At 35.3% G+C, this 72,089-nt stretch overlaps 2 protein-coding genes across 4 annotated transcripts; one reads left to right on the top strand and one right to left on the bottom strand.

The window, feature by feature from the left end:
- Positions 1-3,659: 3,659 nt before the first annotated feature.
- LOC107624517 (protein FAR1-RELATED SEQUENCE 5-like) lies at positions 3,660-8,587 on the bottom strand. 3 transcript variants are annotated; one of them, XM_088506171.1, is made up of 5 exons: positions 8,305-8,587; positions 7,070-7,219; positions 4,728-6,950; positions 4,129-4,197; positions 3,660-4,000 (listed from the first exon to the last, which is right to left on the bottom strand). In XM_088506171.1, the coding sequence occupies exons 3-5, from the start codon at positions 6,225-6,227 to the stop codon at positions 3,917-3,919; spliced, it is 1,653 nt and encodes a 550-aa protein (XP_088362297.1). In that variant the 5' UTR covers positions 6,228-6,950; positions 7,070-7,219; positions 8,305-8,587; the 3' UTR covers positions 3,660-3,916. The 3 variants fall into 3 exon arrangements, with proteins under 3 accessions (XP_088362297.1, XP_020968997.1, XP_016182498.1); XM_021113338.2 differs by having other exon boundaries at positions 7,070-7,268; positions 8,305-8,570; XM_016327012.3 differs by lacking the exon at positions 7,070-7,219 and having other exon boundaries at positions 8,305-8,553.
- Positions 8,588-51,992: 43,405 nt separating this feature from the next.
- LOC107624384 (putative peroxygenase 4) lies at positions 51,993-57,110 on the top strand. The gene is made up of 6 exons (XM_016326883.3): positions 51,993-52,364; positions 54,049-54,159; positions 54,500-54,585; positions 54,877-54,971; positions 55,653-55,778; positions 56,690-57,110. Exons 1-6 carry the CDS (start codon positions 52,313-52,315, stop codon positions 56,838-56,840), a joined length of 621 nt encoding a protein of 206 aa, XP_016182369.1. The 5' UTR covers positions 51,993-52,312; the 3' UTR covers positions 56,841-57,110.
- Positions 57,111-72,089: the final 14,979 nt, after the last annotated feature.

Here is a 72,089-nt window from a genome sequence, read left to right as displayed (position 1 = left end):
TGCAGTTGTCTTGAACAACAGCAAAAACGAAGCATCTGCTCAGATGTTCACCCATCAGCTAAGCAGTTCAGAAAAGGGTAAGGGAATCTTGGGTGACCCCATCACGAACTTGACCCTCGACGTTGTTGTCCCGGATTCTTCAGGTTCGGAGGATGATCTCGTTCTGCTTGACCACCATTCTTCAAAAGCCGTACTATCCACTGGTGCAACACTAATCCTGACCGAAGCACCAGCCAGCCTTCACTGGTCGCGTGGGGTTCCAAAAATTTGGAATGACTCCAAGGATGAGCCATTTACAGCATGCAATGCCACTGTACAGGTGAAGTTTTCGAATTATGTTGTCCTAAGCGTAGCTATAACTATATCTAATCCTACGTAACATAATTTTTACATTATGCTGTTTCTCATGGATAACAATCTCACTGCCGAGTGAAACATGATCCCATGATCATGTATACGTAGTATTGTGTGGTTAGTTATTAAACCTGTGCCCATGAGTAGTAGGAGTCTATTGTGCGCCGGGGGTGCAAACCTGATGCTCATGATAACCTTTAAATTTCGTATGAACTTTTTCAAAGTGCAGTAAGTTTTACGAGCCTCTAGTCATTCTAAACACGCAAGGCCAAGGCATTGTATATGAAAGCAAGGCCCTGTTTCAAAATTAAAAGTCCGCAGTTAAACATATATTCGTCACACCGCGTTAGTTTTATGCTCAGGATTTAAATTTTGAATGAGCCTAAATTACATGACCATTCCCTACATGGCTCACCCTAAATAACAACCATTGGGCTACATGTGCGTTGGCCCACTTTCGAAATACCCATCAACCATATGTTTAATGTAATTGATCAGAATGTTTATGGGAATTTCTTTGGGAAAGGAATAACTATGGCTTATTTTTTTTTGGTTAACTAACTATGGCTTATTTTATTGTGTGTATATGTAAGTAGCCATAAAGTCGAACCCACAAAAAATGGAATACCGTGGGTAACTTTCTGTTAGGCCTTTATTATTCAGTCCAATGCTAAAAACATAATATTATTTTTTAATATCTGTCATTCTTGGGAACTTATGTTTATCGGCTGACCTAGGTTTTCTTTTTGCAGAGAACAACGGTCGGAAGGGATCTCGACAGCACGACTCAGCTGAGTGATCTCTATGCATCTTCCGAGCCAGGTCCTAGGCGCCAGAAGACGTCGCGGTTGTCGACGTCGGACTTGGCTGCAACAGCCCTTCACGATGCCTCCATGGGCTCCCCTCCGAAGACCCATTCCAACTCCGTGCCACAGACACGACCTCTGTTTCGGCGTGGTGTAAGGGGGGGTCGGGGACGCATTCCGCCGCCGAACTTGGACAACCCGGTTTACCAAATCCCTAAGGCAAGTCACATTATCTTACTCCTGTCGTTAACGATGTGGATGATTACATCTAACTTTTGGGTTCAAGCACTTTATTATTCCTGCATTGTGTAGCATCCCTCCTAACCACTACAAATATTTTCAATGCAGAATTTTCCCATGTGGTTCAGGCCCACTGCCGATATGAGTCTCACCAGGGACGAGTGCCGCCTTGGGATGTATATATTTGCCAAGAATGAAGAAATAGGGTAACATTCTGCTAACACTAGGACACAGTCAGCAGTTGTTTCGGGGTTTTATACATAGCTCCAGCACCCAACCTTAAACCCTATTCGTGTTTCTTCTATTTACAGGGAATCAGAGATCTTATTTAAGCATTACGAACTAACCCTGCCCCGGGGAAAGTTCTTATCCCTTAGGCCGGAATGCATGCCCCACTTTGATGTAATAACGTTTCAGCTTGCCTCGATACTATTCCCAAATTAACGGCAGTATTTGATTTCATTATTTCAATGTTGAAAGCTAATAAAGGTGAAATATGTAGGTGATCAACACTGTTGCAATGCTTTCGTCTCTACAAGCCAAGGCAAACCCTATTCCGCATTGCTGGTTCTTCCCGTCAACATTTGCCGCAGAGATCTTGTTCCAAGCTCCGACGGAACATTTACTTGAGAGCTACGCGAGACGATGGATGCCACCAACCCAAGAACTTGAGCATGTAAGAAATATTCGACGTAGCGTCTCTCCTTTCGTGCTCCATATTTATCGATAACACGTAGATTTGGCATTCAAACACCGTATCGATATATCTTAACTGATGCTGTACGCTGCTGCTCGCCTGAACAGGTGTTTGTACCCATTTGCGAGCCACCTGAGAGTTGGTACATGCTATTGTTGGATGTAAAGAGAACCACTATTTATGCGCTTGATGTTTGCACAAGCATGGAGTCCGTTCCCAGGCGTGAGCGGAATATGCGCCTTATAGTAAGTAACCCGCAAGGCATATAGCACACACTAAACTCATGTATGGTGCAACTGTTGAGAATTTCATATGTTTTCCATGCTGATTCGAACTGCAGATGGCTGTCCTCGGCAAGATTTTCAAACATGAGCAGAATCTGCCTAACTTTAAACATGTGTCACCGGACCCCAACACGTGGGGACGCATTGAATACCCGATGAGCATTCCGAGCAGGCTAGGCGCGTAAGTCATTCTATGATGTCTCCATAATTTTCGTCACATAATTACTTTCTACACAATTTCTTAGATTTTATTGGAATCAAAAACCACATCCCTCGAACCATGTTGTTGGGGATCAAATTTTAATTATTGTGGCCGACTGTTTGCCCTTTACGTCACTCGTTTATTGATGTCACAATTCACTTTGCATAGGGATGAATCCGGAATATGGTGCATTTGGTGGATGTCTCACAATGGGCGATTCTCCCCAGCTATCCTAGGCAACCTTGTAAGAACCCCTTCATTCTCGTACGTTGCTGGAAATTAACTTGTCATTATTCATATTACGGCTTCACTATTTATATACTTACTTCACAGGGTGATGAGGCCACATTGAGGATGAAAACAGCAATCAGGATTGCCGGATCCGACTACAGCGAGCTTAAGGCGCTTGTGGACCTCAAGGCGGAGACGGTGTGGCGGAGTCTTCCGTTTGTTCCCTAATTACTAGGATAGTTACATGGTTTTATGTGAATGAAGTTGGGATCCATTTACAAGGCCCAATTATTTTGAAAGTACTTGTTGATGTTATATATTTCTAATTCCAGACTTTAGTATTTGTACTCTACTTGTATTATTCCGGTGGTCAACTTTGGTTATGAACCCTGCCGGGTAGCAAATGCTCTTACTATGTACCCAGCTGTTATTGTTAATTAGCATGATGACTTGTGTAACAATGTAAGTGGGAACCGTTAAGCAGGTCCATACATTTTTAATTTAATTGTTGCTGTTATGTATTGCTATATCAAGGCTTTAATGTGTAAGGGTTGAACTCTGGTTCCAGATGGTTTCTATATCTATGAATATGTATTAGTTAGGTGGCTTCATCAGGTGTTCGCTTCTCATAACCATTTTTTTTTTCAAACTTGCATGTGTGGTCACCGTTTTAATCAGGCATTGCCCCAGAGTGATTGTGCATTCCTCAGCATATGTTGACACTCCGAGTACTGGTCAACATATCTTGCCAAATCTCCATCCTTCCTTGCGAGGAAACGTCCTGCCCTAAAGCAGCAACCTTTGCATGCCCCAACAAGAGAACATATTACTTGTTACAAAGCTCCTGTTAGAATATAATAAACTTTTTAATTACGGTGAAATGATATACGCTGCTAAGAAGCCACTGTTACAACACAAATTTCTTACCACATTAGGATATTTCATAACAACCCAACAAACTCAATCAAATTGATATTCCCACACTGTCAATAACACAACATGGTTGGGGGCTAGCCTCTTAGTGCGTAAACCTTAAAAATAATGTTCTACACTTAGAGGAATAATGAAAGCAACTACAAGTCTATTTGTCTATGATAGCCTCCTATGACATGAATTGCGGGAATGTATTTGGAAGCTCAACCCTTAGTTTCCTCTTCCTCGTGCCCGCCCCCATCTGGAGCTCCTGCTGCAATTTACATTTATGTTTTCAACAGTTAGGGTGCTTGCCCACTGATAGCAAAGCTAGAGATGGAAACGTAAACAAAACACGTGGCATAACTGAATCAGTTGTAACGGGACAATATTGGCACTTACCTGACCCGTTGCAAGTTCAGAGGCAAAACAGTTCAAGTGATCTGGTCTAGTCGTCTGTGACGGTGTCGCCTGCACAGCAAAAAGAGGCAAGTCGGGTATTAAATACAATGTTTCCAACATAAATTCTAATGGAATTGAAATGTTGACGTACATCAAATCTTTGTGGATCCGCATATGACAAAAAAACCACTCCTAATATTAATGAACCCTCCCAACATGATTAATTGATTTCAAATAAAACATGTGCCTCAACCCCTAATACCTAGAATTTGCTATATTGACGTTTATAGATTTAACTGTTCATGTTTCTCCTACTTTGTGAATTGCTCATGTTCTACTTATACTTTCATGCTGATTCTACCCTGTATGAAATGTTCTATGCTCATGAAATATTGATGCTTTTTGTTTTATGAACAACTCTCAAAACCTACGCAAACTCAACAATGTTCAAAACTTAAAGTCCCTGTTATCATCTACTCCTTTCGGGATATACTCACATTTGGCATGTCCTAATCATTGATCCTTCAAAGTTTGAAAAATTTCATGACCACCCTAGAAATCCCATGAATTATAACTCACACACAGCATATCGTGCTAACCTGAGCTTCAGCTTGCCGACCCTTGGGAACCCGTTGCGATCCACGACATCCCGGGCGCAGGTCTGCCCCAATGGGGCAGCGAGTTCGGCGATGACCCAGTTTTCCGCAGGCGCTGCATTTTCTCTTCTTCGGTCCCTTGGTTCGCTGAGAAACGTTTCCTCTACCGGTGCCTTTTGTTCGGACGCGGACTGGATCATTTATCCCACCACCGCCCTCACCGTTAGGCTGTGTATTAACATCTGCGGCGACACGCAACCCATTCTTGACCTCCAACATGACAACATCCCGTGCCATTTTCTCGCTATATACCTTGTAGTCCTCCTCCCTTAGACAAGCCACCTTAGCCAAACGCTTACATTGGTCTACAAATGCACCAAGTCTGCTGTGGTACCGGGATGCAGCATCACCCGTTTCAGTAACTTGTCTAACGAAAGTCACATTGTTCTTGGCGTTTCTGCACCACCTCTTGAGGACCAGAGTCTCGGGCAAATAACCGATATCAATACCTACCAGAACAAAAATTATGTGAACACAAGGGATCCCATATGACTCCATCCTGTGGCAATTACATTCAAAGGTTCCATTCTGCGGCTGGTGCAACACTTGCCAAGTTGACTCCGGTCGGCGATACTTTTGTATCACGTAGCAGCATCCGTTTTCACAATCCTCCCGGTCGATAATGTTAAATCTCACAACCCGCTTTAAGGTCTCTCGAAATCTATAAAATACTTCACGGGTATACAGGGTCGCCGCTGACCTCTCAATCTCTTGAAAGTGCGTTTGAAGCACCGGGGTACCGTAAAAGGAACGAAAGTCAAGCTCCTCCTCCTTGTCTCTTAGGAAATCAACACATCTCTGAAAATTTGTAATAAAGTCCAATATCCCATATCTACTCTCCACAAACCCACCCAACTTAGCATGCAACGACTCGCACCGAGAGGTTGTCCTTAAACCTGTAAAGAATCTGCCCCGTATGTACGCGGTTGCCCATGACAACTTCTTACTATAGAGGTCCATCACCCATTCAACCTCTCGAACACCACACTCCCCAACCATCGCCTCCCACTGCCTCTCAAATTCATGAACCTCTATGTCAGCGAGCATGCACTGTTTGAATAACTGTGTGAAACGTGGTTGCGAGACATGAGCAGTGGCATTCCTTAGTAGGTGCCACGCGCATAGTCTGTGATGAGCATCTGGAAATACATGCATAATAGCTAGCCTCATAGAAGGATCCCCATCAGTTATAAATGCCTTCGGGGCCTTTCCCCGCATGCATTCTAGAAACCGTCTCAGCACCCATTTGTACGAATCCTGTGACTCACATGAAACCATTGCTGCTGCAAACACGCATGTCTGATTATGGTGATTAACACCGGACAAAACAATAACCGGCAAGTTATACTTGTTCCTCCCATAGGTCGCATCAAAGGCGAGGACATCACCGAACGCCTCATAATCTTCCTGGCTTCGACCATCACTCCATATAATGTCACACATGCGAGAACCAGCCGCCACCTCATACCTCCAAAACAGTCTCTCATCGTTTCTGGCAGCATGTTCGAAGAAACGTAGCGCGGCATTCACATCTCCGCTCTGGAGAGCACGTTGCTTTCACACGTCGTTGTGCATATCTTGCTTAGTAAATCTTACTAAGTTAAAGCCCCCAACCTGCATCGCAAATGACTGGTATATCTTCGGAATGCTTATCCCAACTTGCCGCATGCTATTCATTTGAGCAATTTCTACATCAGACATATTCCTGTGTGAAGGCAGATATCCAATAAACCTTTCTGGGAGTAGGGTGTGGTTATGATCATCCACAAACTGTGAAACATACCATTTTCCATTACCATGATTCTTCTTTATCCTCATCTCTGCTACATACCCACATCGCATTATAGGCTTGTACTCTCTTTTCCTATCGGGCTTATCTAACCACTTCTTCTGCCTAAATCCTTCTCTGTTGCAAACAAAATTGTATCTAACGATATCTCCTTTAGCATTTTTTACCGTCTTACTGTTCCTTATTGCAAAACCTTTTAACCTACTATAACTCGTGTAGAATTCCCTTGCTTCCCCAGGGGTAAAGAACTCCATCTTCAGCACATCTTCAACGCTGACATGACTTGGTACCTGAGCAGATTCAGGCTCCACCTTTGTCTGCGTCATATTCGGAAACCCTTCTTCGTCCCCTAACATGCTCATGTCAAAAAGTGTTTCCTGCACAACAATTAACAACGCTACGATCACCCAATTGGTACATTAACTTATACTATTCATCTTCAGATTGAAAAAGAAAATAACACATTCCAAATCTGCAACTTCCCCCTATCGTATACCTCATTCAAAATCCCGTCCTCCGGCTCTGGCACCGCCGATTCATGATTGGCTGACGTTGATATCGCCTCTTGGTTTATGTTGTTCATCTATTTCCTAATTGGCTGCACTTGCTTCTTTTAGAGGATCCCCTCACTTGTGGTTCCTAAGAACTTCAACAATTGCATAGACAACAAAAAAAACCACTCTCGCCGTCACAATCTGCCCAATTTATAAAAACCCCTTTAACAAAGCAACTTAATCTAACATGTTAACATGGGAAACGCATAGCATCTACGCCAATTTCAATGCTTCCAGCGAAACTATACACTCATTTGATGTAGTAAAATCCCCCTATACAAACAACTACCCCACCTTGATCATTCATATCAACACATAAAAAACCACATCTACTATTACATAATCAAATGAAGCTGACAAAATAAATGTCATAACTACAACTACGGTTGTGACTAGGGGGAACATGAATTTCCTATATAGTTCGTTGCTTATTAGTCCTTTATGAACAACCAAATTGCTTATGCACTTAAATGGCTCAAAAATTGCTTCAACTCCCCTCATAGTGATTGTGAAACCAGATTTTGTTGTAACTTTAAGAAACTAAACTGGCATGACGGATTGAGAAATACATATGTAGCCAATTCAACAACAAATGTAGAACAAGATACCTCTGTTTTCCAATAACATATGCACCAGAAGACCAGCAAAGCACATTAACTAACCAATTCGAATTGAAATTTGGAGACGAAAAAAGTTACACCTTTCCTGTTAAACTGGTGACCGGATGCATATTAAATTACTTGATGCCATTAACATCACATGCAGCTAATCCTAATCTATTCAACCAACCAATTTAAAAAAACAGTGGTGTCCTGAACAAATAAATAAACTAACGCTTTAATTAAGTTTATAGAAATTCAACAATTCTAAATTTTAATAATTCTTGTATTAATCTACCCAAAAAGTAAAAAACTTCTGCCTTTGCTTCTGTACAGAAAATGACTCTAACTAAACGCCAAACTCCATTTTCCACTGCATACCAGTGTAATCCTTTAGTGTGAGTCAATTAATTTATCTAAAAAGATCATAAATAACTTCTCCAGGTACACGCCATGTCAACAACCCAAAATTACAGTGCCAACACATGTAATCTCCCTCGGTCAGTTCCGATACCTTAAATCTGGCCCCAAATTAATTCCCCTGCTACAAAAAATAATGCCAGAAATAACAAACATACCTTTCGATTGTTCCTTTAACGGCGCAAGCTTCTGCAGCCCGCACAATACCGACTGATGAATCGCCCTTTCCTCCTTTTCTCGCAACAGCACCCAAAACAACTCCACTGCAGAACATCGAATCAGCTACTTAGGGGAAGGTCGAGAATGCCAACAACCCAACACAGCTGTATCAGGACATCAACACATTCTTAAGGGCGAACTGCGGCAGAGATGCGACCATATCCACTTCTCACGAACATGCTTTACCATCACATTCTTCCAGCTCATCCAACATTATAAGCCACTTAACTTTCTTAGCATCTTCCTATTTAAGCTGCAAAGATTTCAATTCCAGCAGCAAGCTATGACAAATTTTTAGCTGCCCAATTAGGTAATTTTTAATTTAATTCAGAGGTTAATATAGTCTTTTAACACTTTACTATAAGACAAATACAAAACTGAAAACCTAAACGTACATGGCACATCAATACTCCAGTAAAGTACACTGGAGTACCTGAAACGTATCCTAATTATCATTAAGACTTAGCACTACTTAATTATTATAAAAATTGGTCAATCATTCTCTACAAACTATCACTTCATTCTGACCACTTCCTGCTACCATCCAGTTCTTGTTTGCGTGTGTGCCAGCAACACAAACACGTATCCTTCTCTACATGTCAACAACACATTTTAGCATCTACCAAAAAAAATGTCTTTTAGCACCATAGCATTAGTCTTAAAATGTTATTACTTGAAATTGGTAATTTATTTGGTTTTAGAAAAAAAAAACTTAGAATAATAAAGTTGTATTTAATTTAAACATAGTTTCTTAATGCAGCAATAGACTTCAATTTTTCTTAAAAGCTAAAAAGATTTTTGCTTAGTTATTCATTTTTTTTAATTTTGTTCTAACTTTTATCAAAACCAAAGAAACCAAGAAATTCAAATGATAACATTTAAAGTTTTAATTCATAATTTGATATCAAATTTAGTTTAAATATGAATATTGAGTTTACATTAAATAGTTTTGATTCTAAATTATAATTTGTTATATTTTTTAAGAATATTAAATAACTAATTATTAATACAATGTACAAACTGTAAAATTAATCAAATTATCTTAAACTAAGTTTGTTAAGTATAATTTGGTAACATAAGAATTAGGTGTACTCTAACAAAGTTATGTGATTTAAAACTAAACAAATTATAAAAAAAATACACATTTTGTAATGAAAGAAAAAGATACTAAAAAAAGAAAGAAAAAATATTGAATGGTGAAAAAAAAAATCACAAATCATTTTAAAATTGTATATCATATCTACATAGGTATTTGATGAATTTAAATTTCTTCTTTCATGTGAAAATTTATTAGACATTTTTCTTTTGATAAAGAAACCCAATTTTAATTTACATTCATCCTTTCTGGCACAATAGAAAATTAAAAGTTAAAAAAAGAAATTACATGAAACACAAAGCCCACATCTCCAATTATTAAAAAGGAGCCTAATAATTGTAATCGGTTCGACTTGTTATAAAATAACTAAATAAATAAATAAGGAAGAGTTAACAAATATAAAATAAAGAAATGTAAAGAGAGAGAAGTATTACAACGTAAGGGAGAGAGAGAATTGTTTATTGGTTGTTGTGTTTGTATCCCCTCTTTGCCTCAGTACATGTATTTATAGGCACACAAAGTTTACATTTCAAACTTCATTTATTTCTTTCAACATAGGGAAAATGTGCCCTCATAAATGGGCATCCATCATCCTTATCCATCCTCGTCACAACACTCCCCCTTGGATGACCATTTAGGATTATTGCCTCGTTAAAACCTTACTAAAGAAAAACCCAATGGGAAAAAACCTTAGTGAAGGAAAAAGAGTACAATATCCTTTAGTGATGGGGACTGCCTCATTAAAAACCTTGTCAAGAAAAATTCAATGGGAAAAAACCTGACCAAGGAAAAAGAGTACAGTCTCCCCCTCTTGTCGACATCAGTTGATATCTCGAAATCGGTGCATCCCAATCTCATGTACCAATCTTTCAAAGGAGGATTTTGGGAGTGACTTTGTAAATAAATCTGCCAGATTGTCACTTGAGCGGATCTGTTGGACATCAATTGTCCCTTGATTTTGAAGATCATGAGTGAAGAAGAATTTGGGAGAAATATGCTTTGTTCTATCACCTTTGATATATCCGCCTTTAAGTTGAGCAATACATGATGTATTATCTTCAAACAGGACAATTGGAGCTATCTTATGACCAATCAATCCACATGATGATAGAATATATTGAATCAGACTCCTCAGCCAAAAATATTCGCGACTAGCTTCATGAATTGCCAGTATTTCAACATGATTAGAGGATGTTGCTGCTATTGTCTGTTTCGTGGACCTCCATGATATAGCTGTACCACCATATGTAAACAGGTATCCTGTTTGAGATCTCCCTTTATGTGAATCAGACAAGTATCTGGTATCTGCATAGCCAACTAGTTGTGACTTGGATCCATAGGGATAAAACAATCCCATATTAACCGTTTCATGAAAATATCAAAAAATTTGCTTGATTCCACTCCAATGTCTTCTGGTTGGAGAGGAACTATACCTTGCTAGTAAATTCACCGCGAATGATATGTCAGGTCGCGTATTATTGGCAAGATACATTAACGCTCAAATGGCACTAAGATATGGTACTTCAGAACCAATGATATCTTCATTCTCTTCTTTAGGACGGAATTGATCCTTTTCCATATCCAAAGATCTTACGATCATTGAGGTACTCAAAGGATGTGACTTATCCATATAAAATCTTTTCAAGATCTTCTCTGTGTATGTCACTTGATGAATAAAGATCTCATCTTTTGTATGCTCGATCTGCAGGCCGAGACAAAATTTAGTCCTTCCAAGATCTTTCATCTCAAACTCTTCTTTCAGAGTTTTTATAATTGTTGGAATCTCTTCAGGAGTCCCAATGATATTTAAATCATCAACATACATAGCAATTATAATGAATCCAGATGCGGTTTTCTTTATGAAAACACATGGACAGATATCATCATTCTTGAATTCATTTTTGGCTAGATACTCAGTAAGACGATTATATCACATTCGTCCAGATTACTTTAGACCATATAAAGATCTTTGCAATTTAACTGAGTATAACCCTTGCGAATATTCACTGGATGGTTTAGATATCTTTAGTCCTTCAGAGACTTTCATATAGATATCCCGATCTAATGAGCCGTACAAATAGGCTGTTACCACATCCATTAAATGCATCTGCAGTTTATGATATGCAGATAAACTGACCAAATAACGCAATGTTATCGCATCCACTATAGGGGAATACGTTTCTTCATAATCTATACCGGGCCTTTGTGAAAAATCTTGTGCTACAAGTCGGGCTTTGTAGCGCACAACTTCATTTTTCTCATTTCGTTTTCTCACAAATACCCATCGGTATCCAACAGGTTTTACATCTGCAGGTGTATGGACTACAGGTCCAAAGACTTCACGTTTTGCAAGTGAGTCTAATTCAGCCTTCATGGCTTCTTTCCATTTTGGCCAATCATTTCTTTGTCGACACTCTTCGATTGATCTTGGCTCAAGATCCTTACTTTCATGCATAATATTTAATGCCAAATTATATGCACATATTTCATTGACAATTGTTTTATTTCGGTCCCATTTCTCTCCTGTAAAGACATAATTTATCGAGATCTCGTCATTTTCACAATTTTTAGGTACCTGAACGTCTTCTGGCGTTAAAATTATATCAAAATTTTAGACAACTGCAGGTGTCTTTACTATGTCTTTTTCAACAGGAATAGTATTTACCTCTTTTCTCTTTCGAGGATTTTTATCTTTGAAACCGACAGGCCTGCCACGCTTCTGGCGTGTATTTGCTTTAGTGGTTATTTGTCCTACTGGGACATTAATTTGAATTGGGGCATTTTCTGCCTTGCCACACTTCTGGCGTGAATTTGCTTCAGTGGCTATTTGTCCTACTGGGACATCAATTCAAATTGGGACATTTTTCGCTGGTATATAAGATTTGGTTATCCTCTTTATATCGGAAAATGCATCAGGCAATTCATTTGCTATTCTTTGCAAATGTATAATCTTTTGAACTTCTAGTTCACATTGTCCTGATCGAGGATCTAAATGCATCAACGATGATGTATTCCAATTAAGTTCCTTTTTAGGAAACTTATTCTCTTCCCCTAATGTTGGAAATTTTGATTCATCAAAATGACAATCCGCAAACCGGGATTTAAATACATCTCCCATTTGTATCTCAAGATACCTTACTATAGAGGGAGAATCATATCCAACATATATCCCCAATTTTCTTTGGGGTCCCATTTTGGTGCGATTAGGTGGTGCAATGGGAACATATATCGCACACCCGAATATTCTTAAATGGGAAATATTTGGCTGCTGGCCAAAGGCTAATTGCATAGGAGAGAACTTATGGTAACTCGTTGGCCTCAATCGAATAAGTATTGCGGCATGTGAAATAGCATGCCCCTAAACCGAGGTTGGGAGATTTGTTCTCATAAGTAAGGGTCTAGCAATTAATTGGAGACATTTAATAAATGATTCTGCTAACCCATTTTGTGTGTGAACATAAGCTACTTGATGTTCAACACTTATTCCATTAGCCATACAATAAGCATCAAAAGCTTGGGAAGTAAATTCACCAGCATTATCAAGACGAATTGATTTGATTGGATTTTCTGGAAATTGTACTTTTAATCGAATAATTTGAGCCAGTAATATCACAAACACCAGGTTGCGAGAAGATAATAAGCACACGTGTGACCATCTCGAAGATGCGTCTATTAGGACCATAAAATATCTAAAAGATCCATATTGTGGATGAATAGGTCCACATATATCACCTTGAATCATTTCTAGGAATTCAGGGGACTCAAATCCGATCTTTACTGGTGATGGCCTTAAAATTAACTTCCCTTAAGAACATACAGCACAACAAAATTCACTAGTTTTAAGAATCTTCTGGTTCTTTAGTGAATGTCCATGGGAGTTTTCAATAATTCTCCTTATCATGGTTGTTCTCGGATGACCCAATCTATCATGCCAAGTTATGAATTTATTTGGGCTAGTAAACTTCTGGTTTACAATGGCATGTGATTCAATTGCACTAATCTTGGTATAATACAACCCAGATGAAAGTGAGGGTAATTTTTCTAATATAACTTTCTTATTTGAATCATGAGTTATAATATATAAATACTCATGATTTTCCTCATTCATTGTCTCAACATGATATCCATTTTGGCGAATATCTTTGAAACTCAACAAGTTTCTTCGAGACTTAGTAGACAATAGTGCATTATTTATTATGAATTTTGTTCCTCCAGAAAATAAAATTATAGCTCTTCCGGAGCCTTCTATCACATTGCCTGAGCCAATAATAGTATTAATATACTCTTCTTTTGGCACAAGATGGGTAAAATATATAGTACTTTTAAGAATAGTGTGCGAACTTGCACAATCCGCAAGGCAAATATTTTCAGAATATGTCATTGTCATTTTTCTTCAAAAACAAATGATAATAATAATAAAATGAGTAGAAGTGCATGCACAGTAAAATTATTCACATGAATACTTAACAAACACATACATATATCAAACTATTCCATCATTGATCAAATAGCCAATATTTTCTTCAGAATCCTTAAAGAAATTAGATACATCATAATGAGTGGTGGAATTTTCATCATTTGAAACAAAATTTGTTTTCTTTCCTTTGTCATCCTTTTTCAAGGATGCTTGATAAAGATCAACTAGGTGCCTTGGGGTACGACAGGTACGTGACCAATGGCCCTTTCTACCATAACGGAAGCATTTATCCTCGATTGATATATTCTTGCCCATTGTTTCTTTCTTTATCCTACCTCTGGTGAGATTTTTTCTTATGAACATAATTTCTTTTCCTTCCATAATTTTTCTTGTTATTAAAATCTTGCCATTTACCTCTTCTGGGGTTATAATTTGCCGCATTTGCTTCAGGAAATGAGGCGGCGCCAGCTGGGCGCGCTTCATAATTTCTTAAAAGCAACTCATTCTTGCGTTCAGCAACAAGAAAGCAAGAAATTAGCTCAAAAAAAATTTTTTAAATCCTTTTTCTCAATACTGCTACTGCATGAGCACATTCGAGGCATGGAAGGTCGAAAAAATTTTCTCTAATATATCGGGCTTGAGAAAGTATTACATGATTGTACCTTTTTTCAAGGTCTTTCCACAGATCTGCAGGATCTTTTAATGTGGGATATTTATTTTTCAATCTTACGTCAGATGACGATGAAGGAAAATCATAGCTTTGGCTTTATCCTTCTGGGATGTATTATTTTCAGCCTTAATGGTATCTTCAAGATCCATTGAATCAAGATGGATTTTAGCATCTAACATCCATGATAAATAATTGTTTCCAAATATATTAAGAGCATTAAATTCAAGATAAAAGAGCTTCGACATAATAAAAATTTGTTACCTGAAGTCTTCCTAAAATATCGTTAGAGCTTCGTGCTAATAACGTGTTATAAAATAACTAAATAAATAAATAAGGAAGAGGTAACAAATATAAAATAAAGAAATGTAAAGAGAGAGAAGTATTGCAACTAAGGGAGAGAGAGAATTGTTTATTAATTGTTGTGTGTATATCCCCTCTTTGCCTCAGTACATATATTTATAGGCACACAAAGTTTACATTTCAAACTTCATTTATTTCTTTCAATATAGAAAAAACATGCCCTCATAAATGGGCATCCATCATCCTTATCCATCCTCATCACAACACGACTAACTAATTTTTGGAGTTTCAGCTGCTTCACTTAGTTCACTTAGTTCTCTGCAATGTACTTCTTGGAGACAAGTTACCCACATGTCATGCCACTGTATAATACAAAAAAATATCTGTATATTTATATGATAATTAATTTATACCGGAGGGCGCCCTTTTGTAAGATCTTAATCTAATTCTAAATTCAATAAAATTTTATCATTTTTGAATCACAACTATACCAAATAAAAATTGGGCCATAAAACTTAGACAAATTTTTTTCTAAACTGATAATTAAGAGCTAATAATTTTAATTTATGTTGACCAATACTTTTAAATATTATTAGCTAATTAGTTATTAAAAATAATAAATTAGGATAAAGTTATAATATTACTCGTGTGATTTATGTCATTAAGGTCCAAATTTAGTACAACAAAGGAAAACAAGCAATTTCAAAGGAAATCTATTATATATCTATCATCTATTATATATAATTAATTTTACAATCAAAATATATCACGTGTCACTTTCTTATTGTAAATGAAATCAATTTTTTTTTAAATTAAAAAGTTTTCTCCTCCTTCATAAACTCCAATTTTGTGGTTTATCTTGTGCTTATTTTGGGGGATTTTATCACCCTTTCTCACATTTATTCAATAAAATAGCATAGTTTTGCAATTCTCCCTTGATTTGTGCTTAAGTGTGAAAACATGCTTTTTAGGCCTTAAAATAGCTAAATTTAACTCACTTTAATTCCATTCAATGTCTTGATATGTTTGTTGAGTGATTTCAAGTTCATAAGAGTGAAGAGAAAAGCATGCAAAGTGGGAGAACTCATGAGAAATGAAGGACCGTGAAGCTGTCAGGCCTGACCTCTTCGCACTCAAACGACCATAAGTTGAGCTACAGAGGTCCAAATGAGATGGTTCCAGTTGTGTTGGAAAGCTAACATCCGGGACATCGAAATGATATAAAATTTTCCATATGTTGCTTCGTGTTCAGGGGCGCACACGCACCATGTACGCGTGCGTGCCGATGCTGCTCGTGGCCCACTAAAGTGAAATCGCCCCCAGCGATTTTTGAAGCACTTTGGGCCCAACCCAACTCATTTCTAATGCTATTTCATGCAGAATTCAAGCTTGGGCAAGGGGGGAGCAATTGTTTGGTAGTATAACATCATGTAGGTTAGTTTCTAGAGAGAGAAGCTCCCTCTTCTCTCTAGAATTAGGTTAGGTTAATCCATCTTAGATCTAGGCTTAATTCCATGTTCTCATTTTATTTCCTTTACAATTTCTTGTTTCTACTACTCTATTCTTCTTAATTTTTATGTTAATTTTACTTTTATGTCTCTTTATGTTTATGAATACTCATGTTGGATCTTGTTTACATTTAATGAAATTTAATGTTGATGTTCTTTTAATTGATGATTTGAATTGTTGATTTACTTTCCTTGCAATTGGTAGTTGATAGATTTATTATTCTTGCACTTTTACCATGCTTTCCATTTGTACCCACCAAGTATTTGACAAAATGCTTGGTTGGGCTTTAGGGTAGATTTTGAGCATTCTTGGCTTGGAAAGAGTAATTGGACAATCTTGAATCATGAAAACCCAACTCATGTTGGTGATCTAGAGTTGTTAGTTAATATCATTTTCAATGACGCTAATCTTTTGCTAATTCAATTAGTGAGTTGATTAGGACTTTTGATTTGAGATTAACTAGTCTTGTTTGACTTTCTCTCATGGAAGATAACTTATATCTTCTTCCAATGTTAGAGATGACAAAATAAGATAAATTCTTGTTTATTATTGTGGTATGATTGATTAATCTTGTTTGACTTTCTCTCTATGTGTTGGAGTCGACTAAATAAGATGAATTAATCATTATATGACTAGGATAGAAAGCCTATGATCTCAATTCTTTCCATGAATGTATCTCTTTATTAATTGCTTTCCTTAATTGCTCTCTTTGCTTTTCTTGCCATTTATTTTCTTGCAAAAACATAAAATCAAACCCTCCTTGCATCTTCATAGCCAATAATTGATCACTTCATTGTAATTTCTTGTGAGACGACCCGAAGTCTAAATACTCCGGTTAATTTTCATTGGGGTTTGTATTTGTGACAAAACCAAATTTTTGATTGGGAGAATTGTTTGTTGGTGTAGAACTATACTTGCAATGAAGTTCTAATTTCTACAAGAGAAATTCTAGACCATCACAACAATTTTCATCAATCAAAATGGCGCCGTTACCGGGGAGTTACAATGGTGCTTTGTTATTGGCTATTGTATATATGTTAATAGGCTTCTTTGTTAGTTTTGCTTGCTTTAGGAGTTAGTTTTTATTAGTTTTTATTAGTACTTATTTTTATTCTCTTTTGCTATTATGAATTCTCATCCTCACTTTGGCTATGAGTTTGGCTCAAATTATGTTGTAGAAAATGGGAGCCACAATGACAATATGCATCAAGGATGGAACAATCAAAGGTGGGAGGAGCCTCAAAAGGATTGATCACCCTTCTTGGCAACAACAACCTCTGGATTCTTATGGGTATAACTCTCATCCTAATGCATATCAATCTAATGGATGTGGTGACCCTTATTGTGATTGTCAACAACCACCACCACATGCCTACGAACCACTCCCTCAACATGATTTTGAACCACCTTACTCACAAGTTCCCTACTACCAAACACCCCCATATGACCATAATCCTTATCCGCCATACCAAACACCTTATGAACCATATGAACCATACATAAAACCACCACAATTTCAACACAACTACTCTCAAGAACCACCTCAATATACACCAACTACACACCCTTACCAAAATGAACCACCTTCTAACTATAAGACCTTCCCCTCAAACAATGAACCCTCTCTTCCACCACTGCCCTCCGATGAAGCCTCCATGTTGGAATTGAGAGATCTTGAATCTCATATCTTAAGACAACAAGAGGAGGATGAAAAGAAGTTTAAAGAGCTAGGAGCCAAAATGGTTATCCTAGTGGAAGCCGTTAGCAATATGGCCTCCTCCCGACTAAGCCTAAGCAATCAAGGAACTCCCATTGTTGAATGTGGAGTAGAAATCAAGGAGCATAGTGAGGGAGTGAGTTTAGAGCTTCAAGGTGAAGAAGAGGATTTAAAGCAAGAATTGTCACAAGAGGAAGAAGTTGAGATAAATGAGCCGAAAGAAGTGGTTGAAAATACAGGAGATGTTGGGAGTCCTTGGGAATGTAGCATTAGAGAGCCCTCTTCCAAGATACTTGATGTTGATGTTGGGGAGGGTGTACAACCTCCAAAGCATATCATGATTGAAGACTTTGAAGAGGTTGATCAAGAGATGGATTCAATCATTGAGGAGTTCCTATCTACAATTGAATCCTCTCCCATTGGGCTTGACAGGGAGATCAAAGAAGAACATGCACAACCACTCATGCACGTGGTGAGCAATGAAGAAGAGATTGAATTGGAAAAGAGCCACCAAGTGGAAGAGGTTGAAGTTAAGGAAAGTTGCAAAGAGGTGGAGATAGTCAAGAAGGAGCACAAGGGCATAGACCTCGCATTGGCTAAGTGTGGGGAGGTCCCCCTTCCTAAGTCACCATCATCTAATACAACATTCAAGTGGGTAAAATTCTTATCCTTAAGCTTTACTTTCTCACTTGAATATGGTTTGCTTGAAAATGATGGTCAACTTAGAACTCTTTGTGGATTTAAGAGTAGGAGAGAGTTGTGTAGTGGTTGAAAACATCACTCTAGGTTCATGATGGTTGCATGCTCAAAGTTGAATAGCAATGGTTGGTGTAGAACCAAATTGCGTGGGTCTAGGAGAATGTTTGGGTGTTCAATTGAGAATTCTAAGGTCATGCCACCTAATTGGAATTGTGATGATCAACTTGAAGATGGATGTAGAAACAAGATTTGGGATCCGGGAATATATGAAGACCAATTTTGGAAGCCCTTAGCTTGTGTGGAACGTCATCAAAGCTTGGTGCCATTGATCTTGAATTTTGGAGCTTACTTGAAGTCCAAGCATTGGTGGAAGTTTCAAGATGAGTTCAAGCATAAGCCACCATGACAAGGAGCTTCCCAAATGTCCAACTTAAGGACTTAAAATAAAAGTGCTAGGTGGGAGACACCCCACCATGGTAAATTCTTTTCATTTTTCCCTTTTGTACATATTGGTAATTAGTTTAATTTCATGTTTTGTTTTGTTTGTTGAGTTTATTTGGTAGTTTAGTATGTTAAATAAGGTTTGAAGGTGTTTGGGTAGCTGTTTGGAGGTTTGGAATGCTTGGTTTGGTGCAAGAACTTGGAAAAATTTTGAAAAACAGAGCACCAACCCGCGCGTGCACGCACCTGGCGCGTACGCGCGCCTCAAGCATTTTCGACCATCCACGCGGACGCGCCATGTGCGCGGACGCGTGGATTGAAAAATCTCACCCCTCCATACATTGACCCGAGAGTTGCGCCTACACTGCGCCAGCACCATGCCTGAAGCACAAACCACTCGCGCGTGCGCGCACCTGGCGCGTACGCGTCCTTCAAGCTAATTGCGCAATGCGCGCGGACGCACGCTGCACGCGTGCGCGCCGATAGCGCCACCTGCCCTCCTGGTACATTTCCAAAGAGTTATGCCTAGTTTGTGCCTATTCTGTGCCTACAACCCACGCGTGTGCGCATCTGGCGCGTACGCGTCCGCGCCGGTAAAAAAAAAAATTTTTTTCTTCCATTTTCTTTTATTGCATTTGCCTAGTTCATTCATTGCATTTTAATTTTGTTTTTAACTTGTTCTTGTTTTCTTTTCTAAGTTCTTGTTTTAATAATGGTGTTGGATTCTTATATTCAATTGTTGAGAATTTCTTAGTTAATCCTGATGCTTTGTGACTTGTTTGACATTAATTGTAATATTTGCTCTACACACAAGAATAATGCTTTAGTCCTTCCTAACTCATGATCCCTTGTTTTTATACATTATTGTTATTGTGTTAGGATAGGGCCAAATACTCTCATGATTATCCCTAATCTTGTTTGTGTCAATTTTCTTTTGAACTTGATGCTCAACATGTTCTTCATGCTTTAACTTTACTCTTGCATCAAGTATTAATTGATATGCCCTTTGCCTATATTGTTTTCTCGCTTACATGCGTAGCTAACATGTAATGAGAACCTTACTCTTATTTGGCATTAGTCCCTGCATATGTTCTACTTGCTCTGATATCTTTGATATAGGCTTAATTATCCTTCTTTCTCTTTCCTTTTAGGTTGGCCACCAAGAAGGAAAGGAATGAAAAGACTTCTAAATGGGGTAACAAACAAGTTCACCCGCACAACCTTTTGAAGGAGCTCATCAATTGTAGCAACCCTCCACCTTGCTCTTCTTTGCATGCACCGAGGACGGTGCAAATTTCTAAGTGTGGGGAGGTCGTCCGACCGATCTCCATGGGTAACAATTTCTTTCTTTCAACACCAATTCTTGATTTTCTTTCCTAGTTAGTTGTTGTATTGCATGATAGGTTGCATGTTAGTTAGAATTTGTACATATTTCACCACTTCTTTTTATGTTAGGACTACTTGGTTAGGGTGATGATTTATTTTCTAAGAAAAATTATTTTTAGGGCACCCTACCAATTTGAAAAAAAAATTTTGTGTGAACTTGCTTGAAGAATTTATTTTGGGACATGGTTTTTGAGCTAAGAACAAAAGCATGTGAGTTTTGAGCCCAATGGTGTGGTTACATCTTATAACCACTTATTTTTATTCTTGTGTGTATTATTATCTCTCTATGATTGTAATCTTTGATTTGTTTGATTCTTTATGTCCATTATTCTATGTATACATGCATTTATATGATTGAGGCCATCATTTCATTTAGCTCACTTACCCAAATAGCCTACTTTTCATCAACCATTGTTAGCCAAATTTGAGCCTATTTAATCCATTTTGTTCTTAATTTTAGCACATCACTACCCCTGAGTGAAAAATAATAAATGTTCTTAATTTGGATCTTTGATTAGTTTAGGTTAGTGAGGGTGTGTATCATTTGGGTATGGAAAACTTGGGACATTGGTTGAGAGAAAAGTGTGTTCTTGTATTTTCGTTGAAGATTTTTGGAAATTGGGTACATGCGTATGCATTAAATGTGTAAAACCATATGCATTGATATGTTTGTATATACTTTAAAAAAATGATAAAAAAAAGAGAGAAAAAGAATATATATATATATATAGAAAAAAAGAGAAAAAATAAAAAAGGGACAAAAATGCCCCAAAGTAAAGTTCAATAAAAATCAATGCATATGGAATGTGAATTAAAGAGAATGCATGAGTATGTGAAAAAGTGGGAATCACGGGTAGCTAGGTTGTGTATTAGAATTGCATAGGTTGTTATATGTGTTTGGTGAGAGCTTAGGTTAATCAAAAATTCAAATTTCAAGCTCACTTGACCATATACATCCCTACCTTGACCCTAGCCCCATTACAACCTATGAATAAGACCTCATGATGAATGTATGCTTGCATTGAATAATTGTGATTGTTAGATGAAAAACAAATCATGGAAAGCATGAGTAGAAGAGAATTGAGTGAATCGACCCTATACACTTGAGCGACTAGAGCGGACACACTTCCGATGAGGGTTCGATGCTCAATTCCTTGTTCCCGGCTTTCATGAGCTTTTCTTCTTGCAAGTCTACTTGTACTTTATTTTGATATTCAAATGGGTAGGATTCATGAATCGTCATATGATCTTAGCCCTACTTGCTCATATATGTTCTTGGAGATTGATTTACTTTTAACCAAGTAGGTAGAATCATTTTGTATTTAGTTGCATTCATATAGATAGATGCATATAGTTTATTTGCATTGAATAAATATTCATACCCTTTTCTTGTCCTTCTTTATTCTTAGCATGAGGACATGCTTGGTTTAAGTGTGGGGAGATTTGATAAACTCCAATTTTGTGGTTTATCTTGTGCTTATTTTGGGAGATTTTATCACCTTTTCTCACATTTATTCAATGAAATAGCATGGTTTTGCAATTCTCCCTTGATTTGTGCTTAAGTGTGAAAACATGCTTTTTATATTTTAAAATAGCTAAATTTAACTCACTTTAATTCTATTCAATGCCTTGATATGTTTGTTGAGTGATTTAAGGTTCATAAGGCAAGTGTTGGATGAAAGAAGTGAGGAGAAAAGCATGCAAAGTGGGAGAACTCATGAAGAAATGAAGGAACCGTGAAGCTGTCAAGCCTGACCTCTTCGCACTCAAACGACCATAACTTGAGCTACAGAGGTCCAAATGAGGCAGTGCTAGTTGCATTGGAAAGCGAACATCCGGGGCTTCGAAATGATATAAAATTTGTCATATGTTATTTCACGTTCAGGGGCGCGCACGCGCCATGTACGCGTGCGCGCTGATGCTGCTCGTGGCCCACTAAAGTGAAATCGCCCCCAGCGATTTCTGAAGCACTTTGGGCCCAACCCAACTCATTTCTAATGCTATTTCATGCAAAATTCAAGCTTGGGCAAGGGGGGAGCAATTGTTTGGTAGTATAGCATCATGTAGGTTAGTTTCTAGAGAGAGAATCTCCCTCTTCTCTCTAGAATTAGGTTAGGTTAATCCATCTTAGATCTAGGCTTAATTCCATGTTCTCATTTTATTTCCTTTACAATTTCTTATTTCTACTACTCTATTCTTCTTAGTTTTTATATTAATTTTACTTTTATATCTCTTTATGTTTATGAATACTCATGTTAGATCTTGTTTACATTTAATGAAATTTAATGTTGATGTTCTTTTAATTGATGATTTGAATTGTTGATTTACTTTCCTTGCAATTGGTAGTTGATAGATTTATTATTCTTGCACTTTTACCATGCTTTCCATTTGTACCCACCAAGTGTTTGACATAATGCTTGGTTGGGCTTTAGGGTAGATTTTGAGCATTCTTGGCTTGGAAAGAGTAATTAGGCAATCTTGAATCATGAAAACCCAACTCATGTTGGTGATCTAGAGTTGTTAGTTAATATCATTTTCAATGACGCTAATCTTTTGCTAATTCAATTAGTGAGTTGATTAGGACTTTTGATTTGAGATTAACTAGTCTTGTTTGACTTTCTCTCATAGAAGATAACTTATATCTTTTTCCAATGTTGGAGATGACAAAATAAGATAAATTATTGTTTATTATTGTGGTATGATTGATTAATCTTGTTTGACTTTCTCCCTATGTGTTAGAGTCGACTAAATAAGATGAATTAATCATTGTATGACTAGGATAGAAAGCCTATGATCTCAATTCTTGCCATGAATGTCTCTCTTTATTAATTGCTTTCCTTACTTGCTCTCTTTGCTTTTCTTGTCATTTATTTTCTTGCAAAAACATAAAATCAAACCCCCTTGCATCTTATAACCAATAATTGATCATTTCATTGTAATTCCTTGTGAGACGACTCGGAGTCTAAATACTCCGGTTAATTTTCATTGGGGTTTGTATTTGTGACAAAACCAAATTTTTGATTGGGAGAATTGTTTGTTGGTGTAGAACTATACTTGCAACGAAGTTCTAATTTCTACAAGAGAAATTCTAGACCATCACAACAATTTTCATCGATCACTCCTCCCTCTCCCTTTTTCTATCTCTTTTATTTTTTTTACGCATTCTGTTTCTCTTACATATCATTATCAATGACTAATTACAAATTTGATAATCAAAATGTGCAACATAATATTCTCTAATTATAATTAAAATTAAAATTAAATAAAATTAAAATTAAAATATAACTATATCATATTACTAATTTAACAACCAAAATGTGTCATATGACACTCTCTCATTAAAATTGAGATGAAATATTTCTTTCTAAAGTTAATAAATTTTTTTCTCCATCCTCTTATCTACGTCTCCCCCCTTTTCTATTTCTCTCTACTATTTTCACTCTATATATAAGTTATAATTTATATTACTAATTTGACAAACCAAATGTATTACGAAATATTCTTTCATTACAATTAAAAATAAAATCTTTCTCTTCAAAATTAATAAACACATTTTTCTTTCTTTTTTATCTTTTTTTCTCTTTTCTCTCTTATTCTCTATCTCTCTATTTTTCTGTTCTAGAAAAAGTAAAATTAGTAAAATAATATAATTCAAATAAATTTATAAAATTACAAGAAATACATAAATATTATAATTAAATATAATTAAAAATAATTTTGTAATATTGTTCACATAAAAATATATATTTATTATATGCATACTTTTTTCATTTAGTTTCAAATTTTTATTGCTTATTTTGTAATTTATATTTTACTTTTCTTCTTTTAAATATTTATTACATATAATTTAAAAAAAATATTAATGTGATTAATAATTAGAATCAAGATTCAATTTTTTCAAAAAAAATTGATTTTGAGTTAATTTTATAACTATCAATATAAATTTATTTATAATAATTTGGAGTTAATTTTATAAATTTTTTGAATAACAAGTATGAAAATTAATTATTTTTATTTGTACGACAGACTTAACACTTAAGCAAATGTAAAAGTATACTCATTAAATTCTTTCACGTTTTAGATAATGAATATTAAAATTGATTATTAGAAAAAATTAAACTTTTTTTCATATGAAAATAATAAATAAAAAGTTTATTATTTAATTTTTTATCTAGTCTTTTTAGCCGACGGAAACTTTTGTCCCCCTACAACTTTTTGTAAAAATAGTTTGATTCTATAAATCTTTTGTACCATAATTTATAATGTCAGGACAAAGTCGATGTAATTTTAAAAGATTTACATTTCTAATATTATTACGGGTAAAAATACTAGTAGCCTATAAAGATGTAACAAATTCTTTTACACAGTATACATATTAGATGTTATGTCCAAGATCCAAAAAGGATCAAAAAATAAAATCAAGAACCTTAAATTGTGTTTAATGATCTTGGATCATAGAATCTAAAGCATGTTATGATGTTAATTAGTTCATTCTTAGTAATCTCCTCTTGTAACTTTTGTAAGGTTGAACCATTCTCTACTATCTCTCGGTTTTATGGAATGCGAAATTTCTCATCTTATTGTTAAATCAATTAATGATAAAAAATTAAAAATTGAGAGTCTGACTCTTTATGCAGAGGAGGGCCAAGATTGTCTCACCTTTCTTTTGTAGATAATCTTTTACTCTTTGCCATAGTTTCCATGAAAGGGTTTATAAACTATATTTTCAATTTATAATTGAGCGTTTGAATCAGAGGCTAAATGGTTGGAAGGTTAGAACTTAATATTTCTAAAAGCGTATCACTCTAATGCAATCTGCTTTGGCAACTATTCCTTCTTAAATCATGAATATTACAAGAATATCAATTTGTAACTGTATACTACTTAAATCTGAACCTAACCTTGCTTTTCGAAAATTTTTTTCTTCTAACAATCACAAGACAAGAAATTCAATGTATGAATGCAATATCATTATGGCTTTTTCAATCCATGATGGCTTATTTCAATCCATGTCTATCCACCTAATCATGCCAAATTAAGAATCTTAAGAGAATTGGTAAAGTGATCAAATGAGTAATTAATCACTCTTAAATTAAAATAATAGAGTTCATATATGATATGAGTTACTAATTAAATAGTAATTAACCACTCACTTTATTATTTTATCAATTTTTTCATTTTAAATGATCTAAATTCAGTCATGCCACTAACATACAAATTCACTTAGATCTTCAATATTGTTAGAATCAAATTTAAGGCATCCGAAAATAAAGACACTCAAAATGATAAAAAAAAATTAAGTAATAAAAAAAATCAAACAATTAAATTGAAGGTCTACTCACCATGAACACAATAGAAATACCAAAACCTCGAACAGAACTCCAAAGAAGGAGAAATCAGTGTCCAAAGTCAAGGCTAGAGAGAGAGAATTAGAGAGAGAAAGAGTTTTTACTAGAAGTTGAGAGGGCACAACACTTAAATTATGTGTTTTGACGAGTCATCGGTCCGTTGACCCACGAGATCAAAATGCAATATTTTATTAATCTATACTAACCGATAACCTGTATTTAAAATTTTATAAAAATAAAAAATAAGTTGAATATTTTACTAACAATCAGGACATTGACAACTTATTTTTGTAATTAAAATATAAAATTCATTAATAAATTATTACCGAAAGCTTTACCATCAGTAAAATTAATGACAATGGAACCCTTGTGTGTTCGTCGACGGTGCTATTGGTGTCACTAGGCGCCAAAGTTTATCAATAATTTTGAAGCTATAAAAGTACAGAAGAATGGGATTTGAATCGTGCTTGATCTTATTTATCTGAAATGAGCATTTAAAAGCTTTTTAAGTCTATTAGCATGTTCAAATAGCAAGTTGGCTTTAAGTTCTTTTAAAAATAATGCTAATATTTTAAACTTTTGAAAGAACCTTTTAAAATTGTCTTGACAAACTTCAGATAACTTTTGTAAAATGGTTTCTCATGCATCTTAGTCTGAATCAAATTGTTTCTGGACTAATAGAAAGTAAAACAGACAAACAGTAATAAATATAAGAGATAAGGTTGAGAAGAGGTACACAAACCATATATATTAGTTCGATCCAAAATGCATACATCCAGTCCCAAGTAACTTGAGAGTTCTACTAACAAATATATTGTTTGTACAAAGTATTCACAAGCAATAACTTTGACTCCAATTGAATTGCAGTGCAATTTAAGGACCATTGATATTTTACTGTTTTTTTGACAAGATTCAATTGAATATATATCGTAGTAACCAAGAACTTTATATATTCTATTGGCCTTCTTAGTCAGGATTCAGATTGAAAATCACTAATCTAAGAATGTTAGATATTATTTTTTTTTCAATATTTTTAAGATTGTGAAATAACTCAAATTAACTCTTAACCAACTTAAAAACTTTAAATATTCTTGCCTCCGACCTTCTTCGGCTATGAAATGACTCGGTTAGACACACTTCATTAACCAAGAATATTAGAACTTCTCTCTTAACCTACTTAGGCAAGATTTAGATCAAATTACATCTTAAATTAAAAATCTTAAATATTCTTTCCATAAGTCTTCTTAAGACTAGATACCACTAATAGATCAAGTTACAATAAAAAATTGTAGCATTCAAGAACTCATAAAATGAAAAACAAGAATGACATTTTCAACTTTTATCACATAGTTGACAAAATTTTTTTTGGTTCTCTGAGATTATTTAGAGTATGATAAAAATAAACATAGATTAGTATTAGATTTACAAGAATGTAATTTGATTTAAGATATGAAATAATTATGATGTGCCTAAATTAAAATGTGAATCTAAAAAATAAAATTTCTTATAGAATAGAAGAAAAAAAGAAGATAAAATACATAACTTTTAGAAATATGAAATCATAACTCTTGATTTGTTTTATCAGAAATTTTCTTTCTTTAAGAATTTGGATGTCACGTATAGACAAATTAAAGAGCATTAAAATTTTTTTGAAAATACTTTTTGGTATCCGTCTCCACATTTTTTAAACATTGTTAAATGTCAAATCACTTTTAACTTGTGACAGTATTTAAAAAAAAAAAAACTTTGTACAGTATTTTGTTATAAATAAAAAAAAATCTCCAAACAGTTTTAGTTTGTTGAGCATGCTCATTTTTGAATATCAAAAATTAAACTAGAGTGCCTTTCTGAGGTAAGTAACTTTCTCGCTTTCACAATTTCACAATATCAGAAATTATCTAATTTGTTTTTATTATTAAAAAAAAATTTCTAGTCCATTAATAGTTTAATACACTTGAGCAAATGTTAATGATACATAAATAAAATTATTAAATTATATTTAAATTTAGTAATTATTGAAATGCATTTTAAGATATCATATAGAGCTAACAAGTCTGATAGTCGATAACGAGAGTGTTCGACAACTGGCAATAGCAATCGAAGATTTCTTGTCTACCATGTTCGTTGGTCTCCTCCCACTTTAGCTGTGTCAAAATAACACGGATGTATCTATTGTTAATGGTGGTGGTAGAACTTCTTGTTTATGTTGGAGTTAGGTTTATATCATGTTTGTGTCGAGTTAGAGTTTAAAGTTGCGATGAGCTGAGTCTTTTTCTTTGGTTTTTTATCCTATTGTTTATTAAAAGAAAGGTTGTTACACAAGCATCATTTAATCTTTTAATAACATGTTAATAATATTTCAATCGCTGTGCTTCTGTCGTTCTTCTATAGCTATGTAGTATGCACAATACAACGACAAAAGCCATCATTCAATTTGTGTAACACGCACATTCTTTTATACTCTTTTGACACTTTGCTTCTCTTTCTTCATAGTGGACCACTTGTTTCAGGCTGTAAGGTGACAAAAGGGAATACTTGCCTTTATAAGTGTAAAGAGACTACATTACATTGGCTAAATTAAAATAACTTCTATTTTACATGTAACTACCATTTCTCTAGAAAATGTAAAGTAATTGCTGGTTTGTGACAACGACAACTACTCTATTAATAGAACGATTTTGTTAAGTGGATAATAACTTTTTTAAACAATATAAATAATACATTTTAAAATTAATTTAATAAAATAAAAACACACTACACTCTCAAAATCCTAATTTTAACTATTCAAATTTTAACCATCTTATTCCTCTAATCTCCTTTGACCGAGCAGTAATCTCTCTCCTCCAATTTGATTGAGCAGTCACCCAAGAGACCTTTACCGCTGGTGAGGGAGAACGAACCTCCATCAAATTTGCTGTAACTTGAACATAGCTACCCAGACGCTCCTCCTGCGGGATTGGAGTCTTTCCTTCACGGTGGTCGTTCGTTGTTGCCGTCTTCCCGCGTGCCTCCCTTGAGCCACCGTCAAGCGTCGACCGTCGACTAGGAAGTCCCCGTCGTTGTCGCCTGGCCACCAGACATCCACACGCGGCGTCATGCTGTGTCGCACCAAGCTCATCGCTAAATGCTGTGTCTTCTTTGCGCCGCCTCTGGTCTGCCGTCTATGAATCTAACGCCACCGATCCCTCTGTCTAATCACTGCTCACAAAGGTCAGTACAAGGCAACTATGTCGGATGTTTGTTTTACATTGAATGGGGATGGTTATTGACACAGTAATGTAGATGTTCATCTCAATACCAAAGTTGCCTATTTTGTTTATCCATTAAGGTACGGTTTAAGTTTCATTTAAGTACCGTGTGGTATAATGAGAATTCCTAGGCTAGTTGCCCCTAAGATTAGGTTTGGATTGTCTAAATGGTTGGTATTAATATGTATAGTTGATATATTATGGAAATTAATTATTGGGTTGAGAATTGTGTGGATTTGCATGTTTGGTGTGTTGAAAAATTTGATAAATTGGATAATGATTATTGGTTTGTGAAATATGCATTGAAATTGTGAATTTGGGTCGGAGGCCGGAAAAAAGGTAAGGACGGCAAGTGATGATTGAATTGTGTGATAATATATGAGATTGAATGAAGAATTGGTATGGAATGTATGAGAATTTGATTGATTGATGAAACAGGAAAAAATGAGATTTTTAAAATGTGGAATAGATGTATTTGAGTTGGAATGTGTAGATGGAGTAGGTTTGGATTTGGTTGTGTGTGAATATATGATTTGAGTTGGTTTGGGTTCATTTTGTTTGTTGAAAATGATTGAGACTTGTGAATCATTGAAAAATTGGTAAATGTGTGTTTTTGGTAAAAACAGATTTTTGGCCAACTTTGGCGGGCCGTAACTCGGTCCTCAGAGTTAAAAAACTTTCAAAATTAGATTTTTATAAAAATTCATTTATCAATCTGTCCAACGGTTCAAGAAAGGTTAAAAACGGAATTGTGAAAAAAATTATGAGGTTTTTGATGAGCGGATATTTTATACGCTTTTTTATGCTATTTTCTTAGTGTTTTTAGTATATTTTATTAAGTTTTAGTAAGTTTTATTGCAAAATTCACTTTTTGAATACTACTTTGAACTTTTGTGTTTTTCTTATGATTTTAGGTAATTTTTGGGTGAATTTGGCAAATTTTGACAAAGTCTGATTCAGAGTCAAAGAAAGGACAACAACAGATGTTGTCAGATCCTGACCTCTGTGCTTTCAAATGAGAATTTCTGGAGCTACAGAGGTCCAAATGAATCGTTCTCAACGGCATTGGAAAGCTAACTTCCAGAGTTTTCCAGAAATATAATGGTTTATACCTTGCTTTGTAAATGAAGGCCCAAAATGGGCGTTGAACGCCCAAACTATCCCCTTTCTAGCATTCAACGCCCCAAGTGGACTGAAGCCAGTGTTGAATGCCCAAACCTGGCATTCAATGCCATAAAGGGAGCAAGGAAGCAGCATTTCTACCCTCTAGTGGGTGTTCAATTCCCACTCACTCAAGTTGGATGCCAAGCTCAACCCAAACACTCACCAAGTGGGTCCAGAAGTGAATTTTCGCACTTTTAGCTTAGTTTCTCTTATTATTGTAATTTCTAATTATTATTAGTTTCTTTTTAAGTCTAGTCATTAGTATAAATAAGAGAAAATCACCATTGTTTGGGATCCTCTCCACCACATTCGAATTTTACATTTTATTCTCTGTACAGTATAAGCAACTAAACCTCATATAGGTTAGGGTTAGGAGCTCTGCTGATTCCTATGGATTAATACAACTACTTTTCTACTTCAACCTATGTTTGATTCTATTCTATGATGCATTGTCCTTTTTCAACCTTATGAATCTCGATTCTACATGAGCTCTTTACGAGTCCTGACCCGGATAGTATTGAGTTACAGTTTGAGAATTTATCACGGGTTCCAACAAGTTATCTGGGCTAATTAGGGTATGTGACATAAAACCTCGTTAGTCAGGGGTAATTGAGGTTTTTGTGGCTCTAAGGGCTAGAATCATAAGAGCGTCAGTCTCTGATCTAAAAGATCCGACCTTGTCTGTGGCATTTTGAGTAGGGTCATCAAGGGATTGAATTGCGCGCGCTTGATGAATGGATTTTTGATGGTTTAGAATTTCACAAATGAAATCTCGTTGCAAGTATAGTTTCTAAACCAATCACTAATCCTTTCATACAAAAAGTTGTTTGTCACTAAAACAAACCCCTAAAATTTATAAACCGAAGTATTCAAACCTCGGGTCGTTCTCCCTAGGAATTACAATGAAGTGTCTTGTTATTGGTTTGAGTTGTTTTGGGGTTTTGGACAAGAGGCATGAAAGTAAATGGAAATGAAAATAAACTAACAACTATAAAAGGCTCTTGGAAAGGTGTGAGAACTAGAAGTCCTATCCTAGCTATCCTTCTCAATTGTGATGAGAATTGTTCATTGCTACCACTTAGTTAACCCTTACTAAATAAAGGAAAGTCAAGTGGATGAATTGACTTGAGCCACAAGTCCTAGCCAACTCCCAAGGAAAGACTAGCTTTAGTGCACTCCAAACCAATTAGCAATCTCTCCAATTATCAATCAACAAGGGAATTAGATAACTCAAGTGTCACTAATTACTCTACCTAGGCCGAGAGGAACAAAATCTAACTAATAGCTATAAGAGACATTTCATCAAACACATAAAAGGCAATAAAAGTAAACAACATAAATTGCAAGAATTAAAGAGAGATCTAACTACAAAGGCAAGAGGTCCACAATAGAAAACTAAATCAATCATGAAATAACAAAGAACTTACCAATTGCATTGAAGGAGAAATGTAGATCTACAAAAGAGAATTCACAACTACAAACAAAGGAATTACATTAGAAGAAGGATCCTACAAGTGCAATAGAGGAGAGGAACGAAAATTAGAAGAGAGAATAAGAAGAAATAGATCTAGATCTAAGAACTAATCTAATCCTAATCCTAATCCTAGAGAGAAGTGAGAGCTTCTCTCTCTAGAAACTAACTCTAAACTAATCCTAATGAGTGTGTATTGAATGGAATCCCCTTTTCTCTTCAATCCTTGGCTTTAAATAGCATCTTTGGCGCCAAAGTTGGTTGCAATTGGGCCCCACAACCCTTCAGAATTCGTTGGTTGCGAATTCATAAAAAAATCATATATCAGCACCGACGCGTACGTGCACAGCACGCGTACGCGTCCATGGGGTGATTCGCAGGTGCGCGCAAGCGCCAGGTGCGCGCGCGCGTCCATGGGCGAGTTCAACTTCTTTGACTTTTCATGATTTCTCCACTTTGCATGCTTTCCCTCTTCACTCCTTTGATCCATTCCTAGCCCTTTTCAGTCTGAAATCACTAACAAACATATCAAGGCATCTAGTGGAATCAAAGGGAGATTAAAACCATCAAATTAAGGGTTGAAAAGCATGTTTTCACATCTAAGCACAAATAAGGAGACAATCACAAAACCATGCTATTTCAATGGATAAATGAGGGTAAAAGGTATTAAAATCTCTTAGAATCAATACAAGATAAACCCTACAAATGGGGTTTGTCAACCTCCCCACACTTAAACCAAGCATGTCCTCATGCTTAAACCAAGAATGAAGTAAGGGTATGGCATTTATTCAATGGAAACTAACTAAATGCAATCTACCTATATGCAACTATCTAAATGAATGCAAGCGCTTGGTCAAAATAAATCAATTCCCAAGAAACATATATGCACAAGGGCTAAGGACTAGTAAGTCTAATCCACAATTGAATTGAGTTATTAAATATTTTTACAAACTTGCATGAAGAATGATGATCATAGGTGAAAACATGTAATTGAGCATCAAACCCTCACCGGATGTGTTTGCACTCTATTCGCTCAAGTGTTTAGGGTTGATTCACTCAATTCTCCTCTATTTCATGCTTTCCAAGATTTGTTTTTCTTCTAACAATCAACATTTATTTCATGCATGCATACAAGTATCATGAGGTCTTTTCATTGGTTGTAATGGGGCTAGGGTCAAGGTAGGATGCATATTTGGTCAAGTGAGCTTGAAATTTGAATCTTTGATAAGCTTAAACCTCCCACCTAACCTATGACATCCTATACAATTGAGTTCTAATCTAGCTACCCATTCTTCACTTTTTCACATACTCATGCATTTTCTTTTTCATTTCACAACACTTATGCATTGATTTTATTGGACCTTGCCTTGGGGCATTTTGTCCCCTTTTTATTTCTTTCTTTTTCGTTTTCTTTCTTTTTCCATTTTTTTCTATACTTTTCATATATATATATTTTTTGTTTGTTTTTCTCATTTTTTCTTTCTTTCAAACTATATACAAGAGTACCAATGCATAAGGTCTATACATTTAATCAATACATGAGCATGTACCCAATTCCCAATATTTACAATAATAATACAAAACTACCCTTTTATTCACCCAATGTCCCAAGGTTCCCACACTTGAATGATACACACACTCTAGCATAAGCTAATCAAAGATCCAAATAAGGACATTTATTGTTTTTCGCTTTAAGGCTTGTAATGTGCTAAATTAAGAACAAGTGGGTTAATCGTAGGCTCAAATTTGGCTAACAAAGGAAGATAGAAGGTAAGGCCATTTGGGTGAGTGAGCTAATGAAATGATGGCCTCAATCACATAAATGCATGAATACACAAAATAATGGACATAAAGAATCAAACAAATCAAAGATTACAATCATAGAAGGAGAATAATGTACACAAGAAGGAAAAATAAGTGGTTATAAGATGTAACCACACCGTTAGGCTCAAGTCTCACTAGCTTGTGTTCTTAGCTCAAAACATGTTCCACAATATATATATAATTCAAGCAAGTTCTATGAAAAGTTTTCACTCAAATCAATTGACATGCCCTATAGATAGAAATCTTGAAAAATTCTCATTATCTTGACTAAGCTTATTGTGTATACATATGCAAAAATAAGAAAATGCACGTAAAAATCCTAAAATCCTAAAATGAAATGCAAAAGTGTTGGGATTAGAAACTTGTCACCCAAAATCGCCGACCGGTCGGACGACCTCCCCACACTTAAAAGTTTGCACCGTCCTCGGTGCACTCAAAGATGAGCAAGGGGGTACGGCGACTCTCCGGATTGCTATGTGTTCTTTCTTTCGCTTCCATGGTTGTTTGTGGTGCATTCGTTATGAAAAACAAAAATATAACACCATAAGATGAGAAGATATAAAAGCAAGGAAGCATACATTGTTGGAATGAGGTAAAACACTAGAATGAGGTGAGTGAATTAGTGTGACATTAAGAAATATTAGGTGTGTGAATTCTAAATTGCGCGGTTTAGAATACACATTAGCATAAAAGTTATGTCACAAAAGAAGCGTGCACTTCACTTATCCTAGTGTGCTTGAGATGCTTTAAGTAAGCTTGTAAGGTAAGACAAGCATTAGAGAAGCATGAAAGCATTCAAGTCAAACATATGGATGGATATAATCATGAACACAATGCATTAAGGTAAATGCACAACATCATCCATCAAGAGATTGCCTAATCAAAGAATACGGTTCAAATCACATGGTGGTTAGCTACAACATGCAATTCAAAAGAGTTATAAGCTCGAAGACAATTCTCATCACTTGGTATTTTTCAAAAGGTAAGCATGAAGAACTCAAAACCAAGTAACAAAATATAACCTCAATCATAGAATCCAACAAAGATTATCTAAAAACATTCATGCTAAAATAGCATTTAGGCAATAAGGGATATAGCAATGTATAGTAAACAAAGTCAATACTCCAACACTTATGATGAAAAGAGAGAAAATAAAATGAAAACTAAACTAAAACTAGCTAATCAACTAACCAACTAACTAATTAACTAACTAAAATAAATGGTTATCCATGGTGTTTGGAAGTGTTGGATGAGGGGTAGGAGAAGGGAAGAAGAAAGGAGAAGGAAAGAATTGGAAGGAAGAGAAGAAAAGAAAAGTGGATGGGAGAAAGAAATCCGCGCGCACGCGCGCATGCCGCACGCGCGCATGCCGCACGCGCGCGGATGGCTTATTTCGAGAGTGACGCGTACGCGTCATGTGCGCGAGCGCGCAAATAGGTTTGTGCCAAAGGCACAACGTTGGCGCGGCGCAGGCACAACTCTCTGGAAAATGTATGGAGGTTGGAACTTCTCAATCCACGCGTACGCACGCATGGCGCGCGCGCGTGGATGGTCGAAAATGCTGTAAGTGCGCGTACGCGCCATGTACGCGTACGCGTGGATGGTGCTCTGTTTTTTTTTCAAAATTTTTTTTTCTATGTTTTTGCACCAGTCCAAGCATTCCAAACCTCCAAACAGCTACCAAAACACCATAAAACCTTATTTAACATACTTAAACTACCAAACATACTCAACTAACTAAACAAAACATGAAATTAAGCTAATTCTACCAATATATACAAAAGAGAAAATGAAAGGATTTTACCATGGTGGGGTGTCTCCCACCTAGCACTTTTGTTTATTGTCCTTAAGTTGGACTTATGGGGAGCTCCTCTCAAGGTGGCTTGTGCTTGAAGCTATCCTTGAACATCCACCAATGCTTGAATCTCCAATAAGCTCCATTCGTCAATTTTAATATCTTCAAGCCTTGATGGAGTTCTTCACAAACCATGGGCTCCCAAAATTGATCCTCATGTATTCCCGGATCCCATATCTTATTTCCACACCCATCTTCAAGTTGATTATCATTATTCCATTTGGGTGGCATGACCTTAGAATTCTCAATAAAGTGACCAAACATTCTCCTAGACCCAAACAATCTAGCTCTACACCAAACCTTGCAATTAAGCTTTGAACATGCAACCATAATGAGCCTAGAATAATGTTTCCAACCACTAGCCATTTCCTTTTTGCTTTTAAAGCCACAAATATGTCTAAGTTGACCATCCGTCTCAAGCAAACCATATTCAAGAGGAATAATAAAGCTTGAGTATAAGGAATTTACCCACTTGAATGAAAGAATGGATGGTGGTGGCTTGGGGAGAGGTATCTCCAATGTGCTAGCAAGCTTTACTCCCTTGTGTTCTTCCTTGTTAATCTCCACCTCTTCATAGGCTTCTTCACTTCCAATCCTTTGTTCATCAATTTCATCTAACTCTTCAACATCACTCAAGTCATAAATGGGAGGTTGAGAGAAATCTACCTCCACATCACGTTTAAATTCATTGGGAGAGGATTCTTCAAATTCAAAGGATTCTTCACCAAGAAGATTGGATGCATGATCTTCATCACCAAGGGAACTCAATTCTTGCTTCATTCCCTCCAAGTCTTCATATAGAATATGCCTTGGAGGTTGTGCACATTCCTCCTCAACATCAAATTTACTCTTCTTGGAGGGATTTTCTTTGATTTTAGCTTCCCATGGAGGTTCCGCATCTCCTAAGTCTTCAACCACTTCTTCCTTTTCTTTAATAATCATAGGCTCCTCCAATTGTTCTAACACAAAGTAGCATTCCTCCTTTTCCACCGGAGTTTCCAATCTTTCCTTCATGCTATGCTCTTTAATTGGTTCTCCACATGTGACCATGGGAGTGCTTTGAGTGCTCAAGCATTGGGAGGCTAAAATGCTTACTACCTTGGTCAAGGTGGCCATAAATTCTAGTGTCTCCCTTTGCATTTCTCCTTGCCCTTGAAGTATAAGGCTAAGGGTTTCATCCATTGAGAATTGGGGTGGATAAGAGGGTTCATTGTCTTGGAGAAAGAGTTCATTATAGGAAGGTGGTTCTTCTTGGTAAGGTGGTGGTGTGTATTGAGGTGGTTCTTGGGAGTAGCAATCTTGGAATTGTGGTTCCATGTATGGCTCATATGGTTCAAAAGGAAGTTGGTATGGTAGGTAAGGATCATGGTCATATGGAGGTGTTTGTTGAAAATAGGCTTGTGAGTGTGGTTGAGGTTCATGTTGAGGATATGACTCATAGGCATATGGTGGTGGTTCTTGAAAGTCACAAGGAGATTCACCATAGCCATTGGATTGATATGCATCATAGAATAGCTCTTCTTCATAGTGCATTGGTGGAGGTTGTTGCCAAGAGGATTGATCATAAGCATATGGCTCCTACCACCTTTGGTTATCCCATCCTTGACACACATCTTCATTGTAGCTCCCATCACCTACAACATAGTTGTAATCACACTCATAGCCAAAATGAGAATTCATGGTGAAAAGATAAAATAAAAACAAAAGCTAATAGAAAACAAAAGAAACAAAATTCTACAACTAGCAAATAAAGCAAAAAGCAAGATATTCACACTATTAACATATGTACAATAACCAATAACATAACACCATTGCAATTCCCCGGCAACGGCGCCATTTTGATGAATGGATTTTTGATGGTTTAGAATTTCACAAATGAAATCTCGTTGCAAGTATAGTTTCTAAACCAATCACTAATCCTTTCATACAAAAAGTTGTTTGTCACTAAAACAAACCCCTAAAATTTATAAACCGAAGTATTCAAACCTCGGGTCGTTATCCCTAGGAATTACAATGAAGTGTCTTGTTATTGGTTTGAGTTGTTTTGGGGTTTTGGACAAGAGGCATGAAAGTAAATGGCAATGAAAATAAACTAACAACTATAAAAGGCTCTTGGAAAGGTGTGAGAACTAGAAGTCCTATCCTAGCTATCCTTCTCAATTGTGATGAGAATTGTTCATTGCTACCACTTAGTTAACCCTTACTAAATAAAGGAAAGTCAAGTGGATGAATTGACTTGAGCCACAAGTCCTAGCCAACTCCCAAGGAAAGACTAGCTTTAGTGCACTCCAAACCAATTAGCAATCTCTCCAATTATCAATCAACAAGGGAATTAGATAACTCAAGTGTCACTAATTACTCTACCTAGGCCGAGAGGAACAAAATCTAACTAATAGCTATAAGAGACATTTCATCAAACACATAAAAGGCAATAAAAGTAAACAACATAAATTGCAAGAATTAAAGAGAGATCTAACTACAAAGGCAAGAGGTCCACAATAGAAAACTAAATCAATCATGAAATAACAAAGAACTTACCAATTGCATTGAAGGAGAAATGTAGATCTACAAAAGAGAATTCACAACTACAAACAAAGGAATTACATTAGAAGAAGGATCCTACAAGTGCAATAGAGGAGAGGAACGAAAATTAGAAGAGAGAATAAGAAGAAATAGATCTAGATCTAAGAACTAATCTAATCCTAATCCTAATCCTAGAGAGAAGTGAGAGCTTCTCTCTCTAGAAACTAACTCTAAACTAATCCTAATGAGTGTGTATTGAATGGAATCCCCTTTTCTCTTCAATCCTTGGCTTTAAATAGCATCTTTGGCGCCAAAGTTGGTTGCAATTGGGCCCCACAACCCTTCAGAATTCGTTGGTTGCGAATTCATAAAAAAATCATATATCAGCACCGACGCGTACGCGCACAGCACGCGTACGCGTCCATGGGGTGATTCGCAGGTGCGCGCAAGCGCCAGGTGCGCGCGCGCGTCCATGGGCGAGTTCAACTTCTTTGACTTTTCATGATTTCTCCACTTTGCATGCTTTCCCTCTTCACTCCTTTGATCCATTCCTAGCCCTTTTCAGTCTGAAATCACTAACAAACATATCAAGGCATCTAGTGGAATCAAAGGGAGATTAAAACCATCAAATTAAGGGTTGAAAAGCATGTTTTCACATCTAAGCACAAATAAGGAGACAATCACAAAACCATGCTATTTCAATGGATAAATGAGGGTAAAAGGTATTAAAATCTCTTAGAATCAATACAAGATAAACCCTACAAATGGGGTTTGTCAGCGCTTCACCCTCTCCCAGATTGATCTAGTCCATTCGGATGTTTGGTTTGGACCTGAGGAGATTAATGACCACGACCAATGGCTTAATCACTTACAGCCTTGTCATTGAATGAATCATTCATCATTAGAGTAGTGAGTATGACGTGTTAATCCAGAAGAAGAAGCACCTCCGAAGCTTTAACTAACTGCTAATTAATGTTTCTACATTCTATTGCTATTGCTTGTTTGTGCGCTTACAACAAACAACAACTATCTTTCTATTCGTCTGACTAAGACCTACAGGATAACCACAGCTTGCTCAATCCAGTAATCCTCGTGAGATTCGACCCTCACTCACCTGAGGTATTACTTGGACGACCCGGTGTACTTGCCGGTTTAGTTGTGCGAGTCACAAATTCGCGCACCAGTTTTAAAAATTGGACTGAAAAACTGATTTCTGCAGCATATCAGATTTTCTGGTTTCTGATATGGATGCGTACGTGGCACGTGATGTGCGTACGCGGGCATTGGCCTCTGCCAAGTGCTCCCGCGTACGCGGACATTGCCTGCATACATGGTATAGTCCAAAATTGGGTGTATGCGTACGCGTCCCTAAGTTTCAACCTGTGCGCACGCACACCACATGTATGTGTATGCACACCTCCCAGAATTTGAAAAAATGTATGTTTATGGATTTCAACCATTTTTTTAGTCTCCTGCACCTTTATAAACTTTGATACGAGTCTAGAGCCGGTGGAATTGAGGATGGAAGAGTTAGGGATAAAGTCAAATGAGATGATGAATTGTTGCTTGTCCTCAAGCAATCAAACTAATATAAGCTTAGGATGTGAATTTGCATGAGAATGAGAGTTCGATTAAGCTCATCTCTCTTCTTATAGTGGGGTTTACAACTGAAATCTTGAATAGCTTTGCCATCTCACTCTCCTTTGAATCAAAAGGATGTCAGTGTCATTCGGAATTAGAATCCGGATAATATTATGAATTCTCTGATCTTTTGTAACTCAATTTAACCCTTGAACACAGAAATTTTTCTTTTCTTTGGTGCTTTGCACCTTGAGCCTAGCCGTGACTTTAAATGTTTTGTCTCAAGCTTCACTTGACACAGAAACACCACAAGCACTTAACTGGGGAACTCTCTTTAAGTTCTGATTTTCCTTTCAGTTACTCCCAGATAGTGGTGCTCAAAGCCTTTGGCATACTCTGCTAATTGCAATTGATCTCGACTCTAAATGTTTTGTCTCAAGGATTACTTGACACAAGAATACCACAAGCATGTGACTACGGAAACAACTCTTTGAGCTTTTAATTATGTCTGACCTCCCTAGTCATTGATGCTCAGAGCCTTGGACCTTGCTTTTTTTTCAAAGCTGTTTCTTTTGCTTCGAGGATTAAGCTTTTGTGTATTTTAGAGAAGTCATAATAATTCTCTAAATCCCTGTTCCTTGTACATCAACATTCTTTGATTCAAATTTAAATATGCACAGTTCATGTCATGCATTCAGAGTCACAGAAAATACCACCACATGTAAGTGAATAAGACTACTCTTTAATATAAACTCAATTTCTCATGCAATACATCACTTCTTTTTCTTTTTCTTTTTAGATTCAAGTTCAGTGAGTGGTACATGAGACATTTTTTTTTGTTTTTAAAAGCAAATGACAGAATGAAATTAAATCTAAGAACTGAAAGTACTAAAGATCATGCAGGTAATCAAAGCAACAGAAAACAGAAAACAACAAAATAAGAACGGAAGAGAAATAGAATGAAAGGAACTCAACCACCTCAGTTATGCTAGTGGCCATCTCATTCCTCCATGAGGAACATTCATCTCCCTTTGGTGCTATTAAAATAAGCAGAAAATCCATAAGCGTAGCGACAACACCAAACTTAAAGGTTTACTTCTCCTTAAGCAAAGAAGAACTGAAAATAAAAACAAATAGTATGATGAAAGAAGGGAAAAAAGGATAAAAGAACAAGAGAGAATTAGGATTGGGGGTGGATGATTTGAAATCATGTGCTGATATGGTTTAATTGGGTGTCGCATGCGATGCGTACGCGTAGGGCACGTGTACGTGTGGATCGCACAAATTTTAAGCGACGCGTACGCGTCAGGGACGCGTACGCGTGGACGGCCAGGATGGGAAAACGACGCGCACGCGTCAAGGACGCGTATGCGTGATGGGATTTGTGCGCCTAGCACAGTTCCAGCCCCACACCATCATAACTTTCTGGCCAAACACCTTTTATGCCGATTTTTCCTGTTCACACGTGCACATCAAGGACGCGTCCGCGTGGAGTGCCGAAAACCAGAGTGACGCATACGCGTATGGTACGCGTACGCGTGGGTGAGCTGGTGCGCGAGGCATAGTTCCAGCGCCACTCCTGCTCAACTCTCTGTTAACTTTTATTTTTCACGCACACACATATGACGCGTACACGTCAGCGACGCTTGCGCGTCATGTGCTCGTTTTTTTTTGTCGCCTGAAGTATTCGGTTCCTGTTCTAAAATAGCTGCATGATTAGAAAAATAGTAAAAACTCAATAAAAATCAAATAGTTAAGAAAACTACTACTACGAAAAATGACTAAGGATACGAAATTATCAGGTTGCCTCCCGACAAGCGCTTCTTTACCGTCACTAGCTTGACGGTCAGCTCCTCTAAGGAGGAGGATCATAGGGGCTCAACTCTTCACCCCTCACTTTGAATTTCTTTCCTGTGTCTCCATAAATTAGCTCAATATGCTCCAGAGAGAGAATTTTGTTTACTGTATAAATCCACACTAGATTCCTAGTCAACACCACTTTCATTCCTGGGGAGAAATCTTCAGTGGGGATCTTTTTGTTTCTCCATCCTCTGGGTACTTTCTTCTTTTTGAGAACCTCCTCCTTGGTGGATGATGCATTACCGACACCAAACTTAGGTTTGATGTTAGGAGGAAATTTATTGATTGTCACCAAAGGAGGTTTGAGCTGCAGATGCTGCTGTACATCATCAGGGGGTTCTTGAAGGTTTGGATCAATAAGCTCAGTCTGTATGCACCTCTCTTCTCTACCTGCTGAATGTATATCTTTGAAGACATGAAAGACCAATTGCTCATTATGCACTCTAAGCACTAATTCACCTACTTCTACATCAATTAGAGCTCTCCCAGTGTCTAGGAATGGTCTTCCTAGAATTATAGAGGCATTCTCATCCTCCCCCGTGTCAAGAATCACAAAATCTGCTGGGAGGAAGAACTTACCCACTTTGACCAAGATATTCTCCACTAATCCGTATGCAGGCTTCATAGATTTGTCTGCCATCTGTAATGCTATCTTTGTGGGTTGTGTCTCTTGGATTTGCAGCTTCTTCATCACAGATAAGGGCATTAGATTTATGCTTGCCCCCATATCACATAGGGCTTTCTCAAAAGTTGTACTCCCAATGGTGCATGGAATTTGAAAGCTCCCTGGATCTGGCATCTTCTTTGGTAAGTTATTCTGAATGATGACACTGCATTCTTTAGTCTGGACCACTGTCTCATCTCCCCTTAAAGGCTTCTTCTTTGACAACAGCTCCTTCATGAACTTGACATAGAGAGGTATTTGTTCCAAAACCTCAGCAAAAGGAATATTGATTTGAAACTTTCTGAAGACTTCCAAGAACTTTGAAAACTGCTTATCCTTGGTCTCCTTTTGAAGTCTCTGAGGATATGGCATTTTAGGCTTGTACTCAGGAGCCTTTGGCAATGTAGTATAAGTGTCAAGAGAGTCTGGGAATGGGTTGTCTGCACGCTTTGGAGGGACGTGTTCTACTTCTTCCTTCTTCTCTTCTATAGCTTCCTTTTCAACTAGCTCTTCATTGACCTTGGTCTTAGAGCCAGCTACTTTACCACTTCTTAATTGAATAACCTTGCAATCTTATTTTTCAACTGGCTCCTCATTAACTTGTGCTTTAATACCTGCCACTTGTCCACTTATCAAGATGATAGCCTTGCATTCCTCTCTTGGATTTGGAATTGTGTTACCAGGAAGGCTATTAGTGGTCCTCTGATCAATTTCATTAACTCTTGTGGCTATTTGACCCATCTGAATCTCCAAATTCTTGATTGATGTTCTGGTTTCCTGCACAAAACTCCTCATCATCTCCTAATTAGAATCTTCTTGGGATTTAGAATTTGCCTGCGGAGGTGGTTGTTGTTGATGAGATTGAAATTGGCGGTTATTGTGATTGTTCTGTTGGAAGCCGTCTTGAGAATTATTTTTGAAATTCTGAGGTTTCTGAGGTTGGTCCCTCCACCCAAAATTTGGGTAATTTCTCCACCCCTAATTGTAGGTCTGAGAATAGGGATCATTATTGGGATTTCTAGGAGCACTCCCCATGTAATGGACCTGTTCAGAAGAGGATTGAGCATAATCATAATTATCATTTTGCACAAAATTACCTGTCATGTCATAAGAGACCTCGTGAGGTGGATTTTGGGTGTTGATAGCTGAGATTTGCATGCCACCCATCTGCTGAGTAAGTAGATTTATTTGCTGAGACATAAGCTTGTTCTGAGCAAGAATAACATTAAGAGCTTCTACTTCCATAACACCCTTCTTCTGAGGAGCCTCAGAGTTCACATGATTCCTGTTAGATGAGTATAAATATTGGTTGCTAGCAACCAATTCAATAAGCTCAATAGTCTCCTCCGGTGTCTTCTTCTTGTGCAATAAACCACCTGCAGAATTATCTAAGCACATCTTGGATATTTCACCCAAACCTTCATAAAAGATATCTAGTTGGGTCCATTTGGAGAACATGTCCGGAGGGCATTGCCTAGTCAGTAGCTTATACCTCTCCCAAGCTTCATAAAGAGTTTCACCATCCTTCTGCTTGAAGGTCTGAACCTCCACCGCTTAGTCAGCTTCTTTGGTGGGAAAAATTTAGTAAGAAACTCAGTAACAACCTTGTCCCAAGTATCCAAACTCTCCTTGGGTTGGGAATCTAGCCATAGCTTTGCTCCATCCCTCAGAGAAAATGGGAAGAGCATGTGTTTGTACACCTCTGGGTTCACTCCATTTGTCTTCACAGTATCACAAATCTGCAGAAAGTTAGAAATAAATTGATTTGGGTCTTCGTGGGGAAGACCATGACACTGGCAGTTTTGTTGCACCAGGGTGACCAATTGTGGCTTCAACTCAAAATTGTTCGCAGCTATAAGAGGCACCACAATGCTTTTTCCATAAATATCTGCAGTAGGAGCAGAGTAAGAGCCAATCACTCTCCTTTGTTGATCATCCCCATTCAGATTTGCCACATTGGCATTAACAGCATTATTAGGATCCATAGTGGATTCTGCAGCCTTGTTAAGTCTTTCTTGTTGCAAACGCCGCCTGAAAGTCTTTTCAGGTTCAGGATCAAAGTCTAAAAAAGGTTCCTTGTCTCTGTTCCTGTGCATAAACAGACAAAAAATAAGAAAAGATGAGATTCTCTACGTCAGAGTGCAGAGAACTCCCAGTGAGGTAACCTATGTAAAATAATAAAATAGAAATACTAAATAAATAAAACAGAAAAATTTCGAAAATGGTAACTGAAATTAGACAAAAATTTTCGAAAATTAATAGAGAAAATAAACGAGAAAATTAAAATGAAATTAACTAGGTGACACCAAACTTAATTTTAGAAATTAAGGAAAAATATTAGTACTGTTTATTTATTTAAATTTTTTTTCGAAAATACTAAGCAAAAATAAAAAAAATTAAAACAAAAATGCCTAATCTAAGCAATCAAACAACTGATAGTTGTTAATCACTATCAATCTCCGGCAACGGCGCTAAAAACTTGGTGTGTGATTTATAACCCACAAACTAACCGGCAAGTGCACCGGGTCGTACCAAGTAATACCTCAGGAGAGTGAGGGTCGATCCCACGAGGATTGATGGACTAAGCAATAATGGTTAAATGATTTACTTAGTTAGACAAACAGAAAATAGTGTTTGAGAGTTCAAAAAGCATTAAACAGAAGACATGCAAATAAATAAGTTGGGAATAAAATATGGAGAAAGCAGTTAAGGCTTCAGAGTTATCTATTTTCCGGATTGACTTTTCTTATTAATTTATTCTAATCATGCAAGATTTAATTCATGGCAAACTATATGTGACTAGACCCTAATTCCTTAGACCTTTCTAGTCTCCTCTAAAATTCATCAATCGTCAATTCCTTGGTCAATTAATTCCAATTAGAGGGTGAAGTTCAATTCTAGTTATATGCCACAGAAATCCTAATTACCCAAATATAAGAGGATTATATGTCACGTATCCCGTTAAGTCCAGATAGTTAGAAATTTAGGAGAATATGTTTTCAAGCTGTTGTTCAAGTAAAGAGCTTTTCCAAGTTATACAAGAACTCAATTAGAAAGAGGGTCATACTTCCGTTTCACCCAAATTCATAAAATAAAGAACGAAAATAATTCTTGAAATATAAATCAATACATGAATTAAAATAGAAAAATAATAGTATCAATCCATACAATAGACAAAGCTCCTAATCTTAACAGTGGAGGTTTAGTTGCTCATGGTTCAGAGAGAAAATAAGGATTGTAAATTGGGTTGAGGTGGAATGAAAAGTTAACTATTGGAATCCCCCTACAAGGGAAGTTTATTTTCCCTTTTATATCTAATCCTAATTAATTTAAAATCTATTTTATAAAACTAAAATAATATATTTTCCTATTTTAAAATAAAAATTAAAGTTTAAATCAGAATTAATAGGAATCAGCATTTTCTGCACTTCGCGCTTGTCACGCGTACGTGTCAGGTACGCGCACGCGTCGCCATGGAAAGCTCCAAATCACGCGCACGCATCAGGTACACGCACGCGTCGTTCCTCGCTGTAATCTCCTTTAATTCTTGTGCTGATTCCATTTGTGTAAGCTTCCTCTCCATCCTCTAAGCCATTCCTGCTCTATATGGCCTTCTTCTCTTTTTTCTGCGGAAGCTCCATCAAATCCAACCAAATGCTACCTAAAATAAACAGAATTGCACAAGACTCAAAGTAGCATCCATTGTGGCTAAAAGATAATTAATTCTTGATTAAACTCAACAAATTAAATACAAATTCACTAGAAAAATATAGGAAAGATGCTCACGCATCAGATGAGTTAGTAAAATTAAGAGAAATGAACAAGATGTTAAGTGAGAATGATGATAATTATGAGATTGTTAATGAGAATGATGATGATCATGAGATTGTTAATGAGAATGACGATGATCATGAGATTGTTAATGAAAATGATGATGATTATGAGATTGATAATGAGAATGATGATGATTATGAGATTGATAATGAGAATGATAATGATTATGAGATTGATATTGAATATGATCCTAATTGTGATATACTTGCCTGGATAGATGCAGTGGCGATGATCCACTTGCTCCGAGTTTGGTTTGAGTCTACTGGGGTGTGGTTAGCCTCCACTTGCTCCCAGTCAAGAATAATATGAGAATTTGAGTAATTATCTGAGTTACGGATTTTCTTGGGTAGATGCAGTGGGTCGTCGGCTCCACTTAGTCCAAGTTGAGATCCGAGATTCTGTTGACCATGCGTCGTAAGTATGGCCAGACACTTATATATATATATATATATATATATATATATATATATATTGAATGATTATGATTTTTGAGTTTGGGGATGCGCGCTCACAAGGATTGTCCAATGGTTAGCTACAAGGACATGTCGGGTTGGCTATATAACCGACATATGATATCATCAGCCATAGGGCAGACATACATCATTTTCATATGTTTGATTTGTTTGGGTTTGATTATTTGTATTTGGTTTGCCTAATTGAATATGCCATACTATGTGATTATGTGCTATTTGCCTTACTTGAATCCACTTGTGTATTACTTGTCTGCATTGCTTGTGTTTGTACAATTGAGAGGTCCCTCATTCTGGTGTTGGTTGACGCTGAGGGCTGTCCTTGTTGAAATGAAATGATGAGATGATTGATTAACAATGATGAATATTGAATAAGATAATTTGAGCTCCTTGAGTAGATACAGTGAAGTGATTTCACGTGCTCCAGGTGAATATAGGAGATATTGATATAAAATTACTGAGACAAACTAGCTGGTGATGATTCTGCTTATGATTATGGTTCTGTTATATTAAGAGTTAGAAACTTGGGAAAGATGAGAAAGATAAATTAGATTTAATATTCCCTTATGACAATTGCCTATTTATGGATTAGTGAGAACCTAGGATGAATATTTGATGAAAGGAAGCTTAGGATACTTAGTGAATTCCTATTATAGTGCATTGTATTTATTTGGCACTTTTACCGTACTGGGAACCCATGGGTCAGGGGTTCTCATTCGGTATATATCTCTTATTTTTCAGATGTAGGTCCTGGAGCTCAGCAGTGAACTATAATTCATCTGAAAGATGGCGAAGATCATTGGACTCCTATTTTATTTTGCTTAGAATCTCTCTGATTTTATCTTGAACAACTTATATGTATGTAATGATCGTTTTGAAAAACTTGCCTATATAGGCTTTGATGTATATTTGTGGGAGAGATAGGAAATATTGTTGTCAAACTAATTTCATTCTATACCCTAGCCGACCTAAACTTCGCAGGTCGCGACTAGTGACTATTTACTTATGTTATATACTTATATCTTGTCTTTATCTTATTCTCCTTTACTACGTTGTCATTATGTCTTTTTCCGGGTGCGCCTCCTCTTCTGTCTATCGAAACATGAGTGTTTTGTTTCGCGATTTTATTTTTCTCCTTTTTCAGGCTTCTCGTATAATACTTCCTTTCAATTTATATATATGTTTATGTATTATAATCTACCTTGAGAGTCGTACCACCTTATTATCATTGACTTATGACTCGATCATAAGGATTTGAATATTAGGGTGTTACAAACTCTGATAAGAAGATCCCTTCTCACCATATCTTTTCCTCTTTCTGTGCAGAAGGTTTATTCTACCTGCTCTACAAAGGAGAATAGAATAGATTATTCCAGGGGGTGAAAGTGAATATAAGATGCCTGCCCATCAATCATATACTCTTTGTTGATGACTCCCTCCTCTTTTGCAAAGCCAACCAACAGAATTACCTTAGCTTACTACAAATACTCCATCAGTATGGCAACATGAGTGGACAAGTAATTAACTTCACAAAATTTGTTGTTTTCTTCAGCAAGAACACGATGCAGCAGACAAGGGAAGAGTTGTCAACGGTCCTAGGCATTCCAAACGTGGGAGCTCAGGACAAATACCTTGGCCTACCCTCAATAGTTAGCAGATCTAAGACAGAAACCTTTGGCTTTATTAAAGATAAGGTGGCAAAAAAATTATCCCATCGAAAGCGTTCCTTTCTCTCTACTAATGGCAGAGAAATGGTGATCAAGGTAAAGGGCTTAGCTATTCTAGTATACACTCTCAGCTGCTTTAAGTTACCAAATTCTCTCTTGCATAAACTACATTGAATGATAATGCAATTTTAGCGGAGTAAAAAAGAAAATGAAAAAACGATGCAGTGGATCAGTTAGGACATAGTAAGTAGAGAAAAAGTAAAAGGAGGATTAGGATTTAAAGACCTCAAAGCTTTTAATTTGGCCATGCTAGCAAAATAGGGATGGAGATTGCTTAGCAAATCTCACTCACTATTCTATAAGATTTTCAAGTATGAATACTTTAAAACACACCCTTTATGGAAGCTAAGGCGGGATTCAGAACCTCCTGAGCGTGGCAGAGCTTACTAGAAGGTCGAAAAGTACTAGAGAAGAGTATAAAATGGCATATCATTACTCAAGGTGGGGGTGGTGTTAGAATCTAGGAGGATCCATAGTTTGGGGACCAACTCCTTTTTCACATTTCTAATGAAGAGTGCAGGGATGAGAACCTAACATGGATTACAGTAAATGGAGAGTAGAACCAACAACTAGTTCATCAAAACTTCAGCCATGGCACATGCCATTCAATATGCCAGCTACCTGTCAAACAACAGGAAGACTCGATATACTGGATTCACAACAACTCAGGATACAAAATTGCCTACCAAATTTTTTATTCACCAGAAGAGCAGCTCCACCTACGTTTCCAACATGCAGACACTTGGAAGACAATCTGGAACCTGAAAGCACAGCCAAAGGTAAAGGTCTTTGTATGAAAATTTGTACATAAAGGTATTTCAATGATGGAAAAATTAAATAGAAGACTCTCCCAAATAAGCTCCAATTGTCCCAGATGCTCGGTAGTACCAGAATTCCTAATTCAAACAGTGGTGCTATACCTAGAAACAGTAGCAGCGTGGAATCAGTCCCCCCTTTTGCTAGCATCATTCAAAGAAACACAGGCTTAGAAGCATGAAATTGGTGGAATCAAGTAATAGAATAGTTGAAAAAGGAGGAGAACTACTAGATTCGAAGTGTACAAATGGCATACCTCCTATGGCAGTCTTGACTTGCCAGAAATGAAGTAGTTTTCAACTGGGAGAAGCGATCACCTGAAAAAATTCTTGCTCGAGCCTTGAGATCCGAAGAAGAGTTTCGCCAGCACCTCCCTCCCTATCGAACAACTTCGCCATAACTAAAAGGCTTGGTGTTCACGGCCTCGTCACAAGGAGCACAACATGGTCTTTGTGTTTTCGGCGCCGGCGTAGTATAGTTTAGCTATGTTCCCTTTCTTTCTTTTACGTTTTTTATCATTGTGTTGCCAATTGTGGCTTATTGGAAAATACCCTTTCTTAATGTATGATGCACATAGTTTCTCATCTCTATTATTTTACTTTACAATGAAATGATATACCTTTGGAAAAAAAAAACGATACGTGAAAAAATAGAATTGAAATTAGTGCATTCAAAGATATTGAAAATTTTGAATTTTTAAAAAAATGAGAAAAAAAACTTGTAAATGGACTAATTTGATGCACGACATTCAATTTCAATGACTAAAATGAGCCGTTTAATGCAAAATCAGGGACTAATTTGATACATCTACATAGATAACATAGTAGATGACATGTGCACGAATATTGTTGCGATACGTGACGCAAACTAACACGTGGCCAAATAGCATTGTGATATATTACACAACCATCCACATCAACATGCCACCTGCCATTGCTCAACATATCATTATACCATTACACATAGCCAAACTATAGAATGACATGCGTCACTAATAGTCCACGTCATCAAGCTAAGTCATGTCATTACGCCACTAACATGATGCACTTTTATCAATATCAAAATATTACGATGATCATATTGATATATTGAATATACTACTTTTAAAAAATAATATATATTTAAACTTTTTATTATTTTAAATATTGAGAAGATAAATTAAGATTCTCGATCATTACTTATTTATAATTTAATTTAATTAACCATGTGTTTGGCAAACACATTGGGGGAAGAAAGAAGCGCGTTTGAGTCTATTAGAAATTTTATTTTTATGTTTGGCAACTTTTATTCCTCTTATCCAAAAATAATTCTACCTCGGAACGCACGTTCAAGTGAAGCAAAAATTCGTAGATTTTGCATGGTGGCTGATTACCATTTGAAACTTAGGTGAGAAATTTATTCCTTTTTTATCAATTCTACCCTTTATTTTTTTTTCTATAAAAAAGATACTAGTAACTATTATAGTTGTTTGTAGTTCTTCATAGGTCTTCATTTTCAGATTTGTTTCAATCACTAGCAAAATGAATATTTTAATGTTATTTATTATTTTTAGTAATCTCTTTCGTATTTTAATTTTTATATTTTTTATTATAATTTTTTTATTTATATGATAAATATTTTTATATTATTTATGTAGTATTCTGATTTCTCATGTTATGTTTTTATATGAGTTTTTTTTATCGTTTACTATACTATTCTTTATATGTATATTTTTATGAAGTCTTTTTTTATTTTTATTTGGCTTTTTTTCATATAATTTTTTTTATTATATTTCTATTATTCATATGATAAGTGTTGTTGACTTTTTTTTGTTAGTGCTCTTATTTTTCAAGTATTTTATTAACTTTTATGATATTTTATTATTTTTTGTTCATATAAATTCTTTTTTTTTTATCCTTTATTGCATTGTATTTATGTTGTATATGAAATATTTTTATTCTTTTGTTTGATTTTATTCATATGAATTTTATTTACCTTTTCTTGTATTTTTTTGTTCATATAATATACGTTGTTGGTTTTATGAAATTTTTATTATTTTCTATTTGTATGATTTTTTTCTATTATTTGATATAGTCTATTTTTATTTTATATTAATTTTTTATTTTTTATTCTGACTTTTTAAAATTTATTATTGTAATTATTATATACTACGTTTATTATCAAAAATTTGTATAATATGAATTATGATTCTATAAAAAAAGACAAATAAATAAAACACTAATGATAAATAATAATAAAGTCATAAATAAAGAAAATTTATATTAGACGTTATAAAATTTATAGTACTTTCTTTCATATTTTTATTTTTTATTGTATTTATTTTATTTATATAATAAATATTTTTTATATTATTTTTGTTAGTGTTTTAATTTTGTATATATATAAAAAATTTTATTTAAATTGATGTCTTTTTTAGTAATTTTTTATTTAAAAATAATTTTAATGGTATAATCCAACAATATTTATTTTACTATAATCCATTTTAATATAAAGATTAACAAACATAAATCACATTAATACAAATTTACATTTTATCAAAATCAATTTTATGCAAATTCTTATTTATAAATTGTAATTCAAATATGCGAAGTCCATATATACGAATATATATGAACGCAAATATAAGTTAAATGGTTAAAAAATTTGGATATGGAAATAGGAGAAGTGTTATACGTTAACCTGATAATTTTTTGTGTTTTTTAAAACTATGAGAGGTATACAAATCAGACTCTCTGATTTGTGTTTAAAAAATTAAAAAAATTTGGAGTACACAAATCGGACGGTCCGATTTGTGTACTCCAAATTTTTTTAATTTTTTAAATATAAATCGAACAGTCCGAGTACAAAAATCGACGATCCATTTTGTGTTAAATCATCCCACATCTTAAAAAAAATCACAGTAGATCACAATATTTTTTTTGTGACTAGTAGATCACAATTTAAAAAAAAAAAAACACAATTATTAACCCAATATTAAAAATAAAAATGTGTGTTAAATACTTAAATTGCTTGTACACATGCGTTCACGTTTCACACCATGAAAGCACGAACCGTACGAATCTTGAAGTCATTCATCACAAAACTTTAAAGTTTCGTCAATTAACAAATTAAAGCAGATATATTACGTCACGAATCGCCTACCGCAGAATAGTATTACTACATACTACTACTTCACCTTTAATCATAAGGAATCCGATCCATAACCCTTAAGTAAAGCACTTCTTCCATCCATCGCCACACTTTGCTTCTCTTCCATTCCTTCAATTCTCTTGCCTTATCATCATCATCATTCACTGCTCCGCTACCTCATCCATCAAACAAACAATCATGGCTACCTCCTTTCCTTCAGCACAACTCAGCAACAAGAATAGCCAAGAGGGTATTTAATCTGTATACTGTATTATTGCTTGTAATATTCTGTTTTCAAAATTGTTCAGGTTAAAACTATTTTGGTTTAATGGTAATGAAGTTAGTTAACGTGATAAGTATTTGATTTTTTAACCGTAGTTTTATGTGGATTTTTAATTATGAAACTTTCTAATTCTTTTAGAAGCTATGAGTTCAACCAGGCCATAGCCGGTTAATCAGATTTCTAACTCTTACACACAGGGGTGAGGATGTGAAAGCTTAAATCGAGGGGGGAAATATGAAGTACGGTTCCTCTTGCTTTTGTCGGTTTCTTTGTTGGTCTTCTATCAAAGAATAACATAATCATAGTATTAATTAATTTTTAATTAATTTATATTAATTAATTTCTTTATAATTTCTAATTTGAAATTTAAAGTTAAAAGTTTATAATTTAAAATAACTAAAATAATTTTAAAATTTTGTAATATTATTCATTAGTCTCTTTTTCTACAATTTTATCCCTCTGATATAATTTTGTCTTTAACAAATGTTAAAGTTATTAATTTTTTTTATCAATCCTGTTAGGTTGTCATGCCAACTCTTATTTATAACTGTGTTTAATGGAGGTGTCTTTGTGAATGTGTCTAATAAAAAATCTTTTTTATGGCTGTATTTATTATTTAAGGGAAGCGTCTTTATAAATATATTTTTTAGATGTGTCTCTTTATACTCGTATTTAAAATATAATAATTAATTATTGTTGGTAATAAATTGACATATAGTATATTAGTACCCTATATTTTTCTTTTTTTATTTATTTTGTATTTAAATCAATATTTATTAATTTTTATTTTTTGGTTAATATATATTTTTAAGACATAATGAATTTATTATTAATAAAAAATTTAAATATTTTTATTTACTAAATATAAAATAAATATATTAAAAATTTAAATTTTTATATTTTTAATAAAATTTTTTATTTGATAAAATGTTTTAATAAATAAACTATTTTATTTACCGTTTCCGGCTCGCACTCCCCACGTTGATAGAGACTCTAATATAATGTCCAAGAACACGCCACGTGGTAATTATTTATGTGGTCCTTGATTATCTCTTGTCTGTTGATGTGGCAGGCAACTGTTGTTTTCAAGGTCCTCCCTTGTTTTAGATTTGGATGTTGAAGTTGGTTTTCATTCTAGCAATTTTGTTTGTTTATCGCCTTTCAAAACCAAATTCTGTTACTGCCGTGTACAGGATTCTTTTCTCCTATTATTTCCACAAGTCCGTCCAAAATTTGCACAAGACGTGTGAAATAGTTCACAACTTTTTGAGTAACGAACACAAGTTATATACACTTAACTTTGAAGCACAAGAGTCACTGATTTTCATACGAGTAAAGTGAACTTAAACGGTTTCTAGTCTGATACATAATAAATTATTTTATGTACATTCCAGTTTATATTTGTCGAAAAGTTGACTAAATTAGGTGTTCATATATACATATATAAAAGGGAAGTTTTGGAGCAACAGCTAAATTGTTTATGTGTAATCTTAAGATTATTGATTCAATTCGTAGAAACGCCGATAACATGTTACCATTCAATCGTCATCCTTCTGTCAACTCTTTTCGTGTGGTTCTCAGTTTATAAGAATATAAACTTGTTTTCTGTTTCATCTAATTCGTTTGTTATGATGCTTTCTCTGTCTCACAGGGAAAGTAAAAGAGACGGCAAAAGCACATGATGAAAATGTTCTGCAAAAGCATGTTGCATTCTTTGACAGGAACCACGACGGCATCATTTACCCATGGGAGACTTACCAAGGTTGATACAATTATCTAATTTTCTACTAAAATAATAATAAACTTTTTTGTTAATATACCAAATATAAATTTCTTTCTTTTTTCTTTGTTGTCTACCAAATATAAATTTCTATATAACAGCTAATGGATGATTATTATTTTATGTTAATATAATATAATTATATATCTTTAGCTGGGTAGCTTAGTCAATCATGATAATTAAAAAATGATTTTAAAATAATAAATAATGAAATAAATAAATATAACAATAACTAGTGTTGAAAGTCAGAAACTGAACTTTATTTATTTGATTAGTTTCAAAAATATTTGTCATTTATTATTGGATACTTTTATTTTTGCAGGATTTCGTGCAATCGGTTGTGGGATTTTATTGTCTGCTTTTAGTGCTATTTTTATCAATCTTGGCCTTAGTCGAAAAACTCGCCCGGTAACTGATTTCTTTCCATCACTTTCTTTTTTATGGAAAATAAAAATATTACACACATACTAAAATTATATATATATGTATATATATATAGTTAATTTTTTGGGTGTAAATAAAATAATATATAAATAACCAATTTTTTATACAAATAAAAATATTTGGATTGAAAATTACAAATAAATAAATTGTATACATCTTTTTTTTAATTAATGATTGTTAGAAATATGTACTTTTTTGTACTAACATCATAACATGATTCATCTGGTTAACGACAATTCTTATGATGCTGTGTAGGGCAAGGCTCTTTCTATTTGGCTACCAATAGAAGTTAAAAATATCCAAAAAGCAAAACATGGTAGTGACTCTGGTGTTTATGATTCCGAAGGAAGGTAGCTTTTTCACCTAACAAATTGTTTGAGATTTTACTATTGATTTAATTAGGCTGGTAAAATTTTTATTTTTTAAAAGTAGTTTATAAAAATTAATTTTTAAAAGATAATTTTTTAAAAGTTATAGCATTTATGTTTGATAAATTAAATTAAAAATAATTTTTAATAAACACCAGCAATAACAATTGTATTTGATAAAATAATTTTTAAAATTTAAAAATACTATAATAAATATAAATGTAAGTATTAAATTTAAAAATTAGTTAACATATGAGATTATATTAGACTTTTAAATTTTGAAAACCACAACCAACTCTAAAAAGCTCTATTTTAAGTGCTTTCAAAAGTATCCGATCTTTTAAAAGCTACAAGTATAAATACATGGTCTTTTTTATTTATTAAACACAAAATGAAGAGTTTGAACTTTTAAAAAGTACAAGTATCTCTTTAAAAAATTTTACCAAACTAAACCTTAATTTAATACTTCCAGTGTGTGTTTTTAGTCTCCAGGTATAACAACCATAATTTAATAAGCTGATTTTATGTGATGTTTTTTTGCCTATTTTTTATTTTTCTTAATAAGAAAAAAAATCTTAGAATTTCCAGGTACATGAATAATTTTAGAACAAAATGTAAACACAATTTTATTTTCTTACTCTACTAGCTTGTATATGCATTTAGGTTTGTTCCTTCAAAATTCGAAGAAATTTTCACAAAGCATGCCCGGAAGCACCCAAATGCTTTAACATCTGATGAACTGATGGGGATGCTAAAGGCAAACAGAGTTCCTAAGGATCATAAAGGATGGTAAGTCACCTATCTTCATCATCATACTCACCACCGATGCAAAATTATTGAGTTTAAGACAAAATATTTTAAAAGCATTCAGACTCTTATGCTTTTCTAAAATTAAATTTTATTATGACTTCCACTCTAGTGCCTGAATTCTTTTTTCACCAAGATTAAATTAGGTATTTCAAAGATTATCACACATCTTAGGTAGGTGTTCAGATGTTTTTTAATATGGAGAGAACATGGCACTAAGTGTACTTAACATCCCATCAAAGATCCAATTTTGTTAGTCACCAAAAAAAAAGATCCAATTTTGTTATAGTGTTTTTATAAAGTTTTTTTTTTTTGGTGACTTTTTTGCTTTATAAAGTTTTAATTGTACTTCTCTGATTCTCGGTTAAAGTTATTATAATTTAATACAAAAATATTACATACACATCCAAAATTAATAATCAAATTAATTATTATAAATTTATCTATAAATATATATGTTATTTAATTTATTTTAATGTGTATTTTATATTTTAATTTATATTTTATATTAGTGACTAATTTAATAACTTATTTTTAGTGTATATTAACATTATTGAATCTAATAATAGTTGTTTTTTTCTTTCAAACTTGCCTATCTGGCTATCTCGTCCATTTATCCACTAGGCGTCTAGACCACCACCATGTGGGCAGCTACAATGGTGGTGTGTGTATGGGTTAAGAAAAAGTAATTCAATAATGAAGGGATAAAATGAACATCCTTAAAAAATGTTAAAAGTAAACTGAAAACGTTTTAAAATTTTGAGAACTAAAAATTAAAGTTTCAACCAAACGCACGTGGGGAATATTTAATATTAATATGCTTGTCCCTATATCAATGTCAATTTTATATTTAGCGAATCTTAATTAATATGCTACCATTTGATGCTTATCAGGCTTGCTAGTTACACAGAGTGGAAAATCCTGTACGTTCTTTGCAAAGATGAGGATGGTTTACTGCATAAAGATATTGTTCGAGCTGTTTATGATGGGAGTTTGTTTGAAAGAATGGAAAAGGAACACTCAGAAAAGAAAAAGAGTAAATAAAATATATATAGATAGACATAGTTGACCCTTGCATGTATGATTCCTTGTGAATTTTAAGAGTGCTTTAATTTCTTATAGCACATTAAATTTATCATCTAGTGGTTATGAATTTTATTTTATTTCCTTTGGATGGATGAAATCTGTATTTTTTTTATTCGTAGATTCGAGTTTGATTTTATATATTACTATCAAGCTGATATATTATATGAATGGATTTAGATTTTTTAAATTTTAAATTTTATTTTAGAGAGTAAAGTTTGATTTCTCACCTTTGAATGGTTTCTCTCTCATATTTTCTCTTGGTCCTATCTATGAAATAAATGGTAAAAGATCAAACTTTATTTTCTAAAGTGAAATTCAAAATTTAGAGGATCCAAATCCTATATGAATAGCTGAATCCATACTAATTATTTGTGTTTACTTTATTGTTTCTCATATAAAAAATAGGCATAGTTAAGGGATAAACCTTTAAATGGAAATAACAAAAGAAAAAAAAAAGAATGAAAATAAAAAGCATATTAAGTTATATGGTGGCATGGTATTTTTTTATTATTAATGGTAGGAGATCACTTTGATAAAGATACTAAAAATATATATTTTTTAAAGATATTACATGTATCATTATATTATTAGACATCTTTATTAAACTGGTTAATAATTTATTTTTTAATAAACTAGAACAAATTCGGTTTATTATAACAATAATAATAAATCTAATTATCCGCACTATAATTATTAGACCCGATTTGATTCGACGATCTACACAATCTAAACTCGAATCATGTTTAAATTGTTTTATAAAAAGACAAATATATCCCTGATGTTTGTTAAAAAAAACAAAAAAAAAATGATCTAAATGGGTTATGTAAATTAGTTGGTTCGATCAAATCTAATAATAATTGGGTGGTGCAAGCAAGCTGTCTTACCTGTTAGGTATCTTGGGATCTCTTTAGGGGCCAACCCGCGATTGGTGAAGACGTGAAAACCTATCATTGATAAAGTGGAAGAGAAGCTCAACTTATGGAAAGCGAAGATTCTAAACAAAGCTGGAAAGTTAGTTCTCATCAAATCGGTGTTGAACAGCTTACCAATCTATTACCTTAGCCTATACAAGATGCCGAAGGCGGTCGCTAACAAGTTGATTGCATTACAGAGGAGGTTCATGTGGGGCAAGGAGGATGGAAACTTTGGTATACCTCTGGTGAAGTGGGAAGTGGTTCAGGCACCAAAAAAGGCAGGGGGTTTAGGGGTCGGGGATGCAATGCTTAGGAACACAGTGCTCTTGTTTAAGTGGTGGTGGCGATTTTCAAAAGAGGAATGTCCATTGTGGAAGAAGATTGTTTGTTCTTGTAACAATTTGAATCCTAATGTACGACTATCAGATCAGCCTGTACTAGTAAAAGGTGGCCCGTGGAAAGACATCTGTCAGTTGAATATAAAAGAACAACAGGTGAAAGATAAAATTATTAGTGGGATGGCGATGGAAGTAGGGAATGGTAGGAAAACTATGTTTTGGGAAGACAATTGGGTTTAAGGTGGTCCTTTGAAAGCGAGTTTTCCAAGGCTTTTCTCTGTTTCAAACCAACAAGGATCTGTGATAGGAGATTGTGGGTTTTGGGATGGGTTAGAGTGGATTTGGAATTTTCAGTGGCGGAGAGAGTTATTTCAATGGGAGTTGGAACTTGTTCATCAACTTCATGAGAGGTTAAGGCCAGTGAAGCTATCAACTGGTAGACAGGATAATCTTGTGTGGAAATTTGATAATAAAGGTATTTTTTCTACTAACTCTTTGATGCAGGTGCTGCAATCGGAGACTCTTTCACAAGAGATTACGAGCTATAGCTTCACAAGTGTTATTTGGAAAGGGTTGGTACCGCCAAGAATAGAGCTTTTTGGTTGGTTTGTTCTAGTTGGTTGGGTAAATACTAAAGAGAGGTTGAGTAGATTGGGCGTCATCCAGCAGAGTGACAATATTTGTGTCCTGTGTAAAAAAGAGATGGAGTCTGTTCATCATCTGTTTCTGTTTTGTGAGTTTACTTGGCAGGTGTGGTGCGCGTGGTTGAGGGGCTTTCGTAGAGATTGGGCAGTCCCAGGAACCATTAAAGGTCTATTTGAGAGTTGGACTAACATGCTTAATAGAAAAGAAGAGAAGAAGAGGTGGCTGATTGGTTTCTTTGCAGTGATTTGGAACATCTGGTTGGAACGCAATGACAGAATCTTCAACAATAGAGAAGCAGGTGTTGAGGTCATTCAAAGTAGAACGTTTCTGAGCTACAAGGAGTGGGCTGGTATTGATCCTTTTGGTTGTTGATGGCTATGCCGGAGATGACAGGGGATTGATCACCTTCGTGTTTGGTTTCTTTTTCTAGTTGCTTAATTTAACTGTTTATCCGTTGCTCCACTTTATTGTGTTGAGCTTTCTTTGTTTCAAAAATAATTGGGTTTATTATTATTATTATTATAAAAAAATCGATTTTATTTTAGTTTGTTAAGAAATTTAAAAATAACCGATTTATTAATACGTCTAATAATAATAATGTTACACATAAGTGTTTTTATAAAAAGACGTTTTACACGTTTTTACATAGCATTCTCCTTAATTATATCCTTCCCCTGCATAGCTAAGGAGGAAAGGCAAGAAGCCAAGAAGCACTCTGTGTTTAGCTAATAAAGGAATTTTGAAATTAAGGAAGTTATTTCTTCATTCTGAAATTAATTAATTGATCTTAACGTGCTTATCTATCTAATTATGGAAGAATAATATGGGGGTACGGGAGAAAAACAAACGGTTCCAAACTTCCTATGAAAAAAATAACCAAATCAATTAATGCAATCAGATGTTATTAGCAAGGTTCTGAAAATCGGATCGGACCGGCCGGTTCGATCGGTTTAATCGCGAACCGGCACTGCAAACGGTCCGGTCCTTATCTGAAAACCACAGAAAAAAGAACCGCTCAAAAACCGGCAAACTGGTCAAAAACCGGCCGGTTACGCTAAACGACGTCGTTTTACGTGTTAAAAAAAAATAAAAAAAATAAACCCGACCCGACCCGCCCGTGGAGCACCCCACCCGGCCACCCCCTCCCTCCCCCTTTCTTCCCCCGAGCCCCGACCCCATTCATTCATCAATCATCATCTGAACCATCTCCAATGGAGAAGGAGAACCCTAGCCGCGCTGCCTGAACCATAGCCCCCTGTCGCCATCCTTCGCCCCCGTGGTGTCGCCATCCTCAGCTCCAGCAACCCTCCAATCTCCATCGTCGCCTGGTTCCTGCCCAGTAGCCCTTAATCTCCATAGTCTTCATCTTCTCAAGTCTCAACACCAGCACGCAGTAGCCTCTCATCGGCGGTCCTCAACAGTCAACACTGGTAGCCCTCCATCGACCCCAGGTGAGTGACTCGTCCTCTGCTCATTTCTCTTTGTCCTTCGCCTCTGCTCATATTCTTCCATCGATGTGAACTGTTAAATTTCTGTGAACTTAGACCTCGGCTTAATTTTCTGTGAACTGAAATGAACTTAGACCTCTGCTTATGTTCTCTTTCTCTTTGTCCTCAATGTGAACTGAACTTAGACCTCGGCTTAATTTTCTGTGAACTTCATTTGTGAACTGTTCAATTTCTGTGAACTTGCTCTGTGCATTTTCTGATTTCAGTGCTCATCTTCTTCCTTCTTCGTTCCTCTGCTCAATTTCTGTTTGACTGTTTTTTGGTTAGTAATTAGCATAAGAAATTAATAATCTGAAAAGTAAGTGGTTGTGTTTGGTCAATTTGTGTTTGGTCCTCTGCTCAATTTCTGCTCTATTTTGCAGCTTAATTCCTCTTTGTTGCACAATTTCTATTTGTTGGTTAGCATGAGAAATAAATAATCTGAAAATTAACTGGCTGGTTTGCAGATTTCTATTTGTTGCTCAATTTCTGTTTGTAGCTCAATTTCTGTTTGTTGCTCAATTGCTGGCTTTGTTTGTAATTGCTGGGTGAAAGTTTAGTGTTTTGTGATTATTGGTTAATGTTTTGGTTTGGTGTTCTCTCTTTTCCAGATTTCCCTTCTCTTGTATTTCTGCATGTTGCTGAATTGGTAATCAATAAATTTGCCTTTTTGCTAAATCGGGACTTTATTAGGATTTGTTAAATTTGTTGCTTGTTGCTGAATTTGTTGCTTCCCAGTCACAGCATCAGAAGAGAAGCCAGTGAATAAGGTTTTAAACTGTGAAATCATGTGTTGTTGCTTGAATTTTAGGAGAAAGAGCAATGTAATGTATTCCTATTTATGATTCCCTAAGACCAAGGTTAAATTAACAATTCAGGTGGAGTTGAGTTTTGTTTATGAGTAATTAAATGCACGAAACAAGAATAGGATTGCTAATTAAATTTGGAATTTCTGATTAGTGACTTGTTAAGGTGCGGTTGTTGTTATGCTGCTGTTTTGTAATGGTTGTTGTTGAATGCTACTCTGTTTTCATTGTGTTGTAGTTGCTGGTTTTGCTTTGATTTGTAGTTGTGGTTGTGTTGGTTTTGCTAGCTTTGTTTGTAATTGCTGGGTGAAGGTTTAGTGTTTTGTAATTGCTGGCTTTGTTTTCTAATTGCTGGCTTTAGCTGAAGAAATTGGAGGGGCTGGATGAGGAGACATTGATGCCTCAGAAGACACCACCACCATCAACATATTAATAAGATTATATGAATTTGATTGATGACATTTAATGTAGTTTTTTAAATTTGAAAACTATTTTAATATTTATGTTATACTATAATTATATTTTAGCATGTTTATTTATAATTTATTTATTATTTTATTTTAAAATAGTTTTTTCGGTTAAACCACCGGTTAGACCGATTGGACCAATAAACCAGTAACTACAGCGGTTTGATGATCGGTCCGGTTTTTCGAACCTTGGTGGCATATATATGTAAATTAGCACAACTGAAGATGATTGATTGTAATTCAGACTTAAACTTTATCATTTTAAATGATTTCCAAAAATAAAAAATTAGAAAAACTCTCTGGTGTAAATGACAAAAACATTTATACATAAATAGACAGATATTGCTTCGACTGATGTACTTCACATGAATAAAAATACATGTGTGAGACATTACTACACCTCAAAGAATTTATTTTTTTCTATTTATGTTTAGCAATGGTGTTAAGAACTTAAGTTTTAATGACTAGTTATTTGATTTTTTTTAAAAGAGTAAACTATTAAAATCTACTCTATTTTTTGAAGATACTGATAAAAAAACTCTAAATTTTGTATTAGTAAATTATTTATACATATGATCTAAAATTTTGTCAAAAATATTTGAATAGTTATTTAAAAAGTATGTAAAAAAATCGGACTAAAATTTTGTCTCTAAATTTTTTTTTTTAAAATATTTCGACTCAACACAACAAGGATTATGGGTCCACTTATAGACCATCGATCTGTCGGGTATTCGACCCGCATTCAGAAGAAATTCACATGCTACCTCATATTTTATTGAAAAGATCTGGACAGTTAGTAGAAACTTTCAAGCGGCCGGACCTAAAAAAAAAGCCCACCCAATTATATGGATACTGACTTTAATATTTGAGTGTCTTTGCAGGTGGCTCCACCCACTGACCCACCAACGACTCAAACAACCTACTTCCTCAACGAGCTCGCGTTCAGGTCCAGATTCCCCCACACAACCTGCAAGTTGGAGGCTATTTTGAATTTTTTATAGTTTATTCTTCCCAAGATGTTGGTCTTTTTATAGTTTCAGTTATCAGCTTGGTGAGTATTTTTTTTTGTTGTGACTATGTGCTTGGTGAGTATTGTTTTTGTTTTTTTTTTTAAATTAGAAACATACTCAAATTTACGACCTCTAAACATTATATTATTTGAACTATAATTCATTAGTAAACGTATTTTTTTATTAAAAAAATATATCGGTTGTAAAAAAAATGCAATTAATAATTATGTTTTCCTAATTAACTTGCTAAGAGAAAAATAACATAACACATTGATGACAAGTCATCCTAGCCTATTTTAACTAGTCTTTTTCTTTTGTTTTCATTAGAAGTATGCACTTTCTTGAGCTACAAGCAAGCTAATTGAGTAGATTTTCATGTTTCCCTTGATTGAACCAACCATGTATGAATTCATGCCATTTCATGAGGTTTTATGCTATATTTGTTGCATATTATGAAAGAATGAATATCTCATGATTTTGAGCATAGCTTTGATGAGTTTGGTTGATTAATGATAGGTGAAGAAAGCTTGGAGAAAGGTTGAAGCAAGAAGGAATGGCTAGGAGTGAAGAGAGGACAATGGAATAAGTGAAATTGAACCAGGAAGCAAGAAGCTGGACCTAAAGTTAGCATCAAACTTTTGCACAAACTTTTGGTTGAAAAGTTAGCCCCAACGTTAGCCCCCTAACTTGGAGGCTAACGTTGGAACTTGAAAATTCTCCCCTGGGCTCCAAAAGTTTGCGCCAACGTTAGCCCCCTAACTTTGAGGCTAACGTTGGCACATGAATTTCTCCCCTGGGCACCAAAAGTTTGCGCCAACGTTAGCCCCCTAACTTTGAGGCTAACGTTGGCACATGAATTTCTCCCCTGGGCACCAACGTTTGCGCCAACGTTAGACCCCTAACTTGGAGGCTAACGTTGGCACATGAATTACAAGGGAGAGGAGCAAAAGTTTGCGCCAACGTTAGACCCCTAACTTGGAGGCTAACGTTAGCGCCACTAGCACACAAGGCAAGGCCAACGTTAGGGTCAAAGTTAGACCCCTAACATTGGCACCAACGTTCATACCAGCAAATTGTGCTGGCTGCTATGAAAAGTTGGAGCCAAAGTTAGACCCCTAACTTTAGCTCCAACTTTTGGTCCAACTTTTGCTAACCTCAAACCCGGTTCAATTGGTTCACTTTGGTTCTTCTTCAAACTTCAAGAGCAATCAACCAAGGCCTCTTTCAACCCAATTCCACCAAGAGCAAAGGCCCAACTCAAGGCTTGAAGATCATTTTTGAAAGTGTATAAATAGGATAGAATTCAAGTTCTTCAGGGAGCTTTCCTTTTGGAATTTTCATAATAGTTTTCGGAGAGCTTTTGAGTGAACTTTAATTTCTTTGTTTTCATTGCTTTCAATTTCAATTACACTTGTCTTGGATCTTGGATTGGAGAATTGAAGAAATTCTGTTTCAATCTCAATCTTGGATCTCTGTTTCTTTACTGCTAATTGAATTTCATTTCCAGTTAATTGTTCTTCATCTATTTTCTTAGCAATTTACAATTTCCTTGCAATTGTTCTTGTTGGATCTAGGAAGGCATTGAGATATAGACTTGGTTTTCTAGTCTCTAGGTCCTGAGATCTGAATTTCCCATTTCACTTCTCTGTTTACTGCTTTCTATGTTCATTTACTTTTCTGCTTCATATCCAGTTCAATCCCAATTCCCTTTCCCTCTTCTGTTTGATGCAATTTAATTTTTCCTTGTTTAATTTCTGCAAATCCACATCCCAATCCCCTTTACATTTCAAGCAATTTACATTCCTTGCGCTTTAAGATTCCGCAATTTACATTTCTTGCACTCTAAGCTTCCGCCATTTAATTTCTTGTTCTTTACGTTTCAGCAATTTATTTCTTGTTCTCTTTACTTCAATGCAATTTAATTCTGCAAGTCACAAAACCATCTACCAAATCTTGATTCGCTTGACTAAATCAACCACTAAACTAAAATTGCTCAATCCTTCAATCCCTGTGGGATCGACCTCACTCCCGTGAGTTTTTATTACTTGATACGACCCGGTGCACTTGCCGGTTAGTTTTGGGTATTTTGGGAGAAATTTATTTTTCCTCCAAAATATCTCATCACACATCAAATTGAAACCTTCAACCATAATAATAATAATAATAAATCCTAAACAACGAGAATATACTACATAGTAACCATAATAAAATTAACAATAATCATAATAATATATATTTTTTTGGTGTAGGAGGAAACAAAAGGTCCGAAAAGAAATTACAAATTAATTACTCGGAGCAGAAATGTTCCTTTTTTATCATCTATAAAAAATAGTACTTTTTCTTTCGGAGGAGTATCCCAAAAACACAATCCTATATAGAGTCCGTTTGAAAAGTAGCAGAAGCTATTTTTTCTAACTTTTGAATTATTAAAAGTTATAATACGTGTGTTTGGTACTATTTTAAAAAGAACTTTTAACTTTCTGAAAAGTTAATTCATAACTTTTTGAAGAAGTAAAAATATATGATTTTTCCTCCTCGATAAGTCATTCTATCATTTCTGTAAAAAAAATCTACTTTTATTATTGGCTTTGTAAAAAAATACTGGAAATACTGGCCCCACCACCATTTTCACCTAAAGTTCCATCTGCTAGAAGCATTGCCCTTCCATCATTATTTTCGCGTAATAATTTATCTGCTGAAAATATTGACTCTCCACCATCATTTTAAAACAATGTTTCATCTGAACCACCTAGTGTATCTATTTCTTCCAGTTTTTTTTTTTTTTATCATTTTACCACTCTATTTTTTTATTAAATTTGTATTTAATATTGTGCGTGGTATAAAATCTCAGTTTTAATTTATTTTTTCCCATGTGATTTTATTTTTATATAGTTGCTATTATTTTTATAGTTAGTTATAGCAAGTTCTTGACCTCAATAAAAGAGGAGAAAATTCTAATAAAAGTAAAAAAAAAATAAAAAACAGCAACAAAATATACATGGACACACATTTCACATTTATATTTTATTTTATCTACCATATCATACACAATAAAACATCAAACACTAATTACACAATAATTTCTTTGGCATTGCCATCAACATTATTGTGAATTAAAATTTTATTACTATTTACCACATACAAGAACACCGTTATGGGTGAAGATGAAGTAGAAGAACCAGTTTCTACCTAAAAAAAAATGGAACTAATAAGAGAGCAAATAAAGAATTAATTGCCTAAACAATTGTAATCTTAATAATTAGGTTATAGAAAATCAACATTCAATATTAAAAAGTATTTGTTATCATCGTTGTTTTAATATCCATTTTTTGTGGAAAAAAATTGTATTTTGAGTTATTTATTCAAACAAACAAACCAACAACAACAAAGCCTTATCCCACTAAGTGGGGTCGGCTACATGAATCAAACGACGCCATTATGCTCTGTCATGTATCATGTCTACAAAGAGACCGTTTACATGTAGATCTCGTTTGACCACCTCATGGATGGTCTTCTTAGGTCTTCCTCTGCCTTTCGCCATTTGTCCATCTTCCATCTCATCCACCCTTCTGACTAGATGTTCTATCGGTCTTCTTCTCACATGTCCAAACCACTTGAGACGCGATTCAACCATCTTTTCCACTATGGGTGTACTCTAACTCTCTCCCTTATATCTTCATTCCTTATTTTATCCAATCGCGTATGACCACTCATCCATCTCAACATCTTCATCTCTGCCACACTCAACTTATGTTCGTGCTCCCCTTTAGCCACCCAACACTCTGTACCATAAAGTATAGCCGGTCTTATAGCGGTGCGATAGAATTTACCTTTAAGTTTTAAAGGCACTTTTTTGTCGCATATAAAACCAGATGCACTCCACCATTTTGACCAACCTACTTGTATTTTGAGTTATTAATTCAAACGCTACAACTTTAAAATAAGTACTTCTATAACTAAAAATCCAAATACAAAATAACTTATTTATAAGCTGCTATTAATAAAAGTCCTTATACTTTAAACTCTTTTTTTTCAAATAAACTTATTTAAATTGTTTACCTAAATTAGCCCATAGAGACCATAGTGCACATAGTAATTAAATTAAATGATACATTCATGATCTTTCTAGCAGCTTTGTTTATATATATATATATATATATATATATATATATATATATATATTGAACTAGTCAACAAATTCATTTTTGATAATTTATAATTTTTTTTTGTGTTGGCTGGGTGTGTCGTTGGGCCATTATTTTTGTTTTAATTAATAGCAATATTTTCAAACTAACCAACTTTTAGAACAAACAAAAATAAAAACTAATCAATTTAGATGGATCAAATAGTCAATTCACTTATTCACTTAACTTAATATTTATATTTGATGGTAATCAGTGGCTAAGAGAAGGGGTTGAATCTTAGCCTCCATTTTTGCTGAATATTACTTTCTGACTTTTAAAGAAAATTCAAGAGATATTTTCATTTTTTGTCTCATAACAAGTTAAGAGACATTTTTGTTTTGTCTCGTAACAAGTTGAGAGACAAATTTCATTTTGTCTCCTGCGAACTAGAAACAGAGAAGAAGCAGAGAAGAGAGAATCACACCAAAAAGTATCCTGGTTCAGCTGCTAAGTGCAATGCAGCCTACATCCAGTCTCCATCACAATAATGATAGAATTTCACTATCTTTTACAAGATTACAAACACTAATTCTTTTCCTAAGATCTACCCAATCCTATCAGGGACAAACCCAAATTCTACACCCAATCTGAATTTGACTAGGACTCAAAATCTAGCTTTTAACCACAAAGTGCTATCCCAACTTGTAAGGAAATTCCACAGGATCATGAAACACAACATACAGATGTGCAAAGAAATTCTGAGATATCTATGGCTTTTTTCCTAATATTGATCATTGCCTTTTTCCTCTCACTGGCTTTTTCTTACAAACCTCACCATGTTTGCCTTTTATCATGAGACTCAGACAGACAATACTAAAAAAGAAAACAAAATGAACATTTTTGAAGGAGAAGAACTCAGGAAGCTTCGGTAGTTATAAGAACTCTGTGCTTTACACTTTCTCTCTGTAATCTTAACCATTGGCCGTTCATCCTTATTATAGAAGGGGAAGCTTACAAGGTTGAAACTAGTGCAACCAAGCAACTTTTTCTCCAACCAAAAATAGCTTCGGTTCGGACAAAGAGAAGAGAGAAAACAAAAAATCAACATGCATGTACCTCTCTCAACCCTTTTCATCAAACTCCTTCAATCTGAACCCTTGATCTTGTTTTTGGCTCTAAGAAAGGATTCAAACCTTGATGATCTTCTGACCCAGGACAGCTCTTTGCTTTCCATTTTTGCTTCTTCCTACGTGTAGCTCGGCGGCTACCTTCTTTCTTTGATGAACAAAAATGGAAGTGAACTTTTGCAACTGAGATCTTCCTCTCTGACAGAGGCGGATCCTTTCTTTTCTTGGTATGAAAAATCTTGAAACTCTTCTTCAAATCTTGCCTTCAATGGCAAAAATCTTGCCATGCCTTACTTCAGATCTTCTTTCCTCATAACCTTTCTTCCATAGGCTTTTCTTGTAACTTCTTTTTCTTCTAATGACTTCTATCTTCTTCTCTGTTTGATTGATATGACCGAAAGATAAGAGAGAGAAGAGACAAAGCTTTTAATGCAATATTAAATTCAATTTATTTTTGAGTTTCGGTTACCTATGCATGCAATCAATTGAATTGAAATTTGAATTCCATTAACCAATGTAGTGGTAACCGAAGAGTGCATAAAGACTTGGGTCAAATACTTCTTTCTTTGATTTATGATGGACTTGGATGAATTTGGACTTCTTAGCACTTAGCCACTGGTGCACGAAATTGGAAATCACAATTCTTCACAAATTCGCACAACTAACCAGCAAGTGCACTGGGTCGTCCAAGTAATACCTTACGTGAGTAAGGGTCGATCCCATGGAGATTGTTGGCTTGAAGCAATCTATGGTTATCTTGTAACTCTTAGTCAGGAAAATAATAAAATAATTCACTTATCAAATTCGATTGCAAGGAATAAAAGGGCAGAACACAAATTATACTTGTATGCAATGATGGAGAATATGTTGGAGTTTTGGAGATGCTTTGTCTTCTGAAATTCTGCTTTCTTCTGTTTCTGATTCACGCACGCACGTCCTCATATGGCAAGCTGTGTGTTGGTGGATCACCGTTGTCAATGGCTACCATCCATCCTTCCAGTGAAAAGGGTCCAGGTGCGCTGTCACCGCACGGCTAATCATTTGCAGGTTTTCGATCGTACCGGAATAGGATTTACTATCCTTTTGCGTCTGTCACTATGCCCAGCACTCGCGAGTTTGAAGCTTGTCACAGTCATTCAATCCCTGAATCCTACTCGAAATACCACAGACAAGGTTTAGACTTTCCGGATTCTCTTGAATGCTGCCATCAATCTAGCTTATACCACGAAGATTCTGATTAAGAGATCCAAGAGATATTCATTCATTCTACGGTGAACGGAAGTGGTTGTCAGGCACGCGTTCGTGGGGGAATGATGATGATTGTCATGTTCATCACATTCATGTTGAAGTGCGAATGGATATCTTAGAGAGGAACACACATGTTTGAATAGAAAATAGAAATACTTGCATTAATTCATCAGGACACAGCAGAGCTCCTCACCCCCAACAATGGAGTTTAGAGACTCATGCCGTCAGAGATTACAAAGTTCCGATCTAAAAATGTCATGAGATGCAAAATAAATCTCTAAAAGTTGTTTAAATACTAAACTAGTAACCTAGGTTTACAGAAAATGAGTAAACTATGATAGATAGTGCAGAAATATGAATTTTGCCTAGAAACTAATGAAAATAAACTAAAAACTAACTAAAACATACTAAAAACTATATGAAATTAACCCCAAAAAGCGTATAAATATCTGCTCATCACAACACCAAACTTAAACTGTTGCTTGTCCCCAAGCAACTAGATAAATAAAATAGAATATTAATAAGTCAAGAAGCAATAATGTCTCAGAGTTTTTGAGTGAAGCTCAGATTCTAATTAGATGAGCGGGACTAGTAGCTTTTTGCTTCCGAACAGTTTTGGCACCTCACTTTATCCATTGAAGCTCAGAGTGATTGGCATCTATAGGAACTTAGAATTCAGATAGTGTTATTGATTCTCCTATTTCAGTATGATGATTCTTGAACACAGCTACTTTATGAGTCTTGGCCGTGGCCCTAAGCACTTTGTTTCCAGTATTACCACCGGATACATAAATGCCACAGACACATAATTTGGTGAACCTTTTTAGATTGTGACTCAGCTTTGCTAAAGTCCCCAATTAGAGGTGTCCAGAGTTCTTAAGCACACTCTTCTTTTTGCTTTAGACCTTGACTTTAACCGCTCAGTCTCAAGTTTTCACTTGACACCTTCACGCCACAAGCACATGGTTAGGGACAGCTTGGTTTAGCCGCTTAGGCCATGATTTTATTCCTCTAGGCCCTCCTATCCACTGATGCTCAAAGCCTTGGATCCTTTTCATTACCCTTGCCTTTTGGTTTTAAGGGCTATTGGCTTTTTGCTTTTGCCTTTTGGTTTTAAGAGCTTTGGCTTTTTCTGCTTGCTTTCTCTTTTTCTTTCTCTATATATTTTTTTTCTGCAAGCTTTGTTCTTTGCTGCTTTTTCTTGCTTCAAGAATCATTTTTTATGATTTTTCAGATTATCAATAACATGTCTCATGTTCATCATTCTTTCAAGAGCCAACATATTTAACAGTCTTAAACATCAAATTCAAAAGACATATGCACTGTTCAAGCATTCATTCAGAAGACAGAAAGCATTGCCACCACATGTAAATAATTAGAATTTTTTTTGTTAAAAACTCAAAATTTATTGCCTCTTATTCTAAAGATCTACTATTTTATTCATGTTTGCTGATGATGAGAAAAATAAATTATAACTTAATTGAAATTAAGATCAAAATAGGTATGCTGATTACTACTACTTATATCTACTTTCTAAGGTAAACTCCTATAATGACAACTATCACAGAGTTAAAGCAAAAATTAGAATTTAACAACCTTTGTTCTGGGAAGTGGATGTTCCTCTAATCTGCGGGGCGCTTGGTCCTTCAAGAGATAATTTCTGGCGCTTCAATTCCCTTAAATCACGCCCTTGCTCCTCCTGTTCTTTAAGCAAATAGCAAAGAATGCTACTTTACTCCTTCTATTCTTTCTTTATTTGTTCCATAGCTTTTTGCATCTTGGTAATAGATGTTTCAAGATACTCCCAGTATTCAGATTGAGGGATTTCTGGGAGAAATTCCTGTGTTCTCTTCTTGATGGGGTCATCCTGTGCTTGTTGTTTTTCCATTGATGCTTTGGTGATTGGTCGCTCAACTGAGATATACTCAGTTATTCCCATCCTTACTCCAGCGTCCTTGCAGAGCATAGAAATCAAGCTTGGATAAGCCAACCTGGCATCTTTGGAATTTTTGTTTGCAATTTCGTAAAATTCAGTTGAAATCAGTTGATGAACTTCCACTTCTTTTCCCATCATGATACAATGGATCATCACTGCTCTTCTAATAGTGACTTCAGAGCGGTTGCTAGTGGGCAGTAGAGAATACCCAATGAAGTCTAGCCATCCTCTGGCGACTGGTTTGAGATCTTCTCTTTTGAGTTAATTTGGGACACCCTTCGTGCTGGTGGTCCACCTGGCTCCAGGGATACATATATCCTCTAGAATCTTATCCAGGCCCTTGTCTGTTCTCATCATTCTCCTATTGAAGGAGTCTGGATCATCTTTCAGCTGAGGTAGCTTTAAGATCTCCCTGATCTTGTCAGGGTGGGTATGAACAATCTTTCCTTTGACCAAGGTCCGATAGTCATAGAGAGCAGATCCAGATTGTCTTTGCTTGTCTGTTTGCCACATATTAGCATAGAACTCCTGGACCATATTCATTCCCACTTTCGTTTTAGGATTAGCTAGGATCTCCCAGTTCCTGATTCGAATTTGCTCCTGGATCTCCGGATATTCGTCTTCTTTTAGATCGAATCTAACTTCCGGGATCACTGATCTTAGACCCATTATTTTGTAATAATGGTCTAAATGTTCTTTAGTTAAGAACTTCCCTTGATTCCAAAGTGGTTTTGGAACACTCTCTTTCTTGCCTCTTGGAGTGGGTTGTTTTCCTTTAGGAGCCATGATCTTAGTGGGTATGGTTTAGTGATCACGAATAAACACACCAAACTTAGAGGTTTGCTTGTCCTCAAGCAAAAGAAAAGAAATGAGAGGGATAGAAGGAGAGCTAGTGTAGGATGGTGGATGAGAGGAAGGAGGCCGAATGGGTTTTTTAAAAGGGAGGGGGGTTTTCGAAAATAGGGAGAAAGATAAGATAGAAGATATGATTTAAAAAAAGTATGATAAGAAAAGATATAATTTAAAATTGAAAAGATATGAAAGATATTTGAAAAAGATAAAATTGGACTTTTGAAAAAGATAATATGGAGATTTGAAAAAGATA

Source organism: Arachis ipaensis, chromosome B10 (assembly GCF_059453495.1).
Source record: "Arachis ipaensis isolate K30076 ecotype BB chromosome B10, ASM5945349v1, whole genome shotgun sequence".
In the NCBI taxonomy this organism is placed as follows: Eukaryota; Viridiplantae; Streptophyta; class Magnoliopsida; order Fabales; family Fabaceae; genus Arachis; species Arachis ipaensis.
The sequence above is the reverse complement of the archived record's forward strand: the minus strand, read 5'-3'. Positions and strand labels throughout refer to the sequence as shown.

Bases quoted from the DNA above. Each gene is read 5' to 3' on its own strand.
- LOC107624517 (XM_088506171.1), bottom strand. From the start codon at position 6,227: ATGTGTGACATTATATGGAGTGATGGTCGAAGCCAGGAAGATTATGAG. The intron at 4,198-4,727 runs GTTAGCACGATA...TTTGCTGTGCAG, and splicing joins GTCGGCAAGCTGAAGCTCAG to GCGACACCGTCACAGACGAC. The intron at 4,001-4,128 runs GTAAGTGCCAAT...TGTAAATTGCAG, and splicing joins CTGAACTTGCAACGGGTCAG to CAGGAGCTCCAGATGGGGGC.
- LOC107624384 (XM_016326883.3), top strand. From the start codon at position 52,313: ATGGCTACCTCCTTTCCTTCAGCACAACTCAGCAACAAGAATAGCCAA. The intron at 54,586-54,876 runs GTAACTGATTTC...GATGCTGTGTAG, and splicing joins TTAGTCGAAAAACTCGCCCG to GGCAAGGCTCTTTCTATTTG. The intron at 54,972-55,652 runs GTAGCTTTTTCA...ATATGCATTTAG, and splicing joins GTTTATGATTCCGAAGGAAG to GTTTGTTCCTTCAAAATTCG.